General features: G+C 33.3%; 1 protein-coding gene and 1 long non-coding RNA gene across 2 annotated transcripts; both read right to left on the bottom strand.

Annotated features, from left to right (window-relative positions):
* Positions 1–18,949: 18,949 nt before the first annotated feature.
* On the bottom strand, positions 18,950–23,513 carry LOC117933936 (transcription factor MYB53-like). Its single transcript, XM_034855521.1, has 3 exons — positions 23,372–23,513; positions 19,147–19,294; positions 18,950–19,061 (listed from the first exon to the last, which is right to left on the bottom strand). The coding sequence occupies exons 1-3, from the start codon at positions 23,511–23,513 to the stop codon at positions 18,950–18,952; spliced, it is 402 nt and encodes a 133-aa protein (XP_034711412.1).
* A 33,801-nt stretch (positions 23,514–57,314) lies between these two features.
* On the bottom strand, positions 57,315–57,816 carry LOC117934252. The gene is made up of 3 exons (XR_004654453.1): positions 57,747–57,816; positions 57,486–57,626; positions 57,315–57,403 (listed from the first exon to the last, which is right to left on the bottom strand). It is a non-coding gene; the product is annotated as an uncharacterized LOC117934252 (long non-coding RNA).
* Positions 57,817–72,089: the final 14,273 nt, after the last annotated feature.

Genomic DNA, 72,089 nt, shown 5'->3' with positions numbered 1-72,089 from the left:
TATTGATATAAAAACGTATGTAAATCAATCAGATGAGTAAGTGGAAGAAAGAACACGTTTTCAGTTCCAGAATTTCCAATACTCTGTTTTCTCTTCGTTATACTCTGTTTTATGCTACAACCCTGTTCTCTTCATTTTTTTCTTCAACAAAACATGGTATCAGAGCTCCATTGACATACGTCCAAAATGGTGACTGATCACATCTATTCCTCTGCACCAGAGATGTCCTCACAAGGACTCCAATCTCTAGCAAGAAACTCGTCGGAAGTTTCCTCAATTCTTACGAGACAAATTTCTTCTACGCTTCATTCGATCTCGGTGAAGCTAGAGAGAAACAATTACACAATATGGTGATTTCAGGTATTACCAGCAGCTAGAGCACATCAACTGGATCAAATTCTCATTGGTAAGCTATCAAAATCTCCAAGATTCTCTCAATCAACATCAGTTAATTCATCTCAACCTGCATCCAATCCAGAATATGATCAGTGGGTGATTTTAGATCAATTCTTGTTGAGTTGGATTCTTGCTTCCATATCTGAAGCCATGTATGGCCATGTGGTTAATTGTCAAACATCAGCTGAAGTATGGAGTGTTCTTGAAAAACCTTTTGTCTCGGATTCAATGGTAAGAACTCTTCAACTACGTTTCATGCTACAATCATTAAAGAAAGGTGCTCTAAGCATAAATGATTTGTGCTAAAAATGAGAAACATAGCAGATATGCTCTCTACCTTTGGAAAACCTGTACCAGATGAAGATTTAATTCTTTACATTTTAGGTGGATTAGGACCAGAATTTGAAACAATTGTTGTGAATATTACATCTAGATCTGAGGCAATCTCTCTATAAGAAGTCCATTATCTGCTACAAAGTCATGAAATTAGTTCTTGAGCAACTTTCAACGGCCTCTGTTATTGACGTTCCACCAGCAACACATATTACAGTTGGAGGTGTTCAAAATTCTAACACTAATGATGGACAGTTCAGAGGCTCAAGCAGTAGGAATTTTTGTCTTAGAAATGTACGTAATCCACAAACTTCAAGAATTGTTTGTCAATTGTGTGGAAAAATGGGACACACTACTATGAAGTGCTTCCACCGTTTTGATGTGTACTTCCAATCTCCATCACGAACAACAAAATCAACAGTTTTCATCTCTTCATCAACCGCAACAACCTCAACTTTGGCCATCTCCACTGCAACCACAAATGCAGCCTCAAAGTCAGTCTCAATATTATTCCACAAGGCCACTGGTACCATCACGTCCAATTCAGAATTCACACCAACAACATGATTCAACAAACACTTCTCCTCATGCCTATATTGTTGCTCCGAATCTTGATTCAAACACTTCATGGTTTGTTGACAGTGGTGCTACTCACCACATGACCACTGATTCTAATACTCTTGATGTCTCTGATCACTACTCTGGCACAGGTAATGTTGTGGTGGGCAATGGACAAACACTAGATATATCTAGTGTTGGTCATACTTCTTTTCCTTCACGTAAATTTTCCAAGTCATTGCATCTTACCAATGTACTTCATGTACCTCGGATCACTAAAAATCTAATCAGTGTAGCTAAATTCACTCAAGATAATGATGTTATCCTTGAGTTTGACTCTCATTGATGTTTTGTTAAGGACAAGAATTCCAGAGAGATATTACTCCAAGGCAACCTTAAGGAAGGCCTATATCAGCTGGATATCTCCAAGGTCTCATCTAACCGACAGTTTGCAGGTTTCTCTGAAGATACAAATGTGTTCCTACCTCATCTAGCTACTACTCCATCTACTATCAACAAACAATCAACTGCTCCATCTGTTGGATATAGCCTGCAAGTAAATAAAATTGAGTCTACAAGATGTGTAGAAGACAACAACACGGGTGTTAGACACTTGTGGCATCAAAGACTGGGTCATGCATGCAACAAAACTGTGTCTCTAGTACTTGACAGATTAGGCATTAAGTCCAAGCTCCAAAATGAACTCAGTTTTTGTACTGCTTGTCCTTTAGGTAAGGCAAAACAGATTCCACTCCCTACCACTATTAATAAAACACAAGTTCCATTTGAACTAGTTTTTTCGAATGTGTGGGGTCCTGCACATAAAACTTCATGTGATGGGTACAAATATTACATTGCATTTGTAGATGCTTTTACAAACTATACTTAGATTTATCCCATGCAAAAAAAAGTCCCAAGCAACATCAATTGTCTTGCAGTTCATAGCATTGGTAGATCGACAATTTCCCACCAAACTGAAGTATCTACAAACAGATTGGGGTGGAGAGTTTCGTCCCCTTCAATCTCTTCTGCAGAAGAAATGCATCCTCTTCCGTCATCCTTGTCCTCATGTTCATCAACAGAATGGGAAGGTGGAATGAAAGCATAGAAGCATTGTAGAAATTGGATTGACTTTGTTGGCTAAGTCTCAATTGCCATTTACTTTCTGGTGGCATGCCTTCTCTACAGCAACTTACCTTCTCAATAGACTACCAACTCCGGTTCTCCATTGTAAGACTCCCTATGAACTCTTGTTTAAATCCTCACCTGATTTTTTATTCTTGAAGACTTTTGGTTGTGCTTGCTATCCGTATCTCCGACCTTACAAAAACCATAAACTAGAATATCAATCAACTCAATGCACATTTATTGAATATAGTCTCTCCCATAAAGGATACCTATGTTTACATCCTTCCGGGAAAGTTTACATTTCAAGAAGTGCTATTTTTTATGAAAAAACATTTCCCTATTCATCTCTACCAATGAATGATTCCAGTCCTACTCCACACACTTCCTCCACATCTTTCTCTATACCCTTTTACAAACCATGTCACAAACCTCTTCTCATCCTTCCATGTGCCCAACTGCATCAAGACCAGTGTCCCATTCTATACCCTCACCTCCTATTTCAGCTCATTCCCTTCATCCCATGACTACTCGTTCAAATGTGGGTACATTTAAACCCAAACTACTCCCAGACCATATCACATACCTATCTACTTCCATCTCACCCTCAAACCAACTTCCTACCACTATTAGTCAAGCATTGAAAAATCCCAATTGGCACACAGCTATGGTTGAAGAATATCAAGCCTTAGTCCGGAACAATACTTGGACCTTGGTTCCCTTTCATCCATCCATGAATGTCATAGATAGCAAATGGATTTTTCGTGTCAAATATAATTCTGATGGTACCATCCAATGCTACAAGGCCAGACTAGTAGCCAAAGGATTTCAGCAATATGCAGGTGTGGAATTTACTGATACTTTCAGTCCAGTGATCAAAGCCTTTACTATTCGAGTTGTATTTACATTGGTTGTAACATATAATTGGGAGATTCGACAAATTGATTTCAACAATGCATTCCTCAATGGAGAAATTGCAAAGACTGTTTATCTTTCCCAGCCTGCTAGATTTGTTAGCACATCTCATCCCCAACATGTTTGTAAGCTACAAAAAGCGTTATATGGTCTTAAACAGGCACCACATGCCTGGTTCCACAAGCTCAGGGAAGCTCTCCATACCTGGGGTTTCATCTCCTCCACATTAGATACGTCCATGTTCATCTACAAGCACAATGGTAATTTTCTTTTGTTGCTAGTCTATGTTGATGATCTACTTATTACAGGCAACAATGCTCCACTTATTCAGACTCTTATTCAGGATCTTTAGAATAGGTTTACGCTAAAAGACTTGGGTCTTGTGAAAGACTTTCTTGGATTTGAAGCTCTTCGCACAACAACTGGTCTTCATCTTACACAGTCAAAATACATGGTTGATCTCCTCACTAGGACGAAAATGCATTCAGCTAAACCAGTTCCTACTCCCATGATTGCAACCCTCAAACTTCATGTAGCCTCCAGTCCTGCATTTTCTGATCCCACACTTTATAAAAGCACCATTGGTGCTCTCCAATATTTAACTTACACAAGACCGGACATAGCGTTTGTTGTAAACAAACCCAGTTAATACTTGCAGCAACCTACTGAGCTCCATTGGACAACATGTAAAAGAGTATTATGATATCTCAACGGTACAGTTCATCGTGGACTGCACTTCACTCTGGCTTCATCTCTGCATCTTCAAGTATACACCAACGTAGATTGGGCAAGTTCAATTGATGATCGTCGCTCTACAATTGACTATTGTGTGTTTCTTGGCACTAATCTTCTCACATGGAGTTCCCGTAAACAGTTTGTGATTGCAAGATCCTCAACCGAAGCAGAGTATCGCGTCCTCGCTCATGCATCAACTGAAGTAGCATGGCTATGTTCTCTTTTTTCAGAACTTGGAATTTCTCTTGTCAACACACCTGTCATATGGTGTGACAATCAAGGTGTTGGTGCCTTAGCTGCTAATCCGATACTTCATTCCCGAACGAAGCATATTGAAGTAGATGCCCATTATGTTTGTGAGCAGGTGCTAGATCAAAAACTAGTGTTATCTTATGTTCTTTCTGTAGAACAAGTGGCTGACTTGTTCACTAAGCCCTTGTCTATTCCCATGTTTCAATATCTGCTTACCAAGCTCAACCTTGTTGTTTCTCCAGATTGTGCTTGAGAGGGGGTGTTAAGCTAACCAAATTCAATTAGGAAGTTAGCTAACCTGTAACTATGGTCAGTTAGTAACTACAGTCAGTTGGTAACCAGAGTTAAATTCTAGAAGTTTTGATATAAAAACGTATGTAAATCAATCAGATGAGTAAGTGGAAGGAAGAACACGTTTTCAGTTCTAGAATTTCCAATACTCTATTTTATCTTCGTTATACTCTGTTTTCTACTACAACCCTGTTCCCTTCATTTTTTCTTCAACAAAACAAGGTGTGGCGAGAGCTACGAGGTGGAGAAACAATTCAAGTGATGTATCCTAAAGAACAAATCTAAGTGACTAAACTATGTCCGTTGGCGTCAGTTTATCTCCTTAATCCGACCTGAGAACAAATGTTTTATTAAAAATTCCCTCTTGTGGTCTACCAAAGATTTTCTTTCAAATGTCTGCAGCTACATGTTCAAAACCATGTCCGTTGGCGTCAGTTTATCTCCTCAATCTGACCGGAGAACAATGAATTAGATTTCATAGGACAAATTCCGATCAAATCCCAAGGGGCTGGTAGCTTATGATCTCCTATTAGAACCAAACTTTTATATCGGAAACCGTAAATTATTTTGTCTTGAGTCATTTTCCTTAACTAATCTCATGGACTGAGAAAGCAAAAGGTGACCATGTCCGTTGGCGTCAGTTTATCTCCTCAATCTGACCTAACTCCATGCTCTTAGAACAACTCCCGGCGGATCCTATGAGATGCTGCTTCAATTTATCTCCTCAAACTGATCAACTGAAGGCAACTCTCTTTCTATAAATTTTCCTCTTCATATGACCACTATGAAGCAAGCTCAGACAAGCATTGGATAACAAGCACGTTGTTTCTTCAAGGTCTCAATCTTCTCTTCATAGTTTGCTATTCAATGGGGAGGGCATCCTTGGTTTTTTTTTTTTTTTTCTACATTCTTTGTATTTATTTATTTGTTTTCTTGTAGTATATTTCATGGAAGCAAGTTTATTGGGTTAATTTCTTCCATCTCTGTAGGAAATCCGTAATGGAAAGATCACAGCCAACGAGTGGGTCAGAGACACGGCCATGGACCGAAGAAGAAGACCGAATATCATTGAATGTAAAACCAAAAATCCCAATAAATCTGGGCTAGAAATTGCAAAGGAGGCTGCGCCAACGAGGAGTGCTAGGAGTTGTAGGGAGAGGTGGGAAAAGCATTTGAAGAATAACCATTGAGTTTGCTCCATGGTCATGAATGCATCTTATAATAAACCTGGGCTTCGTATTATGTTGAAGGGTTAGACCCATTAATTTCTGCATAATATAATGGTTGGCTTATTGTACTCACCGATGAAATTATTCATCCTATAAGAAACAAGTGTTTTGTATTATGTTGAAGAGTTGAAGGGTTAGATCCATGACTTGTGACCATCCATTTGAAGGAAATATAACAAATAAAACCTCAACTGTGAACGACATAACAAGACTAAAAAGTAATTTCGCATACAATAAAAAATAAAATAAATTAAGTGCAAATAAATCCACCATTCTTACATTATTAGTTTTTAAATTTATTTATAGTTTTAATTATATTATTAAAGAGTTTATAGCTCAAAAAAAAAAAAAAAAAAAAAAAAAAAAAAAAAAAAAAGAAAAGAAAAAGAGATAAGGAGTATAGAGCACCATTCTTATAATCACTTTCAAGATAAAAATCCAAAGCCATTAGTGCCTTTTGATTATTATAAACAACAAAAAATAAAGTCTAAATAGCTGAAATTACTTTTAATATTGATTTTTGAAATATTTTGGTCAATCAATTGAAATAAATTTATAAAATTTCAAATACCATTTGTTTAACATGACTTAAGTATGTTGTTTCAAAATGTAAATAAAAAATATTTTTTATTATTTATAATTGAAAAAAAGTATGTTTTGATACATTTATATGAAAAAACACGAACTTAAATTTATAAAATACGAATTTTAAATAGCTATCTAAAAATAATTAATATTTCATATAATTTTTTATTTAAGCACTATTTTTTAATAATATAAGTGCTACTTTTGATCATTTTAAATATTACCTTTGATCGATATGTGCATATATGAAACTTAAATTATCTTTAAAAAATTCATGCTTTGTAATTATTTTTATATACGTAAGTGTATGGAAACCACTTTTTCCTTTATAATTTTCAATTTACCAAACCTATTAAGAAAGAATAAATCAATTGTCAATTTGATGTATTCCATGGCCAAATAAAAGCAATCAATTGTCAATACTTACAATTAAAAGCAATTTATGTATTCCATGTATCTTATATATATATATATTTAAAAGGCATGAATGTACGCTAAGGTAATATACGGGTTTGTAACTGTTTTTGAGAATAAAAAAAAAATAGCAAAATGTGTTTGAAAATAAAAATAAAAAATAAAAAACAATATTCTTTTCTTGAAAATAGAAAATAGGATATTTTCTAAAAACATATTTTTGTTTTTTTACTTTTTTCCTTAGGTGGTTGTTTTAAAAACATATTATTCTAGAAAAAAAAAACTGTGCTTCAAAACTTTTAAATAATGTTCAAAACCGTTCCTGAACCGACCCTACTTTTTCCACCATGGCAACTTGTTCACCTCTTTATTGTATATCAAGCTAGGTTTGTTATATTGAATCCTTTCATCTCCATGGACTTGGTTTGCATGTAACAGACCCTACTCCAACACTCCCCAGTCTTCCTAATCCTCAAGCACCCACTTTCAATTCTTTTCTTCTTTTTTTTCATAATTGTTTGAATTGCTTTTACTGGAAGGAAAAGAACAAGCCTTTTAAGACATAGAAATGTTAGGAGTTTCATTTTGTTTCTGGGTTCATAGCAAACCGATTAATTTTTTACTTCTTATTTAGTCCAACTATCTTTTTTTTTTTCTTTTTTTGATGGAGGGATAGAAAGCATACTTATTTGTTTCAGCTTTGTAAATATAATCTACAAATTTTTATTTCATCTAATTGCTTACAAAAAATTTTCTAAATTAATTTTGAGTAAAATTTACCAGACCTATAAATCTAAGAGAAGCCTAACCTTCCAAGTTCTGGTCAAGTCAATTTGCCTACCAAGTTCTGGTCCAAATTTTCTAAATATAATCTACATTTTTGCTCAAGTCAATTTGCCTACCAATTTCTGGTCCAAATTTGGTAGGTTTTATACAAATTACACCAAGTTGTAAATCCAAATAGGTCTTGTTTGGTTCGACTGTTGAGAAATAAAAAACTGATTCTAGGCTTAATAAGAGTTTTCATACTTTAGCTAATTTTGTTTAAAAAGTTTATAGCTAAAAAAAAAAAGAAAAAAAAGAAGGGAGTTTAATATGGAAGCCAATAAAATATTGGTTCTTATAAAAGCTTTATTTTGACTTATGCATGTAAGTTCTTTCATGTTAAATAAAACTTTTCCAATAACAATAATCTTAATATGAAGAGCTTTTAGTTTCTTCATCCCATTTATTAAGAGTTCTTTTGGGTAGGTTTGGTTCCGGAAAATTTTGAGGGAAAGGAGGAAAAACATAAGGAAAGAAAAAGTGAAGGAAAATAAAAAATAAATTTAAAATCAATAAATTATTTTAATATACTATTTCAAATTCTTATTTTAACTCTTTGATATAAAGATTAAATAATTTGAAATTCTATGTTTTCCAACCAAAAAATGACCACAAGAAGATAAGGATTCATTTTTGGTCAAGGGAACTAAAGACTTCCTTGTAAAACCTTGCAATCATTTCTCACTCATACGCCCAACATTTTCTACCACAAATCTAAAGAAGCACCCTCAACAGCATATACCTCATTATTGTGGACTTTTTCTTTGGTCTTATATAAAGTGTCTCCTTTTGCAACAACCAATGCGCCCTTATTGAGCTTCCAAAGCAAAACTAATAACATATGAAGGCATAAACCTGTAACATGCTTTACATATTTCAATGTTAACTTACACCCAACATTGGTTTCAAAACAAACATTACATATTCCTACAATCTTGAAATGGATAGAATTTCCTATCTTGATTGTGTGTCAATCTCCAACTTTATAGTCAGAAAATGACTCCCAAGTGTAGTAGCATGGTAGGAGGTTACAATGTTTACAATCCATTCAACTCCTTGATTATCTACATACAAACATGCATTTGAGAGCATTAAAACTTCATCACCTTTAGACATAGAGGTTATAGTATTCATATCAATTTTTTTACCTGATTTTGCCTATTCTACCCTCTTTTCCAAATATGACAATTTTCATGTCACTTTCTGCCATAATGGAAACATTTGAATTTATTTTTAGTTTTTTTTTTCTCTAGACTAGGACATTCCCTTGGATTTGTCATGACCTTTCTATCCTCCATTCTTGTTTCTTCCTCTACTTTTTGTAATGAGGACTTGTTTGTTTTTTGTGTCAAAAGTGTTCTTTCTCATCTCTTTGATGTATAAATTTCTCTTCACAAGTTCCATAGATAATGTACCATTCCGAGTAGAGCTAGTAATAGTCTCAACAAAAGTTCATCAACTGTCTTGTAGTAAACATAGCAATAAGGAGGCTTACATTTCATCATTCATAGTTATCTTCATAACAACTAACTAATTTGTCATGCTCTGAAAAGTATTCAAGTGAATTGTTATTAGAGTTCCTTATTTTAGCTTAATGTTCACTAACTTCTTCAAAAAGAAAATTTTATCCCCAATAGTTTTTTGTTCAAACATTAGCACCAATTTCTTCTAGACATCATAGGCATTAGTTTCAATAGGCCACATGATGGTGTGAGGTTGTATCAACTATTGCTCAATGTAGTCAATTACCTTTTTGTTCATCTTCTTTCATTCCAAGTAAAAAACTTGGGTCTAACTTCTTCACCTCTAGAGTATCGGATAAATCTTGGAAGTTAATATGATATCATTACATAAGCAAATAACACCATTTTAATTACAAAAAAGAAAAATAAAAAAAATGGTAAAACAAGCTATCTCCTAACCTAATGCCACTACACCCAAAGAAAAAAATAAGAAATAAAAAATGATTTCACAAAACAAAATCAACAACCATGGATAATTCACATAAAAAGAAGGTTTATTAGAAAATGAGGTTTCTTCCTATTTATCCATTGAAGCAAAATTAAAAAGCTTCATTTTAATCAATGGCAAATAAGCATGAAAATGGAGGATTAGCTTGCTTGAATTAAATTTCACCTTTCATATCCATTTGATTGTGGAATTCATTTTTTTTTTCTTTGATTGTGTGATCTTGCAGTGGGTAATCATTTTAGTTTTTCTTATTTGATCTCGATATTTAATTTTTTATTCATTTTCTTTGGTTCGTATTTATTTTCTTTTGTTTGGTGGTTATTTATTATTTCTTTGTCATGACCATTGAACGAGATAATTCCTTTCAATCTATTCGTATGAGATTGAATGCAAAAAATTATTCGTATTCGAGTTATGTGATACAAAATTTTCTAAAGGGCAAAAGGATGAAGGGTTATATTATTGACACTTTGCACAAACCTAGGAATGAAAAGATGAAAAATATGCAAAACAGTTAGATGTTAGGATTTAAGAAATTCAAAAATGATCACTTGGATCAACAACTCAATCTATTGAAAATTCTATAGGTACACCATTGGTAAAGTATGAAGCTACTAAGAAGATCTAGGAACACTTGGAAAACTTGTATATGTAGTCCAATTTTGCAAAATAGTCTGAGTTAGAGACTAATATTTGAGCCCTTGAACAGAAAGACATGTGTATTCAGGAGTTTTATTCCACTATAACTAATCTTTGGGACTAGCTAGCTCTCAAGGAATTAGTAGAGTTCTGAACTTTTACACCTTATATTACTCATAAAGAAGAACAATACCTAGTTCAATTTTTTATGGCCTTTCATAGTGATTTTGAGGTACTGCATGGGGCAATTTTGCATTGCGACCCACTTCCCTCTATTGATTCAATGGTTAGTGAACTGTTAGCTAAGGAGATATGTCTTAAGTCTCAATCAGGAAAAAGGAATTCTTTCCACACCTCACACATCTATTTTGGTAGTACCTTCTAAGCCACCTTCTAGGCTACTTTCCAACAATCAAAACAAGCCTTACTCAAGGGTTATCGCAGATGAATGTAGCTACTTTAAGGAGAAGGCTCAATATTTGAAGATCTTCCTTAGAACAAACAATGCAACACCAACCTTCTCAACAGTGTTAGCAGAGTTAGTCCAATACTAATCAATAACATTGTTACAAGTCTCCACAATCTAATACTACAACAATCAGTCCTTTATCTAACTTGTTTGGATTTAGACCCATACTATTCTCTAATTCCACAATAGCTTCCCTTATTGAACAAATCCAGAAGTTCCTCACCACATAGCCATATGTTATGTTTGCCTCTTTAGGTTTGCTAACCCCTAGTTATTCAAGTATGTCTTCCTCCATTTGGGTCTTAAACTCTAGATCTTCTCACCATAAGTCCCCTAATTCTTTATTTCCTACATCTTCTATGTTTGTCATGACTGTTGATGGCACTCCTATGCCCTTAGTTGGTGTCGGTTATGTTATTTCACCTTATTGGTCTCTTTCTCATGTTTATCAAATTCTTAATCTTACATTGAATTTCTTTGTTGGTCAATTATGTGACTCTACTTCTTTATATTCTACTTCTTGTTTTGTGCAAGATCCTTAATCCTAGAAGCTAAATGGGAGAAGTCATAGGCGGAAGGGATTATATATTCTGGATGAGCTAAAAGTATTAGTAGTTGTAACTCCTAGTCTTGTCTTCATTTCGTTTAAGTCTTTCTTCATCTCGTTTTTATTTATGACATTCTCATTTAGAACATGTTTCGAATTCTCATTTAAAGTATTTAGTTTTTATAAGAGCATTAGAAAATTTGGAAACACAAGATACTTCTTAGTGTAGTGGTTTTAATATGGCAAAATTTTTTGTCTTACCTTTTAATAGAAGTGTTTACTCCTCTTTCACACCATTTGATTGAGTTTATTCTAATGTGGGGACCTCCAATTTCCATAAAAAGGAGGGTTTTGATATTATGTTTCCTTCATTGATGATTATACATGCTATTGGTGGGATTATACATACAAATTATGATAATTTTTTATAGTTAAATAGTTAAATATCTTAAAAACAATTTTTGTAGAACATACAAGTTATGGTACTAAATATTAACTTCTTATGTCCTTATATAAGATTATACAACTTGGATATAATTTTATCACAACTAATCACCTTCCAACATTTCTTCACCTCCCCACAAAGAGACAATTCGCCGGGCCTACAATCCATTCTCTCCTTACAATCTATTCTTACTCTTTCACGTTTCTCTCTTTTCTCTCTATTACTCACTCATGAGTCATGGGTTTCGAATTCCTATCTTATCACAACCTCTCCGCCCTCTTGTTTTTTTTTTTTTTTTTCTTTTTTTTGTTTCTTTTATCCTTTCTCCAAATATTGGACTTATATTTTAAAAAATATAGATATTTCAACTATATTTTATTTTATAATTTAAAGCATTGTTTTTAACATATTTCACTTATATTATAATTGAAAATCTCACTAAATTCCTTTTTATGGTTTCTTTTAATGTTTTATAATTTATAATTATTCAATTTCAATTTTTACTTGATAAATTTTGTCATATTACTACTTAAAAGTAATTACTAGCGAAAATATAAATAATATCCGGAATTGATTTTTAAAAAAATACATTCCTTTAGTCATTTCTACCATTGTACCAATTTTAATATTTACTTTGACTGATTAAATTCAAGATACTTGTTGTTTCTCTAGAAACCATAAGTTTATTTTCGTCTTTTTTCTCATCTTTATCTTTTGTCATTTTTTTCCTTCACTTTGTCAATAAAAAAAGTTTTCACTCATCGGATAGTCGACATCTTCATTCCAAATCCTCTCTTTCGCATGCGTTTTCATATCTAATAATTAATGGTTGAACACCATTTGATGAATGTAAAGTAATAATTGAGGAATTCAAACTCATTCGTGAAGTTTTCTAAACACTAACTTAGCATTTTTTTTAATGAAAAAGACTATTCTACACCCTAATTTATTTTTATTTTATTTTATTTTATTATCATCATTATTCTTTTTAAATTAGGGTTTTTGTCTAGTATTAAATCTTGGAGCATTTAAAATTGTCTTGGAATTTAATGATAAAATTCTCATTAATTCAAATATAAATACCATGATTTCATTGTTTCTCAACAATCCCAATAAATTTTAATAATAAAATAAAATTATTTCTGCATAGTTAAATCACAAAAAACAACCAAATAAATTCTTGATAATTCCATATATCAACTAAACATAATTTCTACCAAAATTTCATTATTTCTCAATAATCCCCATAAATTACAATAATCAAATATAATTATTTCTCCACAATTAAATTGTCAAAAAACAATCAAATAAATTCTTAATAATTCAAATATCAATTAAACATAATTTCTACCCGAATTCCATTATTTCTCAACAACCCCAATAAATTCAACAACCAAATGTAATTATTTTTCACAATTAAACATTTTCATTATCACACAAAAATTCTAAGGAAAGTTCCTAAATCACCCAATAAAATTCCGTGTATCATAAATATTACCTATTTTAATTCCAATAACGAGATTTATAATTTTTTTTAAAAAGAAAAAGACAGTTAAGTCTCCCTACCACACATCTAATAATCCAACAGTTGAAAATGAAATCCGACACCGTACAAATGTTTTTTGTGTCGAGTGAAGTGTTCTAAAAATTTCACGTGAAATAGCCGACGTTTATCCATCCAAACGGCCTACCGAAAAGTAGCGGCACTATCACTCCTAGTCGCCGTCGAGAGCCTCCTTCTGCTACTTTTTTTTTTTTTTCTCCTTTCCCCTTTTTAATCCTTTCCTTTCCTTTTGTTTTAAACCTTCCAGCCACCAAGTGGCCCACGACCCAAACACCATATATAAAAAGAAACATTATTAATTTATTGTTTTTTTTTGCTTTTCTTTTCTTTCAATTAAACTTCATTTAATTTTTTTATTTAACAACACACAAAATAAATTATCAAGCAACATCCCAAAAATTTTAATTTTCTCAAATTTATTATTAAGCAATTTAATTTAATTTTTACTTAATTAGTTCTAATTAATTTTAATTAATTCATTTTCCATCTTTCGTTTCTATTTTTTTTTTTCATTTCGTTTTTGAAAATTTTCAATTTCTACTATCCTGAGAAATTTTCTACCATAAAGCTTATGTGGCACAAAAAATTCAACTTGCTTAATTGACCAATAAAATATTTCAAATTTCGCTAATCCAAAATTGACATGTGTTCTCAAATTGTTCTTTTGACTTTCTAACCACCATCCAATAGAAGACTTTTCAAACCTAGAAATTTCAACATGGCCTAAAATACTCAATCATTACATGTTCAATTGGCATGAACTCCTTCTCCAATAAGCTGAAATCGGTCCAGAAATCCAAGGCTCAAAGTAATCTCCCCCGAAATTAGTCACATTTGGATGAATGTTGGGAATCAAAGAAGCAAACCCAACAATCAACGAGGGATGGATAGTCTCATCATCCCCAAGAAATTCCAGGTAGGCTTTAGAAGTGAACCAAGGGTTGGCGATTTCTTGTGAGGCTGAAATGGGTGTAGGAATGGAGCTTGCGTTTGGAATATTCTAGTTCAGATGAAAAGCCTTGTGGGTCAGGAATATTTTGATCAGTACTTATCGGTTTGCCCTAGAAGATGATTTTTTTGCTATTAATGCCTAGCTCAAACTCAAACTAAACACACTATCATATCTTATCATGTCATCTCACAATGGAAAAATATGAGTATGAGTTCTCATTACCTATTCCCATAAAGCCACTACAGGCAGGTGATGTCTTCCGTCAGACTGTTATTCCACCTCTCCAACCCTACCGGCATTGCGATATTTGGCCAAAATAGATGGGGATTTTTGCTTTTACATTCAATGAGCTTATGGTCTTTTTCTTCAGTCCATCGCGGTCTCTGCTCCTCTGGTCTTGCCATCATGGATTTCCTTGACAAGATCGAAGAAATCAACCCAATAAATTTTCCATCAAATATACTACTACTTAAAAACCAGCAAAGCCCCATTGAATAGCAATCTGTGAAGAGAAGAGTGAGACCTTGAAGATGTTAAGCCATGTACAGTTGTAACTAAACCAAATTAGTTAGAAACCTGTATCTAAATGATTAGTTATGGTATTGTTAGATAATTAGTTATAAGGTACAACTAACTTCAAATACATATAAATATGTAGAATCACTTCTCACAAAGTAGAAGAAATCTCAGAGAATAAAGACTTTCAGAAGTTCAAGAAACCTCTGTTTCACTCTATTTTCAATTTTATTCCATTCAGCTTTCTTTCAATTCTCACATGGTATCAAAGCCTGTAACAATGGAAGATCACTCAACCAATGTGACTCCATTGCAAGATTTTGGAGAAATTCCAATCGCTGGATCTGGTTTGATTACAGGACAATACTTCTTAGATAACGAATCAATCATTTCCATCACTCAGTCAATCTCTTACGATCAAACTCGATTGCAATAACTTCCTCATTTGGCACAATCAAATGCTTAATGTGGTCATTGCAAGCGGGTTTGATGATATTCTTGATGGAACCCGACCATGTCTACCACATTTTCTACCTGATCCAAATTCTATATCTGCCACAACAATCAAATCTCTAGTTGTAAATCCAAAATACATCACTTGGCAGCATCAAAATCGATTGGTGATGAGTTGGATTTACTCCTCACTCACCAAACCGATGATTACTCAAATCATGAGTTATAATACAACTCATGAAATCTAGGAATCTTTACAACATAGTTTCACTCCTACTTCTCAAGCTCATATAATGAAGCTTCATCTGCATCTTCAAACTATACGCAAAGGTGGCTTGAGCATGCTTGACTATATGCTACGAATACATAATATTTGTGACAATTTGACTGCTGTTGGAATCAAATTATGGCAATTCTGGGTGGAATAGGCCCTGAGTACAATCCTTTTGTAGTAACCATTACTTCACAAGCTGAACCAATCTTTTTTGAAGAACTGCAAAGTCACCTCATGGTTTTTGAACGACGTCTTAAACGACAAAGATCTATAGAAGAACAGACTCTGATCCAAGCAAATGCTACTCTATTTCAACAACAAAAGAATAGGAAGAAAACCTACAATTCTAATTTTCGTCCAAATACCGGACAAATCTAAGGAAATGGTCAATTTTCTAGTGGTAATTTCCATAATTCTAACAATTAGAATTTTAAAACAAAGAATTCTGCTACTAGACAGACCATAAATAATAGTGGTAACTCATCTGGAACTTTCAAGCCTCAATGTCAGATTTGTTCTAAGTTCGGGCACACTGCTTTATAATGCTGGTATTGGTTTAACTCTGATTATCAGCCAAAAGATTCTAAACATTCCACTTCTAATAATCCTCAAGCTATGACTCCAACTTTTGCAACAATGGGTGACACTTCTTGGTTTCTTGATACAAGAGCTACACATCATCTCACATCCGATCTTAACAATTTAATGATCCATAATCCATTTACCGGTGGTGACAAAGTAATTGTTGGAGATGGTAAGGGTTTATCTATTGCAAATATTGGTAAATTTTCTCTTGCCTCTTCAAGTGGTTCTTTCATTTTCAATGATGTCTTACATGTTCCCTTTATTACAACTAACTTGGTTAGTGTGCAACGATTTTGCTCAAACAATGGCACCTTTATTGAATTTCATCCTTCTCATTTTGTGGTGAAGGATCAGAAAACGAGACTTGCTCTTCTTCAAGGAAAAATTGAGAAGGGTCTCTATAAACTTCTTGTTGCAACAAGAGATGTTGGTCATCAACTAGTCTTTTATTCTACTAGTAGTACTTCAAATACTAGTTGTTTGAGGCTTTGGCATAATAGATTTGATCATCCCTCTTTTGATGTTGTTTCCAAAATCTTATCTCTTTGTAAAATACCTTTGAAACATGACAATAATAACGCTGTTTGTGAGTCTTGCTAGTTGGCTAAAAGCCATCGTTTTCCATTTGAAAGGTCCACTTCTAGAGCAATAAAACCATTTGGTCTCATCCATGTTGATCTTTGGGGTGCAACTCCTATAGTTTCTGTTAATGGTGCTCGATATTTCCTCTTGCTAGTTGATGATTTTAGCAAATTTTCATGGTTGTATATTTTGGAAACTAAAGATAAAGCTTTACTTATGTTCCAACATTTTCAAGTCATGGTTGAAAGATAGTTTGATACTAAAGTTCAATGTGTTTGGTCTGATTTGGGGGGGGGGGGGGGGGGGTGGTTGTTGAAGCTTTTCACAATTATTTAGCTACAAATGGTCTTCTTCATCAAGTCTCTTGTCTTCATACTCCTTGGCAAAATGGAAGAGTAGAAAGGAAGAACCATCATGTTGTGGAAGTTTGTCTTTCTTTGTTAATACAAGCTGGTATGCCTCTCAATATTAGTCATTTGCATTTCAAACTGCCATTTTTCTTATAAATCGGCTTCCCTCTACTGTTGTTTCAAACAACCATTTTTGTTAGTACAATGTGATTGATATCCAATGCTTGGCTGAGCTTGCTCCATAGTGGTTAATTTTGGGAGGGAAATTTATACAAGAGAGTTGCCTTCAGTTGATCCGTTTTAGGAGATAAACGGAAGCCATCTCATTGAGGCCACATGCCTTTATGTCAGTTTGAGTAGTGAAATTTTCTCATTGGAGACAATGGGGTCCGCCACTAGTTGTAGAGGCAACTTTCTTTGTTTTAAGAGCATGGACTTGGGTCAGATTGAGGATATAAATTGACGTCAACCGACATACAGCTACAAGCTTTTGAAATAATATCTTTGGTGGACCACCACAAGAGGGAATTTTTAATAAAAGATTCATTCTCAGGTCAGATTGAGGAGATAAACTGACACCAACGGACATAGTTTAATCACTTAACTTGTTCTTAGGATTTTGGATTTTTCTCTTAGTAATTATATGCCAAACTGACACCAACAAAGACAGCGACTTTATTGGAACAAACATCCCAGAGGGCAGAGGGCAGAGGGCCGATTGCAGTAAAATAGGAAACAATGACACTTTGCAAAGACACTTTGATGTTGCGATTTCAATTTTCAATCATAAAAGGTTCATAAAGTTGGAAAATTCAAAAGTAGACCATCGGTTTCAATCCCACCTTTTCTTTCACTCTTTTTCTTTCGTTTGTATCCGACATCATACTCATCCGTTTGTATCTGACATCCTACTCATCCGTCTCATGAATACTTCCCCTCTAATTTCCACATGGACAAAAAGGACTAAGAGTTTGCTGTCAAACTAAGCTTTTTTAATAAATAAAAAAAGAAAAAAAAATCAATCTTGATTTAATTTTACAATATTTATCAGAGTAATTGCGTTTATGCATATCAGCATCTACATATTAAGTTTTTTATTTTTTATTTTTTATTTTTACGATAAAACCATGATGACTACCAATTTAGCTCTAAGATTAAAATCATATTTACTAATTATGGTTTTATTATAAAAAAAATATGAAATAAAGTTTAAAGATTGTTTTGATAAATATTTTGCAAAACAATCTAGATGTCAAATATTTTTTTTTAAAATGATTACTTTTATTATGATATACTCCCTCACACAAATTCTCACAAAATCAACTCTCTTCCAAAATGGAAATTAAATTCCTACGAAGTTCTTCCCGGTTTCTTCAACCATCCACCACGTATGCTATTTATGCCAATAATAGTACTAGTTTAGATGCAAAACATACACTACTTGTCTATTTGTTACTTTTTAAATTGAAGAGAATTCTATGTTTGACCACATTAATGGGTCTGATAACTGTCTAATAACCCTTCAACATATACAAAACGCAGCTTTATTATAAGATGATTCATGAATATGGAAGCCTGTGTGTATACATATCTATATGTGGAACTTATTCATAATCACTAGTAGAAAGAGATAATATGTATATATATATATATATTCGAGCAGACCAAAATCTGGTGACTTCTCCAGTTGGCATGAACTCTCTCTCCAGTGAGGCTGAAAACGGTCCAAAAATCCAAGGCTCAAAAGTAATCTCCCCCGAAAGAGTGATGGATAATCTTGTCATCGCTCGTAAGATATTCCCTGCAAATTCTGGGTATACTAATTCAGAAGTGGACCAAGAGTTGGCGATTTCTTGTGAGGCTGCAACCAGTGTACAGCTTGTGTTTGGATCATTATTGTGGTTGAGATGAAAGAGTTGTGTGGCATGTGGCTGATCCCCGGTGCTACTTTGTGCGTGTACTTCTCCCAATCTTCTTCTTCTTCAAATGGTTGTACAAGCGGTTCTTCACATCATTTTCGGTTCGCCCTGGAAGATGAGCTGCTATACTTGCCCAGCTGCAACACAACATAAAAACTCCTCAAATCGATCAAATTATCATATCATATGATCATGGAAAAGTGTGAGGATGATTCTCATTACCAATTCCCATAGAGCGACTGGAAGCAGATGATGGCGTCGTCTTCCTCTTGGGAGAAGTTCTCTCTCTTGACAGCAGGATCCAGATGGTTATTCCACCTCTCCGTACAACTCTTACCACTTCTGCTCAGCCCTGCCAGCGTTGCGATATCTGGCCGATGTAGATCGGGATTTCTGCTTATTCAAAGAGCATCCGGTCTTCTTCTTCGGGTCTCTGCTCCTCTGATCTTACCATCATGGATTTTCCTGCAAAGATGGAAGAAATTAACCCAATAAAATTTTCATGAAATATACTACAAGAAAAATAGATATTATGACTGCTTAAAAACCAGGGAAGCGCCATTGAAAAGCAAGCTGTCAAGAGGAGATTCAGACCTTGAAGAAACAATGTGCTTGGCTGAGGTTGCTTCATAGTGGTCATGTGCTCAGGGAATTTATAGAAGAGAGTTGCTTTCATGTTATCAGTTTGAGACACACTGAGGCGAAATTTATAGAAGGGAGTTACAAACTGACGCCAAACTGACGCAAAGAGCATGGATTTGGCTCAAACTGACGCCAACCCTACATGGTTTTGAACATGCAGATACAAACGTTTGAAAATCTTTGGTGGGCCACAAGAGGGAATTTTTAATAAAAGATATGTTCTGAGGTCAGATTAAGAGGACATGCAAACTGACGCCAACGGACATAGTTTAATCAATCAGATTTGTTCTTAGGATTTTTCTCTTAGTGATTAGTTATTATAAGTTGCATACTAGATTTGGGTATCACTTGGAATTATTTCTCATACTAAATTTCCATAAAATATCACTTATTATAAGCTGCATACTAGAGTTGAATTTCCAGTATACCATCTTTCTCATCCAACAAGCCTTGTTAGAAGATAATCTTAGCACCCAAATAAATTATAATAGGTGGTATGGAACTGATATGAGAGGAAAGCTTCAAACTTAAAAGCAAACTCCTTTTGTCGTTTCTTGAAAAACTAGCAAGCAAAAAATGGTTAATTTCCTATCTCCAATGGAGAAACTTAACACAAGGAGAAGATCAGTTCACATGTGGCAGTTTCCGAAGCTCTTGCGAATGGAGGATATGACAAACCCCATCGAAGGAGACATGCGTGCTTTTAAGTCAATGTTGAGTTCAGAAATCTCTCTAGTCTTTTTCACTTTCATCATATCTGATTTGAGACTAACCCACCCTTCTTTCTGTCCGGTTTTGTTTGAAACCAAATGGACATGGACATGGTTTAGTGTCTTTAGTCATTTCACATAATAGTTTGCACTACAAAAAGTTTGGTTCTATTAGGAGACAACCTATCAACTGCTGGGGATTTGGTCGGAAATTTGTCCGTGTCTACTCCTGTTTTTTTGCTTTATTTTAAAAACTGTTTTTAAGTTTAAAAAAAAATAACAAAACAAAAAACAAGTTTTGGATAAATTATTTTTAAAAATAATTTTTCTATTTTGATTTTGTGAAAACATTACAAATTCAATTTATATAATATTAGTTAAATTTAGTTCAAGTCTTACCCAAAATAAAAATAATTTTGTAATAATGAATAAATTAAAAAATAAAAGTAAAACATGAAAAGTAATATCATAATAATATCTTAAATTACTTTTTTGTATATAAAAAAATGATATTTTAGTATATGTTAGAAAAATATGGATATTATTAATATCTTAATAAAAGCATAATTGATTTTTTAAAAAATCATTAGTCATAATATATCGATTTTGGTTATTATTTTTTGTAGTGATTGAATCTAGTTTTTGAGTTCTAAATAATATTTAGAAATTCTTAAACTCATTAATAATTTCAATACAAAGTGTCGCTTGATTTGAAGTTTAATTATGTACGGAAAGAAATAATAAAGTCATTATGAACTAATTTTTATCATAATTTTTTGTATTAATGGATCCGCTATTTGAGTTTCTAATTATTGCTAAAAATTACTAACCTCATTAATTAATCAAATACATTAAGTCTTATTTAATTTGGAGTTTATTTTCCTAGTGAAAAATAAAATAAAATAAATATGATTCTATGTAGAAGAAAAAAAATATATAGTAGTTATAGGCCAATTTTTGGTATTGATTGGATTACTATTTGAACTTTAACTTTCTTTTAAAAATTACTAAATCTTTAATGAATCCAGCACATTAAGTCTTGCTTGATTTGAAATTTATTTGTCTAATGAAAAAAATTTATAAAAATGTGATATATGTTTAAAAAAAAAAAACTAACCAAGTCATTTAAAATAAATTTTGCCCTATGATTTTCTAATAGTACTAATTAAATTTGTTTTAGAGATTAAAAGTATTTTTTTAAATTAATAAATTATATGTATCTAGATTGATTTGGAATTTATTTTCTTAATAAAAGTTTTAGATGTCAATAAAAGTTTTAATGCAAACAATATTAATTCAAAAACATGAAAATAAAATAATCCACATATAGGTATATGAGGTTTTAATATAGTTCAACAAAAATATAGGCATGGTTAATCAGGTTATTTAAAATAAATTTTAGTGTATGACTTTTTAATGTTATTGATCGAGTTTCATGACTTTTTAATACTAATTAAATTAATTTTTGAGATTTCAATCATTTTTTAAAATTAATAAATTATATGCATTTAGTTTGATTTGGAATTTATTTACTTAATGAAAATTTTAGACAAGTTAAAAGAAATTCAAAAAAGCACATGTAAATTAAAGGAATATCATATTTGAATATTTTCAAAATCGATATTGGATTATGAAAAGAGAAGAAAAATAATCTCATATTCAATTTTATTTGGTTTTTATTATATTTTAAAATTTCTCTATGTCTTCCTTTTGCTTATAAAAATTGATGAAAATAATTTCTAATTATTCTTTGAAAACCGTTCTCTATTTACTTTGTTATTAGAATTTAAAAATAAAAAAATAATGATCAAACATTATTATGAATTTTTAAAAATAGTTTCTTATTTTTAAGAATAAAAAATTGATTTTTAATCACACAACTAGACAAGCTCTAACAGAATAATAGCTTTTACTGAATTAAAAGAATTTAAAAAAACAACAAATAATGCCTCTAAGTATGGTCCACACTGGATAGTAAATGTGTTTGGTAATTAAGAGAAAAAATGGTGTGGCTTAAGTTGATGATGATGAAATGATGAGGTAGTAAAAAGCCATCGATAAGAATTGATTTTAATTAATAAAAAGTAAAATTAATCAAAATTAGAATAAAATCTATTAATGAGAAATATGTGATCACTTAAAAAAATTAAATATTTTGAAATATGGTAAATGCTACTTTAACAATTTTGGTTCCGGGAGTCTTTTGGAATTTATGAATAATTAAAAATGTTTTTCATTTAAATTTTGAATCAATATAGTACAGTAATGTCTCGTAGATTTCCATTTTTGATTAAAAAGAAAAAAACTAACCAGTGATGGATGAAGTTTTATTAGTTTATTAATTGAATTTGATTCATTAAAAATTTTCAAAAATCAATTTTCAATTTTTAGAGAAGCAGTACTTTTAAGCCATTTAGATTTTTGTTTTTTCATAATAATAAAAAGGATAATTGAATCATTTAAAATTGTTTCTCCACCTCACTCTATCATTCTTACCACACCTCTGTACTAAGGTGTAATTTCAACAGATTAGCCCAATCTAACAATCTAACCTAAACCCAACCTAATTAAGGCATGTTTGGACAATTATTTTCGGGTTGGACTTAAGCTAAGTATTATCAACCCGAATTCAATTGGGATTAGACTCAAACCAAGATTTGAACAATTCAAGCATAAATCGAAAATATATATATCTTTATTTGCATATTATAATTTTTTTATTTATAAGAATTCCATATTATTATTATTATTATTATCATTTTGTTTTTTGAGCTATTAACTCCTCATAATGTAATTAAAACTATAAATAAAATTAAAAAAAAAAAAAAAAACTAATAATGTAAGAATGGTGGATTTATTTTTTATATTTAATTCCTTCAAATGGATGGTCACAAGTCATGGGTCTAACCGTTATAAGATGAATAATTTCATCGGTGAGTACAATAAGCCAACCATTATATTATGCAGAAATTAATGGGTCTAACCCTTCAACATAATACGAAGCCCAGGATTATTATAAGATGCATTCATGACCATGCAGCAAACTCAATGCTTATCCTCCAAATGCTTTTCCCACCTTTCCCTACATCTCTTACGACTCCTCTCTAGCTCTGTCAGCATTGCGATTTCTGGCCAAGATAGATGGCGATTTTTGCTTTTACATTCAAAGAGCTTCTGGTCTTCTTCTTTGGTCCATGGCCGTGTCTCCAACCCACTCGTCTGCTGTGGTGTTTCCATTACGGATTTCCCTGCAGAGACGGGAGAAATTAACCCAATAAAGCTGCTTCCATGAAATCTACTACAAGAAAACAAATAAATAGATACAATGACTGTAGAAAAAAAAAAAAAAAAACAGGGAAGCCCTCCCCATTGAATAGCAAGCTGTGAAGAGAAGATTGAGACCTTGAAGAAACAACGTGCTTGTTATCCAATGCTTGGCTGAGCTTGCTTCATAGTGGTCATATGAGGAGGCAAATTTATAGAAAGAGAGTTGCCTTCAGTTGATCAGTTTGAGGAGATAAACTGAAGCAGCATCTCATAGGATCCGCCGGGAGTTGTAGAGGCAACGTTTTTTGTTCTAAGAGCATGGATTGAGGTCAGATTGAGGAGATAAACTGACGCCAACGGACATGGTCACCTTTTGCTTTCTTAGTCCCTGAGATTAGTCAAGGAAAATGAGTCAAGACAAAATAATTTACAGTTTCTGATATAAAAGTTTGGTTCTAATAGGAGATCATAAGCTACCAATCACTTGGGATTTGATCGGAAATTTGTCCTGTGAAATCTAATTCATTGTTCTCCGGTCAGATTGAGGAGATAAACTGACGCCAACGGACATGTTTTTGAACATGCAGCTACAGACATTTGAAATAAAATCTTTGGTGGACCACTAAAGGGAATTTTTAATAAGACATTTGTTTGGAGGTCAGATTGAGGAGATAAACTTACGCCAACGGACATAGTTTAGTCTCTTAGATTTGTTCTTAGGATTTTTGTCGTAGTAATTAGTTATTATAAGTTGCATACTAGATTTGAACATCACTTTGAATTGTTTCTCCACCTCGTAGCTCTCACCACTCCTCAATAAAGCTGTTTGAGCGTTTCATAATAATTTTTTTGACATAAATTTATATTTATAACACACCTAAGTCATATTTAAGGACACTAACCCATAATATTTACCTGTAACAAATAGTTTTCTATATTGTTTAGTCATTAATTTTATATCATTTTACAACCATATTTATTGGTGTGACAAATATACAGTTGATTGGTGAATATTAATTCAGTCATAAGAGTTCAAAAGTATACCATGAAGGCCTTGTTAGAGAGAAGTGGAGCAAACAACTTATAAGGATACAACCAAACAAATTGACTCTAGGGTTACAACTAAGGCTCTTTTAAACTTACGCCAATCGAGGAGGGTTAATTTTCTACCCTAATTTTCAATTTCGGGCGCGTGAGTTTTTTAATTTATGAATGATTAAAATATTTTGTTTTAAAAAAAAATCTTGAACTCACTGTTAACTTGATTCTCTTCACCCTAAATCTTATTTAATAAGGGTGGGAGGAGTAGCCCAAAAAACTCACCCTATTGCCATTTTAGAAAAGAAAGTAAAAGTAAGTGGAAACAAAAGTATTAAATATGAAATTAAAAAAATAAAGTAAAATTAAAAATAATGATAATGATAATTAAAAATTTTAAATGAAGCAATATCTCATTGGAACGAAATTAGAAGTCCATTTGTTAATTTGTACTTTTATAATTTAAAAAAAAAAAAGATAAAGGTATATAAAAATATTTTATTTTAAAACTTTATAAAAAAATTGTAAAATAAAAAATTAACACTTGTAACTCGTCTATGTCCTATCCATGAACCATCGAAATTAGTAAAAGATTCTTGAAAAATGGATGAATTTTTTTTCTTTTCGTCTTTGTTTTTAAAACTAAAAACATTAATTAGAACCATCCAGAATATTAATGAAAATTAAAAACACAAGCATATTATTGAAATTGTTTGTTCTCTTTTATTGTTTGCATGTATTCCTATTGAATTATGGGGAAAGGCAGTAGTTTTTACTATAGTTCACTTAATTAATAAAATTCCCTAATTCCACACCTCTAGTTTGTCACATTTGAAAAGTTGTATGGCTATGCTCCTAATTACTCTTCCTTGAGAGTTTTTTGTTGTACTTGTTTTGTTCTTCGTCCTTGTGCAAAGCATAGCAAATTATCTTCTCGTTCTGTCATTTGTTTTTTCTAGGATATGATGAAAGTCAAAAGGGATATCGTTGCTTTGATTTGATTAGCCATAAATTATATGTTTCTCATCATGTTTTCTTCTTTGAGCATATACTTTTATTTTTTATTCCTGTTGAGTCTCATAATGTCTTTAAGTCTAAACTTGTTCACATTGATCTTTTCTTGGTTGTTCATATAGATACTGATACTTTAGTTATGGATCATCATGCTCATTTCTCTCCTCAAACTGCTACTCTAGCACCTTTTGAGACTATGGATCCTCTTCCCCCACATTCTTTTCAACGTCTTCATAAGTCTACTTGATTACCATATTTTATTCACTCCTCCTATTCAAATTCTTTTACATCATTTTTAGCTTCTATTCACAACCGTTTTGAGCATCTATCATATAAAAAAGCTATTCTTGATCTTTTTTTGATAGCAAACTATGAATGAGGAACTTTTTGCTTTTCATAAGATTAATGCTTAGGGTTTGGTACCTTTACCACTTGGCAAGAATGCAATAGGTTTTTATTAGGTCTATAAAATCAAAACTAATTATGACGGTTCAATTAAGCAGCACAAAGCCTGATTGGTTGCTAAGGGATTTTCTCAATAGTATGGTATGGATCATAAGGAAATTTCTGCTTTTATTACAAAGATGATTGCATTTTGTACTCTTATTATAATTACTTATGTACTCTTATCTCAGTTAGATGTTGAAAATGTCTTTTTGAATGGTGTTCTTCAAGAAGAAGTCTATATGGTCCTTCCTCTTGGTGTTTCTCATAATCTTAGAGAAGTTTGCAAGCTTAAGAAAGTTTTATACAGTCTCAAACAAACACCTTGTGCTTGGTTTTCAAAGTTCTTTGATGCGCTTATTTTTCTTGGCTTTGACCTAGTCATCATGATTCTACACTCTTTTTAAAGTACTACACCTCTATTGGTTGTATTCTTCTTTCTCTATATGTTGATGACATAATTATTATAGGTGATGATGTTGATAAGATTATAGTGTTGAAATCATATTTGACTTCTCATTTTAAAATGAAGGATTTGGGCTCTATACAATGCTTTTTGGGTATTGAGGTAGTTTCTTCTCCAAAAGGTTATCTTCTTTCACAATCAAAGTACATAATTGATATTCTCAATCATGTTCACCTTATTGATACTACTCTTAAAGTTAATGTTCAGTATTCTTCTTCTGATGGCAACCCCTTGCTAGAACCTACTTTATATCGTACTATTGTTGGCAACTTGGTATATCTCGTCATTACACGTTCGAACATTACTTATGTTATTCATAATGTTAGTCAGTTTGTTGTTTCTCCTACTACAGTTCATTGAGTTGTTGTCTTTGTGTTCTGTGGTATCTCTGAGGCACTATATTTCTTAGTCTTTTATTCCCATCTACTTCTTTTTTAAGAGTTGCATGCATATTCTGATGCTGATTGAACCAGTGATGTCAAAGATCACAAGTCTACCACTAGATTTTATACATTTTTTTTTTAAGGATTCTCTTATTTCTTAGAAGAACAAAAACAAACTATCATTTCTTAATCTTCCACAGAAGCTGAGTATCATATTATGGCATTTACCACCAGTAAGATAGTTTGGTGATGTTGGTTACTTGTTGATATGGGTGTTTCTCTTTCTTGTCTTATTCCTATGTATTGTAACTACAAAAGTGCTATTCAAATTGCTCAAACTTGAAATGTGCACAATTTCAGCATGTAAAAATTTTAATTTTTAATAAAATTAAGAGAAATTAGTATAAATGATTAAATACAACTTTTTCTGAAAAATATATTTTATTTTATATTAATTAAAACTTAAAAATTTTAATAAAGTAAAATGTTAGAACAATAATCAAGTTTTTATCTTATATAATTAGAAATATTAAATAATTTAACCAAAAGAAAAGTTAAAACTATGATCAATTTAGATCCATGAGCAAAAAACTAAAACTATTGTCATTGACTCTGATTTGCATATAAAAATTTAAAATTTTTTAAAATATAAATAATATAACAATGTAATAAAATTTATAAAATAAATAAATATTTTATTTAGACAAATATGGAAAATCTTATGTTGTTAACTTTTAAATTTGTTCATTATGTATTTATTTTTATATTAAATTTGTTCTCATTAATTATTCATTATGCATTATTATTTTGTCTTAAAAATATTCATAAATAATTAAAATCAATAAATATTGAAAGATGAAATAGTGAAAAAAAATTAAAATTAAAAAGATTTTATAAAATCAACACATTAAAAAAAAAACAAAAAACAAAAAGGTGGAGGTATTACTAAAGGAATAAAAAAATAAAAAAAAATAAAAATCATATGACATGGTTGATTATCACATATCAATAGTTGATTATCAAAGAGTTATGTGTAAATGAGAAAAGGAAAACATTTGAGGAGGAGAGGAGCTTTAGATAGTAATTTTGAGTGCACGTTGCTAGGTTGCTAGGATTATTTCTTTCAAAATATATGTACATTAAAAGTCAAAATTTAAGCTTCAAAGGAAAAATAAATAAAAATAGTGGCGCATGATTATATAATCCCCACGTAATTTCATTGCTAGTTTGCTTTTTTTTTTTTTTTTTATCTTTCCTTTTCTTTTCACATTTATATTTTATTACATTAGCGAAAGCTTTGATGATCTTTAATTAACAACATAAAGATAAAAAAATCATGAATGAGAGATAATCATTTCAATATACAATAAAATAACATTACAAATGACAAAATAAAAACATTATAGAGGATAAAATCAGATACAATTATTGGGTTTTCGAAACATCTTATGTTTTTCCACTCTTTGTATCCCTACTCTACCACAAGTCATCTCGTTTCATCGAGTACCTCTCATATAATCTTTATAAGCTCATATTTTATCTCATAACTTTTTTCTTTCATGACTTAGAATATTTTCAACAATTTTTTTTATTTTATAAGGAAGTCTAACATTATAATAATATATCAACATAAAAATATTCTATATAATATTTTTCATAAAAAAAAATAATTTATACTAATTAGGAATTTGGGATATTTCCTAACATATACGGTGATTTTCTTTTTGAGAAAATGATGGTTTTGTGAGAATTTGTGTTAGAAGTTTATCCAAAAAATAATCCTTTAAAAAAAAAGGAATATTTCACATCTAAATTGTTTTTCAAAATATTTATTAAAATAATCTTTTAACTTTATTTCATTATTTTTTTTATAATAAAACCATAATCGGTAAACATCGTTTCAATGTTGGAGCTACAATCGAAATCATCAATTATGATTTTGTTATAAAAAAAAATAATAATAATAATACGTAGATGTTGATACAAAAGAACGCAAGATTAGGTGTTTTTTTTTTTTTTCCAAAAAAGCTTAGTTTGCCATCAAACTCTGTGTGAGGACCGAAACCTTTTTGTCCGTATCGAGGAAGTTAAAAGGGAAAGTATTCATGAGACGGATGAGTAGGATGTCGGATACAAACGGATGAAAAAGAGTGAAAGAAAAGGTGGGATTGAAACCGTTGTTTCCTATTTTTATAGCAAAGATGGGCGCCCCTCTGTCCTCTTGCATGTTCGTTCCAATAAAACCGCTCTATTCGTCGGTGTCAGATTGGGGATTTTTCTCAATAGTACGGTAATTTAAAAAAGTTATGCTTAAATTACTGTAGTAGAAGAAGTTATTACAAATATACGGTAGTTTTTGCCACCTAGGAAAGAGGATTTGCCACTTAGGAGAGAGGAGAGAGGAAAGAGGTTCAGCGGATAATTTTTTTTTTAAACAAAGGGAAATCGTCTTTTCAAAAGACGAGTTCCATGAAAAAAAAAATAGTATTTAAAAAAATTCCCCATTTACAAGGGAACTCGTCTCTTGAAGAGACGAGTTCCATGAAAAAAATATATATAAAAAAAAAAAAAAAATTCCTTAAGGTATATATTTAAAAAAAATTCCTTTTAAAAAAAAAAAAAAAAAAAAAAAAAAACTTCCACAAAGGAAATTCAAGAGACGAGTTTCCCATGGGAAATTTTTTTTTTTTTTTAAATTCCCAAATTAAAAAAAAAAAAACAATTCCACAAGGGAACTCGTCTTTTCAAGAGACGAGTTTCCCATGGGAAAAAAATTTAAATTTTTTTTTTTTAAATTCCTAAATTAAAAAAAAAAAAAAAAACACACACACAATTCCACAAGGGGAACTCGTCTCTTCAAGAGACGAGTTTCCCATGAGAAATTTTTTTTTTTTTTTTTAAATTTCCAAATTAAAAAAAAAATAATAAAAAAATAAAATTTTCCACAAGGGGAACTCGTCTCTTGAAGAGACGAGCTCCCCATGGGATTTTTTTTTTTTTTAATATTTTTTTAAAAAATTCCTAAATTAAAAAAAAAAAAAAAAAAAAAAAAAAAAAAAAAAACCAATTCCACAAGGGGAACTCGTCTCTTGAAGAGACGAGTTTCCCATGGGAAATTTTTTTTTTTTTAATATTTAAAAAAAAAAATTCCCAAATTAAAAAAAAAAAAAAAAAAAAAAAACAATTCCACAAGGGGAACTCGTCTCTTAAGAGACGAGTTCCCCATGGGAAATTTTTTTTTTTTTTTTTAAATTCCTAAATTAAAAAAAAAAAATAAAAAAAAAAAACAATTCCACAAGGGGAACTCGTCTCTTGAAGAGACGAGTTCCCCATGGGAAATTTTTTTTTTAAAATATATTTTTTTAAAAAAATTCCCAAATTAAAAAAAAAAAAAAAAAAAAAAAAAACAATTCCTCAAGGGAACTCGTCTTTTTTTAAAAAAAAAAAAAAGTTCCCAATATATATATATATATATATTTAAAAATTCCCAAATTATTATTTAAAAAAAAAAAAAACAATTCCTTAAGGGAACTCGTCTCTTGAAGAGATGAGTTCCCATAAAAAAATCCAAAATTATAAAATAAAAATAAAAAATTCCAAAGGGGAAATAGTCTGTTTAAAAAAAAGTAATATTTTTAATATATTTTTTAAAAAAATCCCAAAATTAAAAAAAAAATATTGCAAAAGGGAAATCGTCTCTTCATTAAAAAAAAAAATCCCAAATTATAAAAAATCCCAAAAAAAAAAAAAAAATTTACTAATTTGGGAACTCGTCTCTTCAATTGAATTGTGTGGTTGCGTCTCTTCATTAAATTTTTTTTTTTCCCATGGGAACTCGTCTCTTGAAGATACGAGTTCCCTTGAAGAATTGTTTTTTTTTTTTTTTTTTTTAATTTGGGTATTTTTTTAAAAAAAAAATTAAAATTTTTTTTCCCATGGGAACTCGTCTCTTTCCCTTGTGGAATTGTTTTTTTTTTTTTTTTTAATTTGGGAATTTTTTTATAAAAAAAAAAAAAAAATTTCCCATGGGAACTCGTCTCTTCAAGAGACGAGTTCCCTTGAAGAATTGTTTTTTTTTTTTTTTTTTTTTTATTTGGGTATTTTTTTTAAAAAAAAATTTAAAAATCAAGAGACGAGTTCCCTTGTGGAATTGTTTTTTTTTTTTTTTTTTTTATTTGGGAATTTTTTTATAAAAAAAATATTTAAAAAAAAAAATTCCCATGGGAACTCCTCTTCAAGAGACGAGTTTCCTTGAATAATTGTTTTTTTTTTTTTTTTTTAATTTGGGAACTTTTTTATAAAAAAAAAAATATTTAAAAAAAAAAAAAATTTCCCATGGGAACTCGTCTCTTGAAGAGACAAGTTCCCTTGTGGTATTGTGTGTGTGTGTGTTTTTTTTTTTTTTTTTTTTTAATTTGGGAATTTTTTTTTTAAATATTTTTAAAAAATATATATATATATTTTTTCCCATGGGAACTCGTCTCTTGAAGAGACGAGTTCCCTCGAGGAATTGTTGTTTTTTTTTTTTAAATAATAATTTGGGATTTTTTGAAAAAATATATATATTTTTTTCAAGGAACTCGTCTCTTGAAGAGACGAGTTCCCTTGTAAATGGGGAATTTTTTTAAATACAAATTTTTTTTTTCATGGAACTCGTCTTTTGAAAAGACGATTTCCCTTTGAAAATTTGAAAAGATAATTTTGGTTTAAAAAAAAAATTATCCGCTGAAGCTCTCTCCTCTCTCCTCTCTCCTAAGTGGCAAATCCTCTTTCCTAGGTGGCAAAAACTACCGTATATTTGTAATAACTTCTTCTACTACAGTAATTTAAGCATAACTTTTTTAAATTACCGTACTATTGAGAAAAATCCGTCAGATTGGTATATAGTTTCTAAGAGAAAAATCCAAAATCCTAAGAACAAGTCTATGTGATTGAAGTATGTCCTTTGGTGTCAGTTTATTTCGTCGATCTGACCTGAGACCAAAGACTTTATTTCAAAAGTTCTGTAGTTGTATGTTCACGTCAATTTATCTCCTCGATCTGACTTGAGAACACAATTCCTATTAAAAATTCCCTCTTGTGGTGGTCCACCAAAGACATTATTTTAAAAGTTCTGTAGCTGTATGTTGACGTCAGTTTATCTCCTCTATTTGACCCTAAAGGGTTATGCTAGGGTACCGAAAAGTGCTTTTCGGTACCATACCCACTTTTTTGGGCTAATAAGATTAAGACACATGGCATGTAAAAATAATAAAAAATTATACACAACCAATTCTTCAGGTCACCGATTGCCATGGGAATTAATCCCATGCAACACACATTTTTACATCCATTACAATAACCAATTATAAATTCCTGTTTAATGTAATTATTTTGTTTGGGGAATTTTTTTTTATGAAACAGAAAAATAAAGAGAATTTTGAAAAAATAAATAGCTATTTTTTTTTTTTGTGATATAATTTATAAATTAAGGAAAGTAAATATAATTTATTTTAACATCAAATAATTTGTTGACAAAATTTGAGAAATATTTGAAGTGTGAAAAGCAATATAATTTGTTTACGAACTGAAAAAAAAAATATATATATATATAACTAAATTAGATAAAATATAAATATTAAATTTATATTAAATTAGTTGTGTACTAATTATTAATTGATAATATATGACTAAATTATTTCTTAGCGTTTAAATTGAATTACAAAACAAAATTAGTTGAAATATTGAAAATACGAAAAATGTATAATTACTAACCATATGGAAATCCAAACCCCTCACAATATTTTTTCATAAATTTCCATTTTGAATTTTGAAGAATCCATTTCACACCCTCATACAAGCGGAGAATGGTGCGGGTTTCTCACAGTCTTCGTACCCTGTCTAATTTTTTAATATTTTTGGATTTTGATTTTTACGGGACTCATTCAAACACCGCCTAAGTGGAATCAACCTATTTAAACAATATCCAAGCTATATGAAGTCCAAATTTTTTTTAAAACCTCAAAGAAGTGGAGATTTAGGAGGGTACGAAGAATGTGATGATTCCTCACATTCTTCGTACCTTGTCTAATTTTTTAGTATTTTTGCATTTAGATTTTTCCGGTACTCATTCGAACACCTCCTAAGTGCAATCAACCAATTTAAACAATATCCAAGCCATATGAAGTCCATAAAAATTTTTAAAACTTCAAAGAAGTGGAGATTTGGAAGGGTACGAAGAATGTGATGATTCCTCACATTCTTCGTACCTTTTCTAATTTTGTAGTATTTTTGGCTTTTAATTTTTCCGGGACTTATTCGAACACCGCCTAAGTGGAATCAACCTATTTAAATAATATCCAAGCCATATGAAGTCCAAAGAAAATTTTAAAACTTCAAAGAAGTGGAGATTTGGGACAGTACGAAGAATGTGAGAATTCCTCACATTCTTCGTACCTTGTCTAATTTTTTAGTATTTTTGGCTTTTAATTTTTTCGGGACTCATTCGAACACCACTTAAGTGGAATCAACCTATTTAGACAATATCCAAGGCATATGAAGTCCAAAAAAATTTTTACAACTTCAAAGAAGTGGAGATTTGGGAGGGTATGAAGAATGTGAGGATTCCTCACATTCTTCGTACCTTTTCTAATTTTTTAGTATTTTTGGCTTTTAATTTTTCCGCGACTCATTTGAACACCGCCTAAGTGGAATCAACTTATTTAAACAATATCCAAGCCATATGAAGTCCAAAAGTTTTTTTTAAAACTTCTAAGAAGTGGAGATTTGGGAGGGTACGAAGAATGTGAGGAATCCTCACATTCTTCGTACCTTTTCTAATTTTTTTTAGTATTTTTGGCTTTTAATTTTTTCGAGACTCATTCGAACACCGCCTAAGTGGAATCAACCTATTTACATGGTTTTAAAAACCGGACCGGACCGGTCGGCCAGACCGGTCCAACCGTCGACCGGTGAACTATCTGGTTCGGTCTGCTCAATGAACCGTTTTGTTATCAAACCGGCATTGAACCGTTCAAACCGATGGTTGAACCGTCGAACCGGACAACCCGGCCGGTTTTTTGCAAACTGGTCATAACTTACACAAATTTTTGTTTACTATTAAAAGGCCCTGTCCAGGCCCAATGCTTACATACTCAACCTAATAAACCTTCTTTGGTCCAAGCCTCTAGGCCTAGTCCAATGATAAGATTTAAACACTACTATTTGGGCCATATCTACAAGCCCAATTTGCAGCATTTTTCATTTTAAAATAACACTTGCATTTGGGTCATGCTTGCAGGCCCAGCTTGCTGGCTTGTTTGCCTTAAACGCAAGTTGGGAGGCTTTTATAGAGCACATGGAGCACATAAAATTCTTGTGCTTCCGATGTGGGATTGGGAATGAGACTATTAAAGGGATGTGGGATTGGGAATGAGACTATTAAAGGAAAACATTGCCTTTGGACGCATGAAACTTTGATTTTATTTCAAAATTTTATCATATAAAATCTTTAAAAAAATGTAAATATTTAAATTCCTGTTTATTTTTATAATAATTATAAAAAATAATATAAATTAATTAATAGAATAATTTAAAAACAATAAAATACAAAGACAAAAGGATAAAATTAAATATTTTAAATTTTTTCATCTTAAATATATCTTCTTTCTTAAATATTACATATTCCTATTTAATAAAATTTAAAATATTAAACTTTATCATTTAATTTAATATACCAAATATAAAAATCAAACATTATTAAAATTTATAATTTTATATATTTTTAATTTTTATAATTATTTTTAATTTTAATAATATATAAATTATATATTTATGACGTCACCGGTTCGATAGCGGTTCGACCGCCGGTCCGACCGGTGAACCGTGAACCGGTAACTTTTCCGGTTCGATCACCGGTCCGGTTCTGAAAACATTGCCTATTTAGACAATAATCCAAGGCATATGAAGTCCAAAAAAATTTTTAAAACTTCAAAGAAGTGGAGATTTGCGAGGGTACGAAAAATGTGAGGATTCCTCACATTCTTCGTACCTTGTATAATTTTTTAGTATTTTTGGCTTTTAATTTTTCTGGGACTCATTTGAACACCGCCTAAGTGGAATCAACCTATTTACACAATATCCAAGTCATATGAAGTCCAAAAGTTTTTTTTAAACTTCTAAGAAGTGGAGATTTGGGAGGGTACGAAGAATGTGAGGATTCCTCACATTCTTCGTACCTTTTTTAATTTTTTAGTATTTTTGGCTTTTAATTTTTTCGGGACTCATTCGAACACCGCCTAAGTGGAATCAACCTATTTAGACAATAGTCCAAGGCATATGAAGTCCAAAAAAATTTTTAAAACTTCAAAGAAGTGGAGATTTGCGAGGGTACGAAGAATGTGAGGATTCCTCACATTCTTCGTACCTTGTCTAATTTTTTTAGTATTTTTGGCTTTTAATTTTTTCGGAACTTATTCGAACACCGCCTAAGTGGAATCAACCTATTTAAACAATATCCAAGTCATATGAAGTCCAAAAAAATTTTTAAAACTTCAAAGAAGTGGAGATTTGGGAGGGTAAGAAGAATGTGAGGATTCCTCACATTCTTTGTACCTTGTCTAATTTTTTTTGCATTTTTGGCTTTTAATTTTTCCGGGACTCATTCGAACACCGCTTAAGTGGAATCAACCTATTTAAACAATATCCAAGCCATATGAAGTCCAAAAAATTTTTACAACTTCCAAGAAGTGGAGATTTGGGAGGGTACGAAGAATGTGAGGAATCCTCACATTCTTCGTACCTTGTCTAATTTTTTAGTATTTTTGGCTTTTAATTTTTCCGGGACTCATTCTAACACCGCCTAAGTGGAATCAACGTATTTAAACAATATCCAAGCACTATGAAGTCCAAAAGTTTTTTTAAAACTTCTAAGAAGTGGAGATTTGGGAGGGTACGAAGAATGTGAGGATTCCTCACATTCTTCGTACATTTTCTAATTTTTTAGTATTTTTGGCTTTTAATTTTTTCGGGACTCATTCGAACACCGCCTAAGTGGAATCAACCTATTTACACAATATCCAAGCCATATGAAGTCCAAAAAAATTTTTAAAACTTCAAAGAAGTGGAGATTTGCGAGGGTACGAAAAATGTGAGGATTCCTCACATTCTTCGTACCTTGTCTGATTTTTTAGTATTTTTGGATTTTAATTTTTTCGGGACTCATTCGAACACCACCTAAGTGGAATCAACCTATTTAGACAATATCCAAGGCATATGAAGTCCAAAAAAATTTTGAATTCTTCAAAGAAGTGGAGATTTGGGAGGGTACAAAGAATGTGAGGATTCCTCACATTCTTCGTACCTTTTCTAATTTTTTAGTATTTTTGGCTTTTAATTTTTCCGGAACTTATTCGAACACCGCCTAAGTGGAATCAACCTATTTAAACAATATCCAAGCCATATGAAGTCCAAAAAAAATTTTAAAACTTCAAAGAAGTGGAGACTTGGGAGGGTAAGAAGAATGTGAGGATTCCTCACATTCTTTGTACCTTGTCTAATTTTTTTGTATTTTTGGATTTTAAATTTTTCGGGACTCATTCGAACACCGCTTAAGTGGAATCAACCTATTTAAACAATATCCAAGCCATATGAAATCCAAAAAATTTTTACAACTTCAAAGAAGTGGAGATTTGGGAATCCTCACATTCTTCGTACCTTGTCTAATTTTTTAGTATTTTTGGCTTTTAATTTTTCCGGGACTCATTCTAACACCGCCTAAGTGGAATCAACGTATTTTAACAATATCCAAGCCATATGAAGTCCAAAAGTTTTTTTAAAACTTCTAGGAAGTGGAGATTTGGGAGGGTACGAAGAATGTGAGGATTCCTCACATTCTTCGTACATTTTCTAATTTTTTTAGTATTTTTGGCTTTTAATTTTTCCGGGACTCATTCGAGCACCGCCTAAGTGGAATCAACCTATTTACACAATATCCAAGCCATATGAAGTCCAAAAGTTTTTTTAAAACTTCTAAGAAGTGGAGATTTGGGAGGGTACGAAGAATGTGAGGATTCCTCACATTCTTCGTACTTTTTCTAATTTTTTAGTATTTTTGGCTTTTAATTTTTTCGGGACTCATTCGAACACCACCTAAGTGGAATCAACCTATTTATACAATATCCAAGGCATATGAAGTCCAAAAAAATTTTGAATTCTTCAAAGAAGTGGAGATTTGGGAGGGTATAAAGAATGTGAGGATTCCTCACATTCTTCGTACCTTGTCTATTTTTTTAGTATTTTTGGCTTTTAATTTTTTTGGAACTTATTTGAACACCGCCTAAGTGGAATCAACCTATTTAAACAATATCCAAGCCATATGAAGTCCAAAAAGTTTTTTAAAACTTCAAAGAAGTGGAGATTTGGAAGGGTACGAAGAATGTGAGGATTCCTCACATTCTTCGTACCTTGTCTAATTTTTTAGTATTTTTGGCTTTTAATTTTTTCGGGACTCATTTGAACACCGCCTAGGTGGAATCAACCTATTTAAACAATATCCAAGTCATATGAAGTTCAAAAGTTTTGTTAAAACTTCTAAGTGGAGATTTGGGAGGGTACGAAGAGTGTGAGGATTCCTCACATTCTTCGTACCTTGTCTAATTTTTTAGTATTTTTGGATTTTAATTTTTTTTGGGACTCATTCGAACACCGCCTAAGTGGAATCAACCTATTTAGACAATATCCAAGGCATATGAAGTCCAAAAAAATTTTTAAAACTCCAAAGAAGTGGAGAATTGGGAGGGTGCGAAGAATGTGAGAATTCCTCACATTCTTCATACCCTTATGAAATTTTTAGTATTTTTGGATTTGGATTTTTCCGTATATCATTTGACCACCTCCCAAGTGTAACAAACCTATTTAAACAACATCCAAGCCATATGATGTCCCAAAAAATTTTAAAAAGTTCAGAACAATCTATGCATGAATCCAACATTTTACCACCATACTTCATTAACTAATAAGAGGTCGACCGTTACAGTGCTACCGGTTTCCTATAGTCTCAGCCGGTAGCCATTGCCAATTCTTATGTTGAAGCACCAAAAAGGGCAATGTGTACTGTTTTTGAACTTCCGTGTTAGGAGGACACAAATTCAACCTTAAGGCCTTCAATTCGACCTTTATTATTAACGCACCTTCTCATAAAATATATAACCGCTTGCACGCAACTAAAGGTTGGTTTATATGGATGTTTGTTTACCACAATGATGTCCCTTCAAAGAAAGAGCAATTACATGTAGCAAAATACCAAATGGCCTATCAATACACGAATCTATGGAGGAATCCAAACAAATTACAACTTATACAAGGAAATATGAACCGGTCGACCGGTTATCTTCTATCGGTTGCCTACTTCTCTCAACCGGTAGCCACTGCCCCTTTGACAATGCAGCAACCAAAAGAGGCAGTGGCTACTGGTTGAGATAAGTATGCAACCGGTATAAGATAACCGGTCGACCGGTTCATATACTTCATTTTGTTTTCATTTAGGTATGTGATATGGCGATGAGATCAAGACAAATGACTTCTCTTTGTTACTATTCCCAACATAGATCAAGACATAGACTTACCCACAGACAAGGTCACATCAAACACCAAATGGATCTTGTGATCCTTAAAAAACCCAACCTTATCATGTATAGATCTCAAAAGAGTTGCATAATCACGAACCAAGGCCTTAACAACCAAGGTCTCCACGTTAACTTTTGCTTATGCCTCGCACCCTAATATGACTCTTCATACTAAACTAGCTTCGGCAAGCTCAATATCTATAGAAAACTACTTCACTATAGATAATTCATAAAAAATAAACAACTTAACCTTTGAAGTTTGGTCCTTCAAATAGAGGACCAAGACAAGAAACAAACACTCAAATAATCATCATTTCTAGTTACCCTTCTCCTTAAAAATAACATCCACTCTTCAAACTCTTTATCTAATAATAAGCGAAGGTTAAAGGGCAATGAAGTGGACACAAACAGACTATCCCAAAGTACTACCCTCCAACCATCCAACCTTGAGCCCTTCCCAAATAAAAAGGTAGTATTGTTCACCCACTATGACTAAACTACCTAATCCCTAAGGAACTAGTCACAAGTCTACTTTCCCTTTTAGAGGCCTATAAAAAGGGTAAAATCCTTAGACGATTATGAAGACTAATTAAACTTAATGTCACACAACTTGCCCACAAATATTTTGGAAAACATTGTAACTTTGATTGAAACCAACTTACATAAAGAGTGATGCTTGAGAAAATAAAATGCCCAAGATATTGTTCAATTAGGAATTTGGGAAAATAATAAAATGAAGTACCTCTTCTAATTCAATGTTCATGTGTTGCTAAGGTTACCATATTCATTTAGAATCATAAATGATAAAGTTAGAGATGACAACTCACAAATGCAGAACCTCTCAAATACATATATGAACACTCCTTTAGAAGCATCAAAGAGAGATAGTTAAAATAGGGCAAATCATAACTAGAGTACCTCTGAAATACACACACATTGAGGAAAGGAGGCAAAAAGTGCATATTCTGCATAGAACAGCCAATATAGGGTTACTGACATCAAGATAACATTATGTATATTCTGCCATGGAGAATCAGGGTACAGAGGGATTACAAACTGTTCGTAGAAGTATACTCCTTGGAGATATATCAGAAAGAAGGGAAATGAAATGCATTTGATGCAATTTTTAGTTAAATAACACATTTCAACATGGACATAAAGAACATGAATAAAAGAATAAATGACCATTCGCACAGATCATAATAATTGCACCATCGTAAAAAGAAATTGCTTATCTTTACAGTAATGACAAGAGAAAACCAGATAAATTGAACAACCTGATGCTATACTCTACAAGCTTTTGATATAAACAAGTAAACTACTCTCTCATTTTAAAATTCAGCCCACTGAAAGGGATACTATGCAAATCTCTACTTACATCAGCTAACTGCTCCTATAGGTGTTTAACCATATTCCATTCCTTCTACGAATACTCTTATTCCCCTTTTTGTCAGCATAGTCAATAAGAAAACTCATGGCTTCTGAGTGAAATATACTTCTTGACCCATAATTTCAACCGCTTCATATGGTGGTCGACCGGTACGCGAATATCTTTCACATTTCATTTATGTTATTGAATTGGTCATTCATACACTCAAATTGTATTACCCAATAATGACATAGATTGGCCAATTATTCGTAGGGAATGAAGCTGCGAGTTTTGAATATAAGAGGAAACAAAATTAAAGAAAAAAAAAATACATTTTTCTTACCACCAATGCGTTGGCTTTTCATATGTCCTAGCATAACCTTATTCATCAGTCATGAGATGATATCACCCCACCTCATAATGTATAACACACTATTACTTTCACCCATGTGCATTACTTAGCCTAGCAGATATAGGGCAATTGGAAAAAATAATGACACATAGGGGTGACGACGAGACCAAAGATTAAGCGGGTTTTTCGAACTTTATAGGGCAATATATTTTATATATTTTATCATTACAAATAAAAAATCACAAAAAAAAAAATTATTACAAAGCACCTTTCAAATATATTAGTGTGACTACAAACATGTATGATGAAGCATCGATGGGTCTGAACCATTGTGTTTCAAGCAATTTAATACTCATCTTGTACGATCTCATCTTCTCATAATAATTAGCACAACTATAATATGCAATATGAATGTTTTCATTAAAATATTTTTGTGTACATATTCTCTTGCATCGATTTAACATACCCTATTGGAATGAATCAATCACCTTCTAGGTAAACACCATGTAGATGCTTTGAAATTATTTATAACGGTTTATTTTATATAGATATTATCTATATTATATCCAAAATAGATAACATTTAAATTGTATCATGGTGGTCAAGCAATTTGACCAAAAGTGAGGCAAAAAATATTGAATGGTGATGTCGGTGACTTTAAGATGTGATGAGCATTGGAAGTAACTAATGAATTATATAACCTTATGCTACCACCATATGCATCAGTTTTTGTACCTTTGTTGGTTTTCGTTAGTTCTTTCAATCCCACAAAGTCGTTCCAAAATTGACTTGTTTAAAAAATGTTGAACTTATGTTGAATCCTCATTTAAGGGTTATTGAAATTTGATCATTTTTCTTCAATAGGCCATCAAGTATTTTTTGGATAATCGGAATTAGGAAGTGCAATTTAGGCAAGTTGTCATGACTTAAGCCAACCTTAATTTGGATAAGGTTCGACAATTATTTATAATCTTTGGGTACAATTTTTTTTTTTCCAAACTTAATTAAGGTGAAATACAAATAAAAATTCAAACAACCCAAACCTAATCCAACTCCAATTTAATATTATTATAATATTTATAGTTTAAATTATTTTATTTAATAAATTTATTTTATTTAATTTTGTAGATGTTACAATAATAATATCAAATTATAATTTTTTTTCCTTTTTTTACAAAGATAATACCATTGACCAGGCGGTCGACCGGTCGACCGGTTTGTCGGGGCTGAGAATTTAAAACGGCCCCCGCGCGCTTCATTTCTTCCATTTTCGCCTCCAAAGCTTGCCGCACCTTCATATCCTTGCTTCCCGAAGAGTTTTTGGCCAGATTTCGGACGGTTTGCAGGCTGAGGACTTGATTTTGGGACGAATTTGGGCTAGGGTTTTGGTTTGAAACCCAGGGTTTTGGTTTGAAACCCAGGGTTTCACCTCTTGAGGGCGTCTCCTCTGTGCACCGCGCGTGTGAGGGCTGTTCAGCTTCATCTCCAGGCGTCTAGGGTTTCGGCTTTGTGGTTGCATCTTCCTCTCTGCTTTCACTCCCTGTTTGGACTCCTTCTTCACCTCTTTCACTTCATTGATGGCACCATGGAGAGAGACGATCACTTCCAGGGCTTAGAGCAAGTGCCCTGTTGAGCCATCTCAGCCAGAGCATACGGAGGCTCGCCGAAAGGCGAGGTTTGACATGGCACTCTTCAGTTTGAATGAGGACTATCAGCGCTACAAGCAAAAATTTGCTCAGAGGAAAGTCGTCCTAAGGAAAAGTGTCAATTTCTCCCAACTTCAGCACTTTGGCTTTGAGGGGTTGTTCGGACGGATGGGATGGCTGCCCGTAGTGACAATCTCTGAGCCCGTCTTCCTGACTCTGGTGCGGGCTTTCTATTCTCGGGCGACCTACGGGGTTAGAGGACCCATATTATCCACTGTAAGAGGCGTTGAGAGCCATTTGAGTCCCGAGAGCATCTGCCGCATTCTCAACATTCCTTCGGTTGGACTCCGTGTTTATGAGGCCAAGGCGTGGCCCACTATGCCAGGATTTGAGCCTAGAGAGGTTGTTCAGAGGTTGTGCGACTTGCCGATCCTCAGGGGATGGGTAAACCATCGGCTCACAGCTTGACAATGACTAGTCGAGTCCTTCACCATATGATTTGTTCGATTCTCTTGCCACGTGGAGGACATCGAGACGAGGTCTCCTACCTCGAGGCTTTCATTGTTGACTCGATCCTCACCGGGAGACGAATTCATGTTGGCTACCTTATGATGATGCACATGATTTCCTGTGTTGAGAGCTCGACACGTGTACTCCCCTACGACCACTTCCTTACCCGTGCTTTCAAGGATGCCGGGGTCGACTTGAGTAGAGAGACAGATTTTGAGGCCCCCACCACTTATGACACGTATGATGAGCAGTCTCTAGGGCGCATGAAGTTCGAGAAGGCACCCGATGGCTCCTGGGTTAGGAAAGCCGAGCAACAGGCCCGAGAACATGATCAGATGCACCCCGGAGCAGAGGAGGAGGCCGAGATCAGAGAGATGGAGGATGGGTTGGACCCTCAGAGGGACTTTGAGCAGAGAGGGCCCGAGGTTGACATTCCACCTCCACATCAGTCAGAGGGCATTCATATTGAGGCTACCTTCTCCGAGCCTATGATGACTGAGCCGTCCTTCACAGCAGGCCCTTCATCTCAGCCATCATTCACCGAACTACCATCTCAGGCACCTCATGTTCCTGATCATGCGCCTTGGATGGATCTCTCCTTGCAGATCAGCTCTCTTGGGACTCGTATGGAGGAGCTTGCCCTAGTCCATGACTCCCGCTTCTACTCTATAGAGGAGCATCTCGATCAGTATTAGGTCGGCTTCACATCTCAGTTTGAGAATCTCGTACAAAGGATTGAGCGTCTTGAGAGCCGCCAGGAGAGTCAGCACGAGGAGATGATGGCTTACCTCCGTTCTATGTTTCCCCACCACCTCCTCAGCCTTGAGTTTGTTTGGGATCCCCTTTCGTTTCTTTTTTATGTTGCCAAAGGGGGAGATATGTTAGGATAGGGACCTTAGGAGACTTTTTCATTTTCATGCATATCATACTTATGCTTTCATGTATTCTTGCTCTTGCTTGTATATGATATGACACTCTTATTGATTTACATTGTCTTCTCGCCTTAAATTTCCTAAATTTTGTGTTGATTATCCCATGGTTGGTTTGAGGGGAAGATTTCTCTGTCTCCTAGATGACCAAGGTTTGTCATCATAAAAAAGGGGGAGATTGTTAGCCCAAGGGTTCTCCTAATCGGGTTTTGATGATAACAAACCATGGTTAAGTAACTAATTGGTTTAATGTTTAAGAATCTCATGTATTAACTCCAAAATTCATCAAAGGACTAAATGGATACAAGATCGAGACGCTTAGAAGACTTGAGATCATAGGAAATGAATGTAAGATGATAACATGAGTGCACTTAGGATGTTCATACCTTTTCATGCATCTTAGAAAACTCGGTTTATTCTTTAAAACTTGATTTTCTTTAAAACCCGAGTTTTATCAAATATACCTTAGCAAATTGATTCAAAATTGGCATATTAACTCACATAAAGATCTTGCCTAAGTATTGGAAAAGAAAGAAATAAAAAATGATAGGTTTTTGAGGCCAAAAGGCTCAACCGGTCGAGGCTAAGGCCAACCGGTCAACCGGTTGAGGAACCGGTCGACCGGATGATGTTGTCCGGTCGAGGACCGGTCGAGGAAGGTTAAAAACCTTCTCTCTCTCCCAATAGCCTTTTCTTCCCGATCGATGTGATTCCTTAATCGGTCGAGGTCTAGTCGAGTACCGATCGAGGTTCGGTCGAGGCAACAGTAACCTGTCATGCATTAAATGCTCTTACAGCTAGTGAACCGGTCGACCCCTAGCTCGACCAGACGAGGTTGCATTTTCCTGGTTTTGACTCCCGAGCTTAGAAACCTATAAATTGAGAGCTCCTCTTCATTTATGACTAAGAGAACAATTGCATTCAAAGCTACCTACCTGTTCTTGATCAAAAAGCTCTCATTTCTTTCTTAGTGTATCAAACCATCACTTGCATATTCTTAGTGCACTCTTGTAATTCATCCTAGCTTTCTCTTGAACTTGAGTCATCCTTAAGGTAGGTTGAGAGTTTCATCTTTGTGTAAACTGAGTGTGAAAGCCTTCAAGTGGTTCAAATCTTGAAGAGATTGTGTAAGAGCCCATTGGAGTCGGAATCCAAGTGTAAGAAGATTGAAACGACATTATTTCTTGTCTAACTTGTTGGGTTCTAAGGGAAGGCAATTTTGTCCTTGCCATGTAGTAAGTGTTGACCTCACTGATTCACAATCATTTGTTTGCCATAGCCAAATTGAAAAATACCAAAGAAATTTTACACATCAATCAAATTGCGATGGTTATCTGACACATAAATAAAAGGGGGGCAATAAGAGATACGTAAAGCATGCACAGTGTTTTCTAATTTTTTTTAAGAAAAATATAAATAAAGAATGAAGTTGATGACCATAGTTGCTACAAATGCCTGTTAGGAAATCTGGTATTCTAAGGAGTGTTCGGTTTCACTGTGACCAATCAGGAAAGAGTTCAGTTCTAGTAAATATTTTGAAACTTTTCACCTGTAGTGGTATTTGTGATGGTGTAGTCAAGGCGGTGGCGTTGATATATCGAAGTAACAGTGATCATGGAATTAAGGCCTGAATTTACATTAAACGTTGTTCAATCTTAAAGATCGATTTGAGTTCTTAGAACCTACAGGCATCAGGATGAGACTCAATTCCTGGTTGTGATTTGACAAATATCAATATGCTCAATTTCTTGATCAGGGATATACTTCAATTGTGAGTCTAGGTGTAGAGTAGCTTCTTGTTATTTCTTTGATGATTCCCTCAATGCCTTGGGCACAACTTCCATTGAAAAAGATAGAAAAAACAAGGAAAAAATAAAAACATCCCTCCGTCTCACTGTCATACAATATGTAAACTCTTCACCTGTTGGAGTAGATTAGCATTCTCCACTGAAAGGACCAAAACTATCCATCCTACCATGTAAGATAGTTTCTAGGTATGGTTGGTTTGCTTGGGGACTTTAATGAATCACCTTAATTTATGTTACTAATATCTTCTCACTGTAGAAAAAGGAGAAAAATCCATCTCCTTTCTTCGCTCTTTCTATACATAAATTATGTAAGTTGTCCACCCACACAAGGGACCAAGACTATTCCTATGTTTAAGTCAGTTTCAGAGAGGGGAAGGAGAAAAGGGATGATGAAGGACATGATCTTACCATTTTGCTGGTATGCACTCTTGAAAAGTATATTACACTGTTTATTGTGCTGGTGCTTCTAGATTATTTCCACATATTGGAGATTGAGGAATCTTGAAAGTATAGACATCACAAAAATTTTGCTTTCCTAGTAAAATTTTGGAGGGAATTGAGGTGGATCCTGTGCTTAGTGCGGGCATTAATTTCCTTTTTTTTTTTATTAGGGCAAATGTCCTATGAGCCCTTCCTTGCAATTGCACATGTTCTTGCATAGTGCTTTCTTTGTCTGATCTGTTTATGCATAGTGCTTTCTTGCATAGTGGGTTCTATAAAATCTCTGAGGGATCCAGTGTCTGGGCAATTCATTATCCAGAAGGCAATCGAAGGTGGCACCAATGAGATGTCTGGAGAAGGATAACATGAGGTAAGAAAACTGAAATAGAACTCGATTAGTCGATCATTCAGAAAGCGTGGACCACTAAGGATGTCCAAATCTGATCGTCTAAGTACAATATCATTGTAGCTGAGAATCATATCATCCGCCCAGGATTTTCCCATGTTGCAAATGTCAACAGCTATTCCTGGATCTTATCAAAAGAAGAAAACATATATTCCTGCAAAATCAAATTTCAAACCAAATTACATCACTTTCACCTTGGACAGAGTTCTGGATTCTGAAAAGTAATATAAAGAACTTGGATTATTCATTTGAGTGTAGAACTTCATATGGCATCCAAGCTGTCAAATATATCATTAAAACATCTCAGTTTTATTCAAATTTTTAGGGGGGAAAAAGGATGACCTTAATGTTTACACAATGCATCATTTCAATAATTAAAGGTAGTTAAACTAGCAAGGATTTATCAATAATGTTAGAAAACACAAGGATATTTGTTTCTTGCATCTTGAACACATTTCATGGTGCCTCTCATCATTACTCAGTGACTTCAAATTAGTGCCAATGCTTGGTACAATTTAATCTTGTAACATATTATGGTCAAATTTGCACCACCAGGAAAAGAGAATGCATGTGTTGGTCTATATAATCCTTGTAATATCTTATAAGTTTTCAAAGCATAATTCTTCAAAGCTTGAGTTTATCAATTTTGCTCCTAGTTTCTAGGTTAGTTGGTACACACAAGTTGCAGTACCTTCTTACAACTTCTTGAAGCTTGGAAGGCTTTGCAATTCAATTTACTTATGTGCACAGTAAATTGACTTATGAACACAGTTTAGAAGAGATTGGCCTTTTTCCTCCAACTTAAATGCAATCTAAATTAGTGAAGGGACAATGAAAAACTGAAAGGATTCCCATACATGGGGGGAGCATGGCCTGTTTTTATCTATTAAAGGCGTTAATTCAAACAGAAATCCAGAGGGAAAAACATGTAACTTAAAAATCATTATGTGATTTCATCGGAAACAAGTGGTGTCCAGCAAAAGCTCAACTAATAATTACTATAATGTCAATGCCCAAATGGCCCAACCTATGTGGGGAAAGGAAGTGCTTGCATTTAGGAGGCTAAAGGCTTAGAGTGTGTCTCCAATAGTATAACCTAAGAATGGTTTTAATAAGGAAAAAGAGGGTCAAAACTTAGTACGATAATTTATGCAAGCAGGCAAGCATATCTCAACCTATTATATTAATGATGAACCGGTCGACCGGTTATATGCAACCGGTTGACCTGTGCACTTGACCGGTAGACACTAGTCATTTCTTGATGCACCACCCAAAATGGCCAGTGGCTACCGGTGGCAAAACAACTTGCTACTGGTTGATGCAGTTTCTCGACCGGTTGAAACTACCAAATTTTTTTCCAAACGCAAAATGGGCAGTTGCTACTGGAAGCAAACCAAACTGCTACCGATTGATGCATTGCCTCAACCGGTTGAAACTGCCCAAGTTTTATGAAAAAAAAAATATAGTAGGCTGACCATATTCGTAGACATTATAGTAGTTTAGACCAAGGGAGGAGAATATATATGTTTTACGAGGAACCAATACTCAATATAACCTTCCTAACGCATGATTCTTCTATGCTTTTGATGGTAATAGTCATAACCTTCCTTTTGGCATCCGAAACCAGGGATTACAGAATCAATATTTAAAACACAAAAATATTCATGGCACCCAAATGGGAACCTAAATTATGTGATGTCCACCAACAATTTTAAATCTACATAAGAAGGTTTAAAGAGATGAAAATAACCTATATATCAAGAGCTATAAACAAAATAAGCTAGATATAATATATACATATAGAAGAAAATACATCATCCATATACCATCATCAGCATTGAGCGAATACATTTACGCCATTTATGTGAATGGCCGATCACTACATCCATAAGTAATACGAGAAGTCACAATTACAAAAGGTCATTTATATTAGCCAAATGTCCAAAAACAGAATGAAAGTTTAATAACTATAAAACTAGTACAAAATGTAGAAGGGGTCATATATGGTCTAGTCCATGAAGCGGGAAGTGGGATCGCAAGAATACCATCATCTCATCATGCTGGCCTCGTATAACTTGCATACCCTTTTTGACTTCCTCGTGTAAACCATCAATGCCATTCTCTAGAGATGTCAAACGTCGGTCATTGGTTAATACAATCTCCTTCAAGCGGGTACCAAGGGAGCTAATCTGGGCATTGAGGTTATCTAATGCCTCAGAGTCGTCCGATCCAATTAGTGAACGATGATTTGCATCCGCCCTAACTCTTACACCACCTGTTGACGGTATTCGTGTGACATTTGCTTTTTCAGAAGTTCTTTCCTCTACATCCTGATCTTCATATTCTTCATCCTCGGAGGACCCATTGTCTGAAGACACATCAACCTGTGAGGGGGGAACGGAAGACTTCCTTGCCCATGAACCATCTTTCTTCCGAACAAAATGCATGGGCCGAAGTGAAGCCCGATCATATGTATCAAATGATTTGAGTTTTTTCCCGTCTGTCTCATTGCGCAAATTGACATTGAAGTATTTGACAATCTTTGTGATAAACATGCTATAGGGGAGAACTGAATCTTCGCTGATTGAACATGCTTTCATATGTTGGAAAATTATGTAACCAATATTAACCTTTCTTTCTGTGAGAATGCTGTCAACCAAAAAAGCCTCCAAGAAAGATACATCATCTCGGTACCCTCCTTTAGGGATGAAAATGTACGATATCATGTGCTGTAGGATACGACTCAACACAGTCAACAAATGGGAAGTTGGTCTACTAGATCTCGGGTAACCATATAGCCTCTGTATAGCTTCTGCAAGTTTGAAACCTTCCACCCTTGGCCACTTCTTAGCTTCATACAAACAAACCCCTTCATTTGGAATCTCTAAAATCTGACAAAGTTTATCAACATCAAAAACGATTTGTACACTGTTAATCGTGGTAGTAATGGGTCCTTCATCTTTGAATGTCATATTAGAGTAGAAACATTTGACAACCTTAGGATAAAGGAACTCTTTGACGGAAACAATAGGAAGCCAACCCATTCTCGCAAAAAGCACATCGAAATGGAAATAATTGAGCTTTGCAAAATCAATGTTCCTACCCGGGATTACGGTCCGATTCGCAAAGTGAAGATGAAATCGTTGGGCTAGCTGTGGGGTTGTGAACGAAGATCGATCAAAGGTGGCTTTTTTTCGAATCTCAAAACTTTCTTCAACGACCAGTCATTTCCCTTTGTTACTGGGGTCTAGTGCTTCCTCGGTTTGCTTCTGTTTGCTGCCGCTGCTCCGTTGTGGGTTGGATCTCTTGCCTTTGGTCCTAGCCATTTGTGCTTCCTCCCTTGTCTTCCCTTTGCTGCCAGTGGAGGTGGGTTGGCCGGAGCTCGTTTTGGAGCCATGGCTGCTTGGTTTGGGGTAGAGGTATTTCGTGAAAATGGACGAGAAGGAAGTAGAACACGGAGGGGTTCAGGAATGGAAGATCGGTTGGCACATGGGTATTTCGTGAAGATGAAGAAGGAGGAGGACGAATGGGAATGGTTGAGGGACGGTCGACCTTCCTATTTAGTGTAATCAACTTGTAGTTTATTGTTTGATAGGAAATGAACCTGTAGCTTATCAATTCCTACATTTTAAATAAGTTATCATTTTAGATATATTAAAATTTAATTTGCAACCATATTGATTTTAAAGTTTCCAAATCGAATTAATTTAATATATAATTGATTGTATAGAAAATTTTTTGGATATACCTTAATTAAAGTACAAGAGGTTTTTTTTATAACAAATTTATATTAAGGAGAATATAATATGAGAACTTACTTGTAGTAATATAGAATAATTAACTAACCTTTCTCATAACTAGGATATAGTATGATGATTTTATTAAAATATAGTTAGGTTAATACATTAAAATGTAGAATAACAACCATATACTACGATAGCAAATTTTCAATTATTTATGGTTCTAAGACAAACATTTTCAATAACTATGATATAGCATGATAAGTTAAATAAATTAATGGAACTGAATTTATTAAAAATTTGTCATAAGTATGATATCGTAACATAACTCATTTAAGTAACTAAGTGTAATTAAGTAACGTATCTCATAACTAGGATATAGTATGAGGATTTTATTCAAATATAGTCTAGTTAATATAGTCAAATTTAGCATAACAACCATATACTACGATATGGGCATTTAAATTAATTATCGTTGTATGACAAACATTTCGAATAAGTACGATATAGCATGGTAAGTTGATTAAATTAATGTAACTGAATTTATTAAAGTTTGTCATAAGTATGATATCGTAACAGACCTCAATTAAGTAATTAAGTTTAATTAACTAACCTTTCTCATATATAGGATATAGTATGATGCCTTAATTACATATACAGCATGTGAATTGATGAAACTCTATACTAAGTATGAAATGGTATGAAAACATAAAGACAATAAATTTATGAAAGAACATTAAGATATGTAAATATTATCAATCAAAGCCAAATCTCCACTTTATATTTTGTTAAGTTAAACATATATCAATTGAAATGGGTGTAATAATCCACATTATGCTGACTTTTCCTCTTGCCTATAAATGTTGTATTTGATGTCACCTAAAAAATGATGCAAAAAAGGCAACCTTCAACCACCAAATGTACCATTATGGTGGTTGGTTTTGCTACATGTGGCAACATATTAAAATGTGCAATAACTTCATGCAACAACCACATATAAATGGTAGTATATATTTGGGAGGCAACATACTCTAAGCAGTCTAGAGAGTGAATGTGGTCTTCTATAAAGTAGAGCATAGCTTACAAAAAACACATCCGGAAGACAATTCTTCAGGTGAAGCCGCAGCTCACTTGCACTTTCCATTTTGAAGGTATGATCATGAACTTCATAAAGATTTGCTATACAAAAGCCATAAAATTTTGTATAAAACTGAATTGCCTCTACTTTCAAAGTGATGGGGAAATTATTTCCAAACCCTAATAACAGGTAATGTAATAATATGTAATGATTTTAAAAAGTGTGGATTGTGATTGTCTAACTTACTTTGTTACTATTTTGCATGAAATGACTTTTTAAATGGTAAATTCATAGGGAAATACACAAGTGTGCAGTGTATACCGGTGGAAGAATTTCTCAACCGGTTGAATTATTTCTCAACCGGTTTGAATGTTTCTTCAGGCGGTAGACACTGGAAAGTGGGAAATTTTTTAAAATAAACACCAATAGGTCGACCCAATTGAAACCGGTCGAATTGCTTATGCCAACTTCCATTAACAAACTTGAGAATGGATGACGTATCTGATTTTGGTTTATCTTCAATCTAATTTACTAGTGCATACTCATTTGACTTTTTTTAATGCATTTATATATAGATTAAATAATTTTAAAATACGTAAGTTTGTATTTAATTTTAAGCCATATATTGTTTGCTTTAATATTTTTCATAAAACAACTAAATATTCCAAAATAATTTGTCTTTTCTTAGTACTTTTTAGGAACCATACATAACCTAATATATTTAAAAACAACAATTTTTTTTATTTTTAGATACTTGTTGGGACAAACCTAGCCTAATGTATTTTAAAAGTACGACAAAGAAGGGAAAACAGAACGTCAAATCCCATAGACCTCATTATTTGATCATTTCAATTATGTTGAAGAATTGTACTTAAGCAAAACAAAAATTTAAATGTACTACAAAAGAGAATTAAGGAAATGTGAAACTTGTTTTTATAAATATAATATAACAGTGAGGAATATGAGATTTGTTGGTTTATGGAGAGTTAGGACCACTTGTTTGGTTTCTTGTATGTTCCAATGGTTGGACCACTTCCTCCTTGAATGTTCCAAATTGTTTGATCCCCGCAATAATTAATATGTTTGTTTTTTATTTAGAGGATATATTTAAGAAAATAAAGTATTGTGAAAAATATTAGAATATTTTTCTACATTTTTAAAATATACTATATGACTTTATTATAGTAATTATGGTATGCATTGTACATATTGTTAATAATATCAACTTCATTTTATACATATAGAGAGAAATTGAATGTGTAACAAAGAATCATATTTAACTAATAATGAATTTGAAGTAGTATATAAAAATAAAATATTTAGAATCCATTAATTTATAAGTTTTCATTTGCATAACCTATTTATTATATTTACCCTATTTTCTCGGAAGCCTTAATTTTTTTAAGAGATCGGGTAAAACAAACACATAAGAAATATGCTTTGGTAACTAAATTTTCAGGTGAGATTAAATAAAATAATGGATATGTTATAGCTATTGATTAATGTTGATTCTTGGGCCTGGGCTTATATGTGGCATATTGTCAAATGAAAACATTGAAAAGGTAAATGCGTTAGACCATATTTTTAAATATCCTATGTGGACTTTATCGTAAATAATATATCAATCAATATGACAGTGATAGGATAATTTGTTAAGGTATTATGGAGACACTTTTTTACATAATTTATGAAATGTAGGTGATGCAATCGGTGATGGAGAAAACAATCAAGCAGGAGTTTGAAGTCAAAACGGAGGACGTTGTCAATGACGATGCATATACAGGTGGAACTTACAAGCTGGGTGGAAACGGTTGGGAAGAGAAAGTGTTGAAGGGTATTTCAGTTGAAGAAGTATGCAAAATGCAATTCGCTTGCATAGACGAGGCTGAAACATTTTACAACATGTTAGCAAAACTAACCGGATTTAGTATTCGAAAAGATGATTTGAAGCGAGACAAGAATGGAGATATAATATCTCGAAAGTGGGTGTGTTCCAAAGAAGGACATCGAGCGACAAAGTTTTTTGAGAATGACAACCGATAGCGTGAGCCACGATCGTTGACTAAAGTTGGATGTGAAGCTGCATTTCGTATAGGCTTGAATAGAAAATATGGAAAGTGGATTGTAAAGGAATTTATAGGAGAACATAATCATAATTTGGTCGATCCTATTAGCAGACAATTCCTTCGCTCTCATCGAACAGTAAGTAATCCAAATAAGGCACAAGTTGATGTTTTGCGTCAAGTAGGTGTTAAAACCACACAAATTATAGACTATATGGTCAAACAATCAGGGGGACATGAGCACGTCGGTTTCACACAAAAAGATATATACAATCATGTTGATGCAATGCGTAGAAGTGAAATTAAAGACGGTGATGCAGAAGCGGCATTGGCTTATTTGTGTGGAAAGGCAGAAATGGATTCTTCATTTTTTTATAAATTCAACATTGATGAAGAAAGTCGACTAGCAAATTTGTTTTGGGCTGATTCAACTGCTCGAATGGATTATGCGTGTTTTGGAGATGTCCTAGCATTTGACACAACCTATAGGACAAATGCCTATAAAAGCCTCTAGTAGTGTTGGTTGGTGTTAATCATCACCACCAAACTGTTGTATTTGGTTGTGCGTTATTGATAGATGAAAGTGTTGGGACATATGAATGGGTGTTGGAGACATTTCTTGATGCAATGATGAATAAGAAACCCATATATGTTGTAACCGATGGGGATAAAGCTATGCGTAAGGCAATTAAAAAAGTATTACCCGATACGTGTCATCGATTGTGTTCATGGCATTTGCAATGAAATGCATTCACGAATGTGCATATTAAGGACTTCTCAAGCATATTTGCAAGGTGCATGTTCATGAGTGGGAATGAAGAAGAATTTGAAAAGGTTTGGCATGAAATGGTTGCAAATTTGGGACTTAATGAGAATCGTTGGGTGACCGAGATATATGGGAAACGTAAAAGATGGGCAGAGGCGTATTTAAGTGGAAATTTCTTTGGAGGGATGAGAACCACACAAAGGTATGAGAGTATGAATGCATATCTAAATAGATTCTTAAAAATTCGCTTGCGACTGTATGAGTTTGTACAACAATTTGATAGAGCCATACTGAGAATACGGCAAAACGAGGCAAAGGCAAAGTTCGAGTCGAACAATTCTTCACCCGTGCTTTCAACCAAACTATCCATACTTGAAAATCATGCTGCGATGGTATACACGAAAGAATCTTTCCTTAAATTTCGTGAGGAGATGAAAAATGCAGAGTTATTCTTTGTGGTAGGTCTTGTAAGTGATCATTCAATGCCGGCATACACATTATCTAAGTTTAGACACCCGAACTTAAATTGGGAAGTACAATTTTGCCCGGATATTGTAACATTAAAATGCTCATGCATGATGTTTGAGTCAATTGGCATCCCATGTTGCCACATGGTGGTTGTTATGAAGGTGGAGCATTTGGAAGAGATTCCTCAGTCATGTATTATGAAGAGGTGGACAAAGTTAGCAAAGGTGTATACAAGATCAATACCAGTGAATGAGACGGATAACGACATGGATCGGTTTGTACAATATGGTTCATTGAGTTCGATGTGCAACAAGCTCTCCTATTTTGCGTCAGATACGTCATCTTCATTTATAGAGGCCAAAAATGAAATACAAAATTTGACGGCGAGAATGGAGGAACTCTATAACTATAATTTGAAAGAGAAGAAAATAGCAGCAGATGGAGCGACAGGTACTAACCAAGTTCGTGATCCAAATATTGTGAAGACTAAAGGGAATCCAGGCAAAGTGGCAATGAATGTTCAAAAGGGAAGACGATGCAGTCGTTGTAAAAGAGTGGGTCACACAATTCGAAAGTGTCCAGAAGCTACAATCCCTCAAAATGCTCAGCCGGGTTATATGGTATGTCATATTCAATAAAAAATTGCCCTTAAGATTAATTTTTGTAGTTGTACTTACATAAATAACTAACATAATTGTTTTGATGGCATTATGAGTACGTAGGAGGAAACTAATTTGTCTTCCTAATGTGACATTCAAATGGAAATGATGCCTTCAACAAATTCATCAGTTGACATTTTTGCAACCGTACATGTATGTACAATAGGCTTATTATATAATTTTCAAACATTGATAACATCTAATTCAATAATAATTGACAACACTTAATTATTGAAAAATGTAGGGAATGTTAGGGAGCATTTGTCGAATGACCGATCTGACATGTACATAGATTGTGGTGAACTTAATAATGTAAGATCGGGAATAAAGAAACACTTTTGACATGAATTTGAGCTATGCATTATTTAATGATTAGGTTTAATTAATTGGAATGAAATTGGACAGCTGAAAAAAATAATGGAATGTGCATGTGCAGATAGCAGGATTTCAGCAACATGAACAAAATATGACAACACCATGTCAAGGTGGGGATCCAAACAAATATCCAAATGAAAAGGATATGCAACCTTTTATTTATTCCTTAACGGAGTAAGGGATGGTAGGTATTAAATCAGTATTTATATTAGTTGACGTTATCACTTCCACTAATGTGTACTTTTAACTTAACTATTTAATGAAAAGTTTGAATTTTGATCAAGAGTCAAGTTGATTGACAAAATGCAATATCCTCTACATTTATAATTTAATTGATAAATGATTGGTAAATGGAGAAACCGATTCATTTATATCATGTCGAAAAAAAAGGTTAGTTATGCGGATTTAATTAAATTCAATTGTGGTTAAAGTTTGACAATTAGGTGGTTATGAGTTAACTATAGGAAAGTAATCAATATGATGTAATTCATATGAAATAGGTAAAGTTAATGATTTTACTCAAAATGAGTAAATCGTAGTTAGGTAATTTGTAATGGCAGTTTTCATCAATTTCAAACCTTTTAATTGAACTTAATGGTACCTTGTCGAATGTTTACGTAGTGAAAAGTTATTGGTACAACTCATACCCTTTTTGTGGACGGTAGTCATACTCCTAAATTGCACAATAGCATTCCAGGAGGCAACTGGTTGCCACTGGTTAAAAAAATCCTCAACCGGTTGAGAAAATTCCTCAACCGGTTGCCACTGGTTAAAAATAACCTCCATCGGTAGAAGAAATTCCTCAACCGATTGATACCATTCCTCAACCAGTTGCCACTGGTTAAAAAAACCATCAACCGGTTGAGAAAATTCCTCACCCGGTTGTTACAATTCCTCAACCGGTAGCCACTGGTGAAAAATACCCTCAACCGGTTGAGAAAATTCCTCAATCGGTTGATACAGGCGCTCGACCGGTTGCCACTGGTTAAAAATACCCTCAACCGGTTGAGCAAATTCCTCAACCGGTTGATACCATTCTTCAAGCGGTTCCCACTGGTCAAATCATTCGTCAACCAGTTGTTACAATTCCTCAACCGGTAGCCACTGGTGAAAAATACCCTCAACCGGTTGAGAAAATTCCTCAACCGATTGATAAAATTCCTCAGCTGGTTGCCACTGGTTATAAAAAAACGTCAACTGGTTGAGAAAATTCCTCAACCGGTTGATACAGGCGGTCAACCGGTTGCCACTGGTTAAAAATACCCTTAACCGGTTGATACCATTCTTCAACCGGTTCCCACTAGTCAAATCATTCGTCAACCGGTTGAGACAATTTCTTCATTGATCAACCGCTTTCCACAACTCAAAAAATTGCTCACTCGCTTTAGAAAATTCTTCAATCACTCAATTGAATGCCGACACTGGGTGATTCTGCATCCAAAATTGTTTGAGCTGGTTCGGACAAATCCTCAACGAGTTCACACTGCATCCATAGGGTCATTATCCATATGAGGAATGTTCTCAACCGATTGGCATAATGCGTATGCCTATGAAAAGTGGACTTAGCTAAATCGTTGGACTGGTTCTTACCGGCTGAACGTCATTCGTCAACCGGTCTACTAATGTACTAACTATATATTTTTAGTATAGATAAATGAATATTTACAAATCTGATTAGGTTAAAGATCGTACAAAATCACACATGTCGAACATGAATGATACCAATATATTACAATTTCATTTTGACTACCATATTGAAAGAAGAGTATTTGGATATTCAAATAAAATGGACTTAATCATTAATAATGTATGGTCATCGAATCTCACAACTTCCTAATAAACATGACGATATGTGGAGATGGAAATGATAAGTATTAGAAAAATAACAAATATCATAATAATAATTTTTTCATTGCTCGTGTCGACGTCTTTGTACAAACAATAGCCACAATGGTTTGTTTTTCTCTATTTCCCTCGTGTAAAACTAAATCACATGCTATTTTTCGACGTATTTTAACAGAATTACAAAAGTCGGAGCTCGTCATCAAATCACCATTTTTGAATCTCTGCATATGTCTAATGACATGCACTCCACAGTCCCACCTAAGAAAGAGAAAAGAAAAGCAAAACAACTTATTGAATGGTTGTCTAATTATACCTCAGAAAAAAAATATTAATGTGAGTTATGTATTCATACTAACCCATTATTTTGGGTCGGAATTGAAGGAGCCCAATCAATGGAGAATTGGAAGACATCTTTCTCTATGTCATACAGTTTGAAGAACGTTTGACAAAATTCAACCTAATTTATTTTGAAAGTGGTTAATAAATATAGAAGAGAAAAAAAACCAAATAAAAAGGAAAACAAAAAGCAGAAAGCATACCACTATTTTGACACTCTTAAACCGGAACTCGTCCCGACTCTTCGATCGTAATGAATCCAAAATTTGGATATCAAAGTGTTTGAAGTCAATGACGCACAGATACCAATGACCAGGGCAATCGTCATGCATTGGAATAAATAGCTGTAAAGGTAGGAAAACAATATATGAGTTGGGCCACAAAAAATATAGTATATTATAGGTGAAAACGATATCTACTCTAAATTTCATATATGCAATTAAACATTACAAATAATTACTAACCTTCTCATAATCATCCAATTCGCTAATGTACTTACTCACGATGGATGTTTTTCTATCGAAAAAATGATGAGGACTCCCGCACAAAATCATTTGCTAATAAGAAAACATAATACGAACATTAGTATATTGTACTTAATATGTAAGTAAACAACAAGAGAAATATGAGCTTACTGAAAATGTCGTGGGAAGATAGCATCTTATACTTCGTATGCCTATGAATTGTCTTTCCAAATAATTTAGCTTTGAGGCTTCTAGATTTATTACCTGTTGTTGAACAATAACTTCAATAAATTTATTTAACTAATATAGCACGCATTTGATATAAATGAAGTAGGTACTTACAACATCCATCAAATTTTGTCTAGGACGTAAGCACTCAAAATCTCCACGAACTCCATGTTCATGACCAAAGTCAACAAGAAGCTCACTAAAATAATAATATGTTCAAACAAACTTGAATAAATTGGAAGCATATGAAGGCTAAAATTGTAACAACACATCTATAAATGTTCTAGACACGACAAACCTTTTTGACAATGCTTTATTGAAAACATAATCAGCGACAAGAGATTGAAGTACATTGAATGATTGAGTATCCACCACGTCTTCACGAATGGACATGGGGATTGACTAAATCGAAAACAAGACATAATTATTAACTATATATGTTAAGTATAAAAAATAAGAACAATGATATTAAACTATTTGTATTATACCTCTGATGCTTCACGTTTTACCATCTTCCTTAAATTGTGTACAAACGGGGAGACCTTGAATTTACTTGGTTTCCTTTCCTTTGATGTACGTGTTTTCATGACATGATTATGATAGCCACATAGTGCTCGTAATGGTTCCTAATATGGAAAATGCCATTAATATACATCTATTTACTATGTAATGGCTAAGTAGTTGTAAAGAAAATAATTTTTTCTTTTATATGATACATACCTTTCCATAATCTCTTCTACTCCTTTTGATTGGAAGTGGTAAAATATTTTGATTTTCGTCTGAAATGATATGCACTTCAATTGATGTAGCACATGCATCTTCATTCTTTTCATTCAAGTCCTCAGTGCATAACTTCTCATTTGACAAAGTGTGAAGATAATGTTCATTCACATTCATGTTGTTCGTATCTTCCAAACTCCTCTCGCATGAGAGAATGTCATTCTTCGTTCCTTCCTCGTGCATTCTCAAAGGTTTTCCGCTTAACCTAAGGAAGAGACCTTTCACTGTAGTATAATTCTCCTCAAATTTAGCCAAAATTTGATCACAACTACTACTACTTGCACCATAAGCCATATCAATTAGATGTGTCTTTAATTGTTGAAAGGTTTTATCCATCTCCATTAAGTTCCCACCATCAACCTAGTGATATATACGAACGTGATTAATAACATCATAATACAAAGGTTCAATGCTAATATAGATAGTCACGATGAATATTGTAAAACACTTACTCGTTTAATAACATCTTTGTTTAAATTGATTACAAATTTCTCATCGTCCTCATTCTCACTCGCCATTGTCGTTGCATTTCTATCAACGCAATCCCTTATCTCATTTTCTATCACCCATATTTTGAGCTACAATATATTCATCAAAATATAATACATATCAGATTTTAAATCACTAAAAACTTAAATCAATAGTAAACGACTTTCAAAACTATAACTTACATTCTCATTTGCATATCCACCAAGTTTTTTCAATCTTCGTTTCCTATCCAATACTTCATCATCTCCCCAAGCAGTAATCCGAGGAGAAGGTCGAGTATATAGCGGTAGAAATTTCTCTTCAAACGATATATGCTCGTGGTAGAATAACTACGAGTATATTTGACATAGATATATAGTTAGTTCATAAATTATATTAAAACAAAATCGTATTTCACTATGATGTAAATTAATTACAAGGACATTACCATTAAAAACAATAAGCAACCGCAAACCCCACTTTGTTGTTTCTTCTTAAACTCTTCAATCCCATGCACAAGATACGACAACACAAATTCTGCCCAATTCATCTTCTTTATTGAATCGATGTCTTCCACAAGATGTAAGAAAGAACGATTCACAAAAAGCTTCATTGTTGGGCACAATAATGCACCCAACACAAATAATACAAAACGAACTTTAAAATCATTTCCACCCTCTTTATCCTCCCTAATTTGATTTTCTAACATCACTAATGGCAATCGCCCTTTTTTATCACAATATTTTTTACATAAATCATTCTTATGGCTAACATCTTTGTTTATGCCAATCTTAAACCCTCTTGCCCTCAATCCCATAATAAATTCAACATCAATGGGGGATAATTTGATACAAGTATTATACAACTTTAACATATAAGTGTTCGGATTAAAACTATTTATCAACCAAAGACATAACCCATGATCAATTTTCCTACATCGAAGTTGCAAGAGGCTACCAAATCCTATTTCTTCTATGGCTGCCTTTTGCTTTGGTTCTAATTTTTCAATCACTCTAATCACTCGCTCGGGGGAGCATCGAGTCTGAAGATATAACTGAAAAGATACACAAACATCAAACATGTTTACATTAATATAATTTCCAACAAATACATAAGTAAAGAAATTAAATATTCATTACAAAAAAAATTACCTTTAGAACCACACCCTTTTGAAGTGAATATTGTTTTGAACTTTCTTTGGACTTTGCCATGAAATTTTCTTTTTCTACTTTTGAAAGTGCATTCCACTTCTTGCCCAATTTTTTCCTCAACTACATTAATTGGTCACATAATTTAAATTCTAATTTTAAAATGTAATTATATTAGACATAACAATATTACTCCTTACATCATCATTTATCTTCACTCCTTTATCCTTCTCTTTCATCATGGCTAATTGATCGTTACTACAAAACAATTTCAAACAAATTTAACTATAACAACCACAAAAATTACATTAAAAAACATATTATTTTACATATTTCTATTTTCCCTTACTAGTAATGTATTCAAGCGCCGATAGGCCTCTTTGGATTTCTAACAACTTCAAGACCATCGCGTTCGCTCCTAAAAATTAAATCAAATCAAATCATTTAAGTCAATTTTTATAATATGATTTCGGATATAATAAATCAAACATACTTTCACCACCACATTATCTCAACATAAGTTTTTTTTCACATTTCAATAAATTTTATATTTATATCTTACTACAATCAATCAAATGCCAATTAAAATACAAATACCATTACAACTACAACATCCTCCCTAAATCTCTTTACATTTAAAATGATGACAAAATTAACATATAAATTTTTTTCAATGTTCAATAATGGATCTAACCACACTCTTTTTCTATAATGTAATCAATCCATAAATCTAACAAAAAACATGAAATATAATGGATACAATATTGTAAAACACATAATTACTACTCACATTTTTTTCCCTTTATATAGAACTCGCCAAATAATTAGGATACAAACGCCTTTTGAGTAACAAACAATTGTGTCCTTCTCAGCTTTCTTTTCCTTAGTACTACACGTCCTCTTCTTCTTCTTCCAGCTACGTCTTCAATTTGGGTTTTTAAACCATTAAATTTAGAACCTGAAAACACCCCCTTACACCTCTTAAACAAAATATAAAATATGAAGAAAATACAAGGGTTATGAAGATTCCACTAAAATTCTTCGTGTGAAAGAACCGAAATTCTCCGTGTGACAAAATGCAGGGGTAGGGGGGAGAGAAAGCAAAAATTCAGAAAATTTACATAAAATCTTCGAGAAGAAGAATCTAACAGAAAAAATAGCTGACCTGGACATCGGGAGAAATGAAGTCTAAGACTCGGATCTTGGCACCGACCTCGCCCACAATTCTGAGCTCGCGGTCCTTGAGGGAGACTTCTTTGATGAGGTCAAAGACGTCGGCTTGGAGGAGGTTGGCCCGGTTCACGGCAACGGTGGCCTGAGCTCGCGGTTCTTGAGGGAGACTTCTTTGATGAGGTCAAAGACGTCGGCTTGGAGGAGGTTGGCCTGGTTCACGGCGATGGTGGTCTCCACCCACCTGTGAAGACGTCTTTGATCCCGGTTGACAGCTAAAGTGGTCTCCACCTAGTTGTGGAGACGTCTTTGATAAGGTCTGCGACGTCGGCCTCGAAGAGGTTGGCCCGGTTGAAGCCGACCGTGATCTTCACCCAGTTGTGGAGAATCAGTGGAGAGAAAAACGGGAAAAGGGAGAGAAAACAAATATGAGAGCAAATTAGGGGAGGGGGAAAACGGGAAATAGGTGAGATAATAGAATGAAGTCGGCTATGGAGGATGAGTGAAGATGAGAGCATAGGATAAGGGTGGGGAAGAGCCACACAACCAGCTATGGAGGGGAAGAGAGCAAATTAGGGGGGAAAAACGGGAAAAGGAGGAGAGATGGGGGAGAGAACGGGATGAGGAGGTACCCGGTTTGAATTTTTTTTTTTTTCCTTTTCATTTGGATGGCTGAGATTTAATCATTTTCATCCAATGGCTGAAAAAAAATGGAGGCATGGTACCGAATGAGGTATTGTAGAATTTTCCTTAAATCAATCGCTTCATTTGCAATCAAAGCAGCATCCAACATTTATCTAACCCCCCATAAAAGCATTCTTACTATTTTATACCACCTTACCAACCATCCTTTTCAATCAATTAGCTAGGACTTTTGCTACAAGTTTATAAAAACTCCCCAGCAGGCTGATTGGAAAAAGCATAGTATATATGTCTAGCTTAAAAGGAAAATTTACCAAAATTCAAACCTCTATGGTTATTTTTGCATAACCATTCTTATCCCTATGTGATCCATTGGATCTTGGAACAAAAGCCCTTTAATCTTAGACAAAATAAGTCTCAAATTCACCATAATTGATTAAAGTGGTTTCATGTTTGTTTTGATACATGTAGAGAGAGCATAACAAAAGGATTTTCTATGAGGAAAAGCTGACACAGATCAAAGGTTGAAGAAGATCTTCATTAAATTTCTTTTGCAGTGGTCTAAAGAATTACACATGGTTGGATTTCTCAAATAACCTTAATTATGGATAATTAGGTCTTTATGGTGGTTGTCCTATCTTTTTTGTTTTTCTTCTTGAAGCCTTTTGTAAACCACCCATGTAAATAGGGTACACCCCTTTTTGTTAGTCGCTGCTTAATAGTCTTTATTATTAGTCTATTAAAAAAACAATTGACTTAGGGCCTGTTCGTTTAGTGTTTTCAAGAACTGTTTTCTGTTCTTGAAAACAAAAAACACCAAAAACTCGTTTGGTTGAGAGAGTCGTTTTTGTTTTTGTTGTTCCCCGTGTTCTCAAAATGGCACTGTTTAGAAAACAACAAAATGTCGTTTTCCCCGTTTTTTTACTGTTTACAGAACAAAATTAAACAACAAAAAAACCATCTGTTCTCCGTGTTTTTTTTTTCTTCCTGTTCTCATCTCTTCTCCAGCAAAATCACGTCGCCTCTTCTTGATTTTTCCCGTTTCTCAGTTTTAATTCAGGGTTTGTGAAATTTAAATCCAATGGCACAATAGCAAAGAGACCCCTAAAATGGATCCAGAAAACACAGGGAGCAAAAGAAAAGCAATTTTTTTGGTTTTCCTTGGGGGTTTTGCATGGATTTTCTTGGAAATCAAACGAGGATGAATTTTCCCGGAAATTGAATGGGGCATGGATTTTCTTGGGAATCAAACGGAGGTTGAAAAAAAATAATAGTAACATGATTAGATTAGTACCTGCAAGGATTGAGAGTGGCAGAGTGAGAGAAGGGCTTTTTTAGGGATATTCCCGGCTGGAGGGCAACTTCAGAAAAGGGCTTCTTGATGCCCGAGTGAGAGAAGTGGGTGGCATTTTGAATTTTAGATTTAGTAGAGATAAAAAAAAAAAAAATTAACAAATCACGAGAACAATTTTATCTCAACTTAATAGAATATGCTATAATTTTTAATAAAGTTAAAGATTAAATAAAAAAAATATTAATAAAAATGATTTTATTATGTTTGATTTATTTTTAAAAAATATAAAAAATATTTTTATTTTTAAATTAATAAAATAAATAATTTTTTTAATTTAAATGAACTATATATCTAAAAATTATTTATAAATTTATAATATAAAATTACTTGAAGAAAATGTTTTATTAATTAGAAAAGAAAAAAAAAACATCTTTCAAACGTGTTTTTTGTTTTATTTGTTCTAAATTTTTTTTTTATTAACTCAACCAAACATGTTTTTTTTGTTTTTGAGAACAAAAACTATTTTTCAAAATTTAGTTCCCAAACACAATATTTAAAAAAAAAACACAAAAAACTGTTCTTAAAAATTGTTCTCAAAAACTGTTTTTCAGAATAGTTTTTAGAAACAGCAACCAAACAGGCCCTTAAGTTCTATTCTTCTAACTTTTTTTTATGAGTAAAGCAAGAGAAAATTATAAATAAGAAAAATCAATAGAATAACCCAAAGCACACAAGAAGTATACAACAAACTATTCTTTTAATTTGCAAAGTAGGGAAGCAAGAATATGGAAATTTTTGCTCTTAAAATCATTGAGTAAAGGTTTTCTTTCTTCTTCTTTTTTAAAAATAAAATAAAATAAAATCCTCCTTTATTTAACAAACATATACATTGCTTTCATTTGTTTTATTTTTATTTAATAGATCATCCATGGTTGTGTACAATGTATGAGCTTCAACCAGCCATAAGACTTTCTGGATGCTGCTTGCAGCTGTGGCTTTTCTGGAAGTGTGGCTGAACAACTCTATTTTCCTTTAATCCTTTTTGTAAGGGAAGGGTAAAAGTCAAAGGGCAATCTTAGCACATTGGAGAAATCTTTGGTTAATAGTGTTAATAAGAAAAGCTAACTCAGAAAATGGCATCATCGGCCAAGTTAGTTAGAGGATTGATCATGTTAGTTGACCAAAACCTTAAGGACTAGAGAAGGTGTCAACATAATTATCATAAGTCGTTCAGATCTAAATATAATTTCCTAACCCAAATGTATGAACTGTACTGTTGCATATGACATAGAAAAACACATTGTCACCATTAGAGGATGGTTAAGAAGCATCGTACTCTGCTTCAAAGAGCATGAGAGGGATGTTGGCTTCACCAGTGGCTGGGAGATGTGTCACCATCAGAAAGTTTTATAAAATACTCTATTTCTTTTTTTTTTTTTACAATAGAAAAAAAAAGACTTAACTTGCTCTCCCAAATTCCATGGATTCTCCCTGAATAAGTGGTTTCCGAACATGTGAGTTTCTCATATGGGATCACTGCAGTTTCCCCAACTCTCTCTCACTTCTTACTCCACTCTACTTCTACCTCAAATGTGGACGCCTCACCATCTAATATGGTTGGCTAGCTCCAACTAAGAACCCCACAGATAAATATTAAACGTAAACGAAGAAATATATAACTAATTCCAAGATAATAAATATTGAACAACAAATTAATGACGAATTCAACTTAACAAAATATGACATTTTAATGTGTAGATCCGTCAAAGAAGCCCACAAAAATAGGTCCACCAAAATCATATACAGGCGTGACTATATATTTCTATGGACATAGACAAGTCCATACAGCATGTTCAGATTTCAACTTTCTAATTTCATCATTTTCCCAGCCCTCCTTGACCACAAAAGGAAAAGACACGCTCAAAGAAGAAAACAGATTTCTTTTTTCTTAAAAAAGATGAAAATTTAAAATGGCATTAGATACCCAGCTCTATAAAGTCAAAACTTTTATACAGAAATGAAAAAATAAAATAAATTTCATTTCATATTTGAAAATAATTTTAGGAAAATGTTGCGATTGAATTTTTTTTCTTTAGAAATTGTAAAATTAATAAATTGCAGTAATATAAAAATATTCTTATATTAACACGTGCTGTCAGATATAGTTTCTGGGATTCACTAAACAAATAAAACAACCATTATTGGATCCCCGCAATCAATCTGAGATAACTTGATTCTCATTTTCATCCAATCTGCATGCTTACTTAAATCCACAGAAACTTAAGCTTCACCTGAGACCAACTCGGCTCAATAAAACCCGTTGTTGGAGGAGGTTAATCAGAGGTTCCAGCGCATCTACTCCAATTCAGAAGAATATCATATCACCTGAGAAACGAAAAAGCCAATTCAATTCATAGAAAGATAAAATAATAATAACAACAAGAAGAACACTACGACATTTTGAATTATGAAACCTAGAAACAGCAATAAAAATCACTCAATCTTTGAAAGATAAATAAATAGAAAATCATATTCTAGTATGGAGTGGGAAAATGCGAGTCCCCACAGAATGACCTGGCAGAGGAAGCAATCCATGAGAGAAAACCCTAGGAACCTAACGAAATTGGACGTGATACCGCGTTTAAAACTGCCGAAACTATACGGAAACATGAAATGTCGATTCTACCCTGCCGCAGCATAGTTCAGGTGGTCGTGATATCTGGAAGCGTATTTTACCATTTTGGCGCGTGAGATCATCTGCGATTTTAGAAGTATATTTTCAAAATCATTTTTGATTAATGTGGAAATTCTATTAAAATTTAGGAGGGTGAAGCTAGGTAAATAGTAAATATGAAATGAATATTTATACTATAAATTTAAGATTAATATATATTTGATTCAATCCTTAAGAAATCGTTAATTTCATTCACCTCTTTCAAAGTTTTATTAAATACATTTGTTTCCTGTAAGTTTAAAATTTCATTATACATCTTATTTTGAGTGAGAGGAGAGATGAGCGAAAATTAAAAAAAAATATATATATTTGATAAAATTTTAAACCCATAAAAACTAATGTATTTAATTGAAATCTTAAAAAAAAAAATTAATGGAATTGTATCTTATGATTTCTGTTTTTAGTAAAAAAAAAAAATACTATAATATTGAGAATGCTTAATTTGCAATGATTGTAATTCATCGGATGGTGTACAATATTTTCAATAAATGGTTTAACAAAAAGAAGGCATTGTGTAAGTCCAATATCTGATCATTAATGTAGAATACTAATCTTTAAATGAAAATCAAACAAGTCTGTAAACAGCTTTTTGCATTAAAAATTTTTAGGATTTGATACCCCTTAAAGGTAAAACTTGAAACAATCTTAAATTTCTAAGAAAAACTTGAGGAATTCAAATTTTTTATGAAATTGATATTCAAATGTGTTACAAAATGTCACAAATCGGGGCTTGCTTGATACCCAATTTAGTATACATTTAAATTTTACACACGTTAAAGTATATCCCATAACATGTTACATTAATCACTGCAATGAAGTTCAAAATTCATTTTCCTTACAAGATTTTCCGATTGATTGCGTTCTTTAATATATATATATATATATATATATATATATATATATATATATATATATATATATATATATATATATATATATATATGAGAAATCATTATTATTTTGGAGATAAAAACGAAATCAAGAATGTTGGTGCATTTGTTTAATTGATAACTTTATTCTATATTTTACCAATCAAATGTCATTTACTTTCTTGGGTCTTAGCTTTTTTAACAATTTAAGATTCTATTTTTGTTGAGGCAATTCTTACTTGTTCATCAGCTCCTGAAATATGTGACATTCTTGATCTTTTTTTTACTAGTATGCTCGGACTAAAACCATAAATGGGTTATCTCCTCTCAGATGATCTTTTCTACATGTAGAACTAGTGTGAACAGTCTAAACTTCAACCCTTATTTCTTCCAATTATGTTATTGATTCGAATAGATTCAGACTCGTCGAATTTAAGATGAGTATGCATGTTTGCTATTACAACCTCTTGGAATGATAATTACATAATTCGGGTTAAATATAACGTATGACAAAGAAGTTCGAAAGGCATACAAAATGAGAGGGGAATGCTGTGATTATTCAAATTGACAAGTGACCATTCAAATATTCTTTTGTACTTTTTTGTTTTCAAACTTCGTTTTGTGTTATTTTTTAAGTAAAAACTTATGTTTTGGAATGCTTTAAATATTGGGAAGTCTCGTAATTGATTGATAAGGTTTTCATCACCCCCAAGCATAAAGACCAAAGACTAGAGGGTCTCTAACAAATTACTCTGAAGCCCTCCGTCTCTAATTAAACATTACGGGTAACGAGGATTAATACAAGAATTTGAAAACGCTTCTTCCAACTCGCCGCTGCCGCCTGCCGCCTGCTGCACCTGCCCCTGCTGCGCCTGAATTATTTATAGAGGATTTTGAATTTTGGTGGTTGAGAGGATCACCAATAATAATGTCATGGTCAATGTCAACTGACAGAAGCCATGAAACAGGCTGTCCTCGGATGCTCTGGGTCGTGGAACGAGGGGCTTGAAAAAGAAGCGTTCTTCTTTCTTGACAAAGCTGGAAGAGGGGGGTTTTTCGAGACGCGTTCCATTTCGGTACGATGCAACGTTAAAGGTAAGTTTCCCTTTATATACCTGCCGCTGCCGCCTGGTGCGCCTAATGCGTGGTGCGCCTGTTGCGTGCTGTGCTCAAAACCTCATCATTTTGTGTTTCCCCCATATTCTTCATTGTCCGACCACGTACCTGTACACTCGTGTTAACCACACTCTACATCCCAAATCACCCATTGGGAAGTGCAACCACGCGCCACAGATGAGGATGAGGCCACTGTGTCTAACACAACTGGCCGTCTCTTGCTTTTCTTGCTTCTGGTTTCACAAATGGCTCTGTGTTTTTTCTGATATAAGTAGGTGTGACCTTGTGACCTGAAACACTAGGGTTTCCCTTCTAGCTCATATACTCACCTATTCTCTGGTTTGTGGAGTGTTTTTTTTTGTTGTTGATCTGATGAGTTCACCACCAAGAGAGTTGCCTGAATTCTGCAACGTGTATCTCCCAGAGTACAGCTCGGACAGACTGGTAATCAGCTCTCTTTGATGCCCTTGTTGTATAGAAGATATTCCACATTTTCTAGGTCTCGGTTCTCTGTTTGCCCTTTTCTTTGTTGGGCTCTTGAAAGGTTAATGCATGGTTTGTAGCTTTGAATGTTTAAAAACATGGTGGCTTTACCCTTGTGAGGTTGACTGATTGTAGGATTTGTAAATTTTCCAATTTGTTTGCTTATTTGACTGGCATTTTGGACTTTGATGATGGCATGTGTTTTTGAGCTTTGATAGGTTTAATTAGGGTAATTTTAATTTCATAAGCCATTTTGTATAGGGAAATGTAGTATTATGTAAAAAAGAAAAAAGAATAAAAAGGCAGATCATGCATTATTCATAGGATGAGATTGTCTAGTGGAGTTATGAATACCATGTTGTTGTGGGGCTTTCAGGAGATGACTGCGTAGTCTTCATAGATATCGGATTGAATAATGGAACAAACAAGAAAGAAAGAAAGAAAGAAAGAAAAGTCAAGAGAAAAGAATGGATAATCAGGGTTGGATATGCCTCTGGTGACGATTTGTCAACACCAAGTAATTTACCAATTCATGTACGTTGGAGTTCGACATTTTGCCTTGAGGATACATGGTCCTTAGTGTCTAGTTCTTTGTCCTGACTATGGAGACTTCTCTCCTAAGAATACCCAACCAATCGGTTTGAGGTTTTGAGCTCCTCAATGAAAGCTACTTTTATGTCAAGGTGATTTGGTTGAGTGTTCAAGTGACATTTGACAATTTTCGGAATGCAAGAGGTGACAAATGTGGTAACCAAAATACCCACTTGAAAAATCAATAAGTGAAATCATTTAGGCAATGTTTGGTTCCCGAAAATGTCAAGGAAAGGAAAAAAAATACAAAGGAAAATGATTTTCTTTAGTTTGGATGACATGGAAAATATGATGGAAAAAAATACGAAGGAAAATATTAAAGAAAATATTGTAATATTTTCTCTGTTATTTTCCTTAAAAAATAATGAGGAAAATATAAGAGAAAAAAGAAAAAGAGCAGGGAAAATGGGAGGAAAATTTTGTCGGGCTCTTGTTCGAGACTTCATCTCTAACTTCTTCATTAGTGGCTATGGCTTCTCACCGTCATCACCATTATCGCAAACAACAACCCAGAGAATCTCATGAACCACATCATCTTCAAGGGGTAAACCTTCGCTCCGAGCACCTTCTTCTCCGATTTAAACTCAAACAATGGGTTTGTAACCAAAGAAGCCAAAGAAGAGAAAATAAATCCTAGGGTGCCTCTGCGGTTGACTGGGGTCTTTAGGGAAAGAAAATGAAAAATTGATTGAATCAAGTGTCCCTTTTCTCTGTATCTAAGGCCAGATGCCGTGGGAATGAGCTACATTTGAGGAAAGAGGAAGCAGAGAGAGCAGAATCCATGTAAGGAAAACCCTCCAAAATGACGTCGCGACCGTCGTGGGGGTCGACGAGCGTTAATCTGCGCCAACGGTGCAGTCTAATCCTCTCTCTTTCCCTTGTCTTTCTATTTCTATCACTTTCTAGGAGAAGGTGAAAGAGCAAAGAGGCACAAGTAGAGAGAGGGGCTTTCCTTTCTAGCTTCTTCCACCATAGAAATCCATGGCCAAACATCATCATCATAATAATAAAAATAAATAAATGATGATGAATAATAATAGAAATAATAGTAATTTCCATTTAGGAATATGGATATTTTTTGGAATACGAATTTTTTATATGGCCATAGCATTGTAGAGGGAAACCACCAGTTGTGATTATCCTGTATTGAAATGACCTTTGCACCCCTGCCCCACCCCTTCACACAGTCCATCGTCCATACTCCCGGGCACATCTTTCTCTCACTTGTACTCTTTCTCACGTCACCCCCTTCCTTCATTTTTGGGATATTGTATATTATTATCTAGCTTTTTAATGAAGGTGAGTGGTGTAGATTTTGCTTACCCATTTTGCTATTGGATTAGTGTAGTTTGTGATAAGGACATAATAGATGTATATTCCTTTAGCAAGGTGTATAGAGGTCTTATAGAAAGTGTATCAATACAGTGTTAATTTGCAGTAAAAGAGCATAAATGCATTGTTAATTTACTGGAAATTTAGTTGCTTGCTTGTGATTTTTAGGATTATTGAATTTGGTTTATCAAAGCATTGATTTTCATATAAATTCCTGTGAGTAAGGAGCAATGTTTTGAGTTAGGATGTAAGTTAGTTATATGTTTTTGCAAGAGTTTTGTAAAACTGATTTTTAGAAAATAAGAGCACAAAATTTATTTTATTATTCAACAAATTGATAACCATTTAAGACAAATTATTGATTGTGTTTTCCTTTCATTTTTTCTTGACTTTTTTTCGTGGTTAACCAAATAAAAGAAAATGAATTTTTTTTTTCCCTTGAATTTTCCATGGATAACCAAACAAGTGAAAAAAATTTATATTCCTTTCCTTAGCTTTTTTTTTTCCTTCCATTTTTCCTCCCAATTTTCTTTCTTTCGCATTTTCCGGGAACCAAACATAACCTTAATGTACAACAGCAGTATACATCTTTGAACCCACAAGAAATGATGAAAATAAAGATAATAGAAATAAAGGGATCCCATATAATATTGGTAAACATAATCTATTATTAATTGTTATTATGATTGACTATTTTCCGCTGACTTGCCTACTTTATTGATCAGCTCATCCCAACAGCTTTTTTAGGGCACTTTAATGGCGTTGTGCCTGAAAAGGCCATCCTCAGAGGATTTTCTGGGAGAGTTTGGCTCATGGAGGTAGGCTTAATTGGAAAGGATGTGTACTTTCTGAACGGTTGGCAGCGATTTCGGACATATAATTCCCTAGAGGAGGGGGTCTTTTTGGTTTTCCGTTATGATGGCAGTCATATATTTGATTTTAAATTGTTTGGGAGAAATCAATGTGAAAAGATAGAGACTGACAACGATCAACTTCAAGCTCAGATGCAAGAAACAGAGCCCTTTCAACAGTTAGGTTGGTTTTCCATTTCTCTTTCTTTTAAAAAATAAGGTGGATCTCCCTTTTATCTATTTTATCCACAGCTGCTACATTAATGATCCTATTACTACAGTTAGGTTGCATTTTCTGAGCCTACCAAGGATAAAAGAAAGCTTGGAGTGGCTTGTTGGAACTACCCACATAATGCTAAAGAGTTTTACCATGGGATATTGACGTAAAAGTGGTTTTCGGGTCTCCTATTTATTTCTAGTTTGCACTATTTTAAGGATCCTAACCATAAGTTTGCATGAAATATCAAACTATTAGAACTACAGTTCCTTTGTAGTCATTTCAGGGAATGCTATTCATGAAACTTTGTAATTTCATGACCTTTGTCTGTCATAAACTTTAAAGGGGGTCTCTCCTTATTATTGATTTTTAATTTCATCAGGTTTTTCTTCATAGTTAAGACTCTATGCTGCCTACGGT

This window comes from Vitis riparia, chromosome 16 (assembly GCF_004353265.1).
Source record: "Vitis riparia cultivar Riparia Gloire de Montpellier isolate 1030 chromosome 16, EGFV_Vit.rip_1.0, whole genome shotgun sequence".
NCBI classification, from domain to species: Eukaryota; Viridiplantae; Streptophyta; class Magnoliopsida; order Vitales; family Vitaceae; genus Vitis; species Vitis riparia.
This window is presented reverse-complemented; position numbering and strand designations above follow the sequence as displayed.

Excerpts from the sequence above, each read along its gene's own strand:
- LOC117933936 (XM_034855521.1), bottom strand. The coding sequence starts at position 23,513 with ATGGAAACACCACAGCAGACGAGTGGGTTGGAGACACGGCCATGGACC. Across the intron at positions 19,295-23,371 it reads GACAGAGCTAGAGAGGAGTC|ATATCGCAACGCTGGCAGGG; the intron begins GTAAGAGATGTA and ends TACATCGGCCAG. Across the intron at positions 19,062-19,146 it reads CAGTCGCTCTATGGGAATTG|CTGGGCAAGTATAGCAGCTC; the intron begins GTAATGAGAATC and ends GTTGTGTTGCAG.